Source organism: Aotus nancymaae, unplaced genomic scaffold, assembly GCF_030222135.1.
Source record: "Aotus nancymaae isolate 86718 unplaced genomic scaffold, 86718_ANA_hifiasm-v0.15.2.pri h1tg000072l, whole genome shotgun sequence".
Taxonomy (NCBI): domain Eukaryota; kingdom Metazoa; phylum Chordata; class Mammalia; order Primates; family Aotidae; genus Aotus; species Aotus nancymaae.
The window spans coordinates 2839280-2909647 of record NW_026988487.1 but is presented as its reverse complement, the minus strand read 5'-3'; the positions used below and the strand labels follow the sequence as shown (position 1 = coordinate 2909647).

The 70368-nt window shown below is 48.0% G+C and overlaps 2 protein-coding genes across 4 annotated transcripts; one reads left to right on the top strand and one right to left on the bottom strand.

Annotated features, from left to right (window-relative positions):
- Nucleotides 1–5984: 5984 nt before the first annotated feature.
- On the bottom strand, nt 5985–10446 carry NXPH3 (neurexophilin 3). Its single transcript, XM_012463483.2, has 2 exons — nt 10275–10446; nt 5985–7927 (listed from the first exon to the last, which is right to left on the bottom strand). The coding sequence occupies exons 1-2, from the start codon at nt 10326–10328 to the stop codon at nt 7223–7225; spliced, it is 759 nt and encodes a 252-aa protein (XP_012318906.1). The 5' UTR covers nt 10329–10446; the 3' UTR covers nt 5985–7222.
- A 10860-nt stretch (nt 10447–21306) lies between these two features.
- LOC105724692 (leucine-rich repeat-containing protein 37A-like) lies at nt 21307–57756 on the top strand. Of its 3 annotated transcripts, XM_064367509.1 has the most exons (14): nt 21307–21469; nt 23220–25297; nt 27409–27480; nt 33325–33396; nt 36343–36414; nt 37372–37452; nt 41507–41578; nt 42263–42337; nt 49426–50962; nt 51492–51590; nt 54505–54554; nt 56425–56479; nt 56561–56700; nt 56806–57755. In XM_064367509.1, exons 1-14 carry the CDS (start codon nt 21368–21370, stop codon nt 56891–56893), a joined length of 4593 nt encoding a protein of 1530 aa, XP_064223579.1. In that variant the 5' UTR covers nt 21307–21367; the 3' UTR covers nt 56894–57755. The 3 variants fall into 3 exon arrangements, with proteins under 3 accessions (XP_064223579.1, XP_064223577.1, XP_064223578.1); XM_064367507.1 differs by lacking the exon at nt 21307–21469 and having other exon boundaries at nt 22793–25297; nt 56806–57756; XM_064367508.1 differs by lacking the exons at nt 21307–21469; nt 33325–33396 and having other exon boundaries at nt 22793–25297; nt 56806–57756.
- Nucleotides 57757–70368: the final 12612 nt, after the last annotated feature.

The window sequence follows — 70368 nt, the reverse complement described above, 5'->3', positions numbered from 1 at the left end:
TCCCTGTAATCCCAGCACTTTGAAAGGCTGATGTGGGTGGATCACCTGAGGTCAGGAGTTCGAGACCAGCCTGGCCAACATGGTGAGACCCCTGTCTCTACTAAAAATACAAAAATTGGCCAGGCATGGTGGTTCATGCCTGTCATCCCAGCTACTCAGGAGACTGACATATGAGAATTGCTCGAACCCAGGAGACAGAGGTTGCATTGAGCCAAGATCATGCCACTGCACTCCAGCCTGGGGGACAGACAGAGTGAAACTCTGTCTCAAGAGCAAACAGAAAAAAACAACCGTGAGCGATCCTTACAATCCCCAAGAGACCACGTGGCCCCTCTGCAGCCTACTTAGGTTCCTCCCTTTCATCACCCCTTCCCAAGTGGCTGACACCTTGAAAGACCCTGATCACAGGGGCATGAATTTCCTTGGTGGTTGCAGAGGTACTCCTGTTTCTTAAGCCAGGCCATTCAGGAGAAATTAGAGCCATGTCTGCTCCTACCCGAAGTCTCCTGCAGGAGCAGGGTCTTGGGAGGGCTTCAGACCTGACCAGAACAGCTGTGCTGGTCTCAGTGACAGCATAAAACCAACACTGACAGCTTCAGGCCAAGGGCCTGGTACTCTGCTCCAAGGGCCTGGCCCACATACTCCCCGGCTTGGCTGTACGACCGTGTAAACCAAGCCAGAAGCCTGGACCATGCTGGCAGTTCCGTGCAGTTTGTGACCACTGCGGTGGGAGAAACACCTGGTGTTCCTGGGTTCCCTCAGTGCTTAAAGGGCAGCCACGACTCTGCCCTGTGGACGGTGCCCCTCCTGTCACAGGGCCCTTTTGCATTGGACTTCCAGAGCAGTGTTGTTGCAGGTAATTAAAGGGTTTTAATTAAATTAGGAACCCATCTGGCTGGGATCAGTCAGGCCCTTAATGAGGATTGTGTGTCACCAACAGCAAAATGTAGATGGGACTCAGAGGTGTGAGGGATCAACCTGGGGTCTGCGGCCTTTCAGACAGGGCTAGAGAATCCTCCTGAGCCCCTCCAGGGCTCCCGACAATGTGGCAGCAACTTGTTTGTTACTCCCTGCAAAATGGAGGCTGTGGGCTTGAGACGGAAGGACCAGAGACTTCTCACATTTATTCTTGCCTATGAGGGTTTTGTTTTTTTTTTTTGAGACCAAGTCTTGCTCTGTCACTTAGGCTGGAGTGCAATGGTGAGATCTCGGTTCACTGCAACCTCTGCCTCCTGGATTCAAGTGATTCTCCTACCTCAGCCTCTTGAGTAGCTGGGTTTGCAGGTGCACACCACCATGCCTGCCTAATTTTTTTTTTTTTTTTTTAGTAGAGATAGGGGTTTCACCATGTTGGTCAGGCTGGTCTCGAACTCCTGACCTCATGATCTACCTGCCTTGGCCTCCCAAAGTGCTGGGATTACAGGCATGAGCCACTGCACCCGGCTGCCTATGAGTCTTTAAAACCTCTCTGGTGTGTGGCAAAATATGTAAGCATTCTCAGTCCCACAGATGAGGAAACCGAGGCCATGTAGGTAAAGTGCTCAAATGCATCCACTGACTTAGGTGGAGCTAGAATTAACTGCAGGAAAGGGAAAGCTGAAGCACAGTGACTTAAATAAGATAGAACTTTAATTTTTCTCTCACATAAAAGTCTGAAGGCAGGCAGCCTAGGGCTGGTATGATATTTCTTTGACATGGAGTCTTGCTTTTTTGCCAAGGCTGGAGTATAGTGGCACAATCTCAGCTCACTGCAACCTCTGCCCCGCCTCCCCGAGTTCAAGCGATTCTCCTGCCTCAGCGTCCCAAGTAGCTGCGATTACAGGTGTGCACTACCACACCTGGCTAATTTTTGTATTTTTAGTAGAGATGGGGTTTTGCCATTTTGGCCAGGCTGGTCTCAAACTCCTGACCTCGGGTTATCCACCTGCCTCAGCCTCCCAAAGTGCTAGGATTATAGGCATGAGCCACCACACCTGGCCCTGGAATGATATTTCTATTCCACAACATTCCCAGGGACCAAGACTTCTTCCAACTCGCTGCTCTGCCACTTCTAGGGTGTGGCTCTTACCTCCTGGTCTAAGATGGCAGCAGTCTTGTACCTATTCCAGGCCACAGGATAGAGGGTGGAACAAAGGGACGAGAGTGCACATCAGCTGTCTGACAGTTTCTGGAAGGTGCCATCTAAACCTTTGGCTTAACTGTCACTGGCCAGATCTTAGTCACATGACCACATCTCGGGAGGCTGAGAAATAGCAGTTATTTCAGGCAGCCACAAACAGAGCTACAAACAGAGAGAGAACTCCATTCCTATGGAGAAAGGGAAAATGGGTATTATGGGACAATTAGCAATCTCTGCCACATGCATCATGGGGCAGAACCAGGATAGGAACCGAGGCCTCCTACCCCCAGCCTGGGACACTTTCCGCAGTCCACACCAGGAGCAAGGCCAAGGCTGACATCAGCCCATCTTAGGAAACAGACAGGAGGAAGTAACATTTATTGAGCAACTCATTTAATTTTCCTAACAATACACCGAGGTAGGCAGAGCCCTAGTTTTGCATCTAAGGAGGCTTTGGGAGATTATGTCATTTGTCCAAAGCCACACGTCTAATAAATTACAGACCCAGGATGAGAATCCAGCTATATCTTCCTGCAACATGTGTTACCAGTTTATTGGCAGCCTCTGAGGTTCAAGAGGACCTAGCTTGTCCCTTGGGACCAGCTAACCAGGTGGCCTGAGATGATGAACTGGGAGGCCGAGAACTTGGCAGCCGAGAACTTGGCATCCTTTACTTGAATTATCAGGTCAGCCTCTGAGCCTGGGAGACCAACAGGAGACAGGGACCCTATGGAATCACAAATCAGGTGAGTGACAGGTCTCCTCTGGCATTTGTGCCTTGGTGATGGTGCCAGCTGTCACTCCAGGACTTTGGCATAATTGGCAGGTGCCGCCCCCCACCCCGCCTTGCCTCTGCCTGGTGGGGCTGGTGGTGCCTCTCCTCACCTGTCACCCCAGCCCCCGGTTCTCCTGGCAGTGCCACAGGACTCAGAGTCTTCGGAAGTAACATTTCTCTCTCCCACTCTCAGATGTGACACTGGTTCACTTCCCAACACGGAGCAACTGGTTCATCGTGTCTCTCCATCCCCCCTGCACATACCAGTCCCTGGTCATCCCCACCTGCCCTTCAGCCGCCTCCATCCCCATAAACCCTCCCCCACCCACCGGCTGCATCTCTGAGCAATGGACCTCACCACCCGAGTCTGCCACAATGCAAGGTCACCAGCATTCCTGCCAAGGATGGGGAACGGGGTGACTCAGTTCCCGCTTGCTCATCCCAGGAAAGGGAAGCAGGGGGAGGAGGGAAGCAGGGGGAGGAGGGGGGAGGGACCTAGATACTCATTTGCTTTTGCCTTAAGCTTCATTGAGAGGGAGACTTGGGCATTGCTGCCAGTTGACCTAATGGGTAGTCCCCCTTATTAGCTTCACAGAGTACTAGGAGATTCACCCCACTCAAAAAGGGGACACTAAGAGTCAGACAGCGCCTTTGAGCAAAGCTGAAGGGCAGAGGCAGCCTCCAGGTCCTCTTGCCTAGGAAGAGGCAAGCTGCCCCTCCCATCTATAGCACAGTTCTGCCCTCAGGGAGACTCCGGTCTGAGGAAGGGGGCATAGCCTCTGCCCTCAGGGACCCCCAGTCTATAGAGCCATCCGGCCCTTGACATCAGGGAGTCCTCAGTCTGATGAGAGAGGCACGGCCCCTGGCCCTAGGTGTTCCCCAGCCTGATAAAAGAGATCCAAGCTGTGTCCTTAAAGAGCCCCTAGCCTGGTAAACTTGTCCCAGAGGCTCCACTGATGGAGACAAGGCCCCTAGCCCCCAACTGGGCTGAGGGGTTGGGGTACAGGACCACAGGACTGCTAAATGGTCTGAGGGCATTTCAGACTGCCTCGTAGGGCAGTGGATGGGGGAGGCCAAAGGGTTAGGGTGTGAGTAGGACCTGGCCCTCTGCAGTCAGGGCAGAGTTGGGGACAGGTTTCTTCAGAGGGATCTCCTGTGAGTGTGAGCATGGCAAAAGTGGGAGGCCAGAGCACTTTGTCGTGACTGGGGTTGGGGGGGAAGGTCACAATGGGGACATGGTTCACCAATGGGGCAGAGGCGACGTCTTCTTAGCCAGAGCAAGTTGGATGGACCCCTTGCCCTTGTGAGGACCAAGGGGGCACAGAAGAATCTGGCAAGAACAGTAGGGACCAGAGGGCTATTCCAAAGAATTCAGATTTGGGAGGAAATCTGTTAGCAAAGTCCTAGCTGAGGAGAGCAGCCAGGTTACGGGGGAAGGGGGGAAGGTGGGAAGCAGGGATGAGGCAGCAGTGTGCATGAGGGCGAAATGAAGTTATTAAAATGAACCCACCCCTGGTGCAGGCAGAACTGTGTGCCAGGCAGGCCAGGCCCTCCAGCTGTCAGCAGCATCTGGCTCTCCACAGGCAGAGAGGAGCAGGAAGGGGGTCAAAGTGCCCCCAGGTGCCTGCTGAGAGTTCGGCCAGGGCAGGCGGGAGGGCGCCCAGGGCCTCTGGCCCCATTGCTCCCTCCTCCCTTCCTGCAGTCTCCACAGTGCTGTGGGAGGCTGAGCGGCATCCGATGGGCATCCACCGGTGGGAGAACACTCCAGCGCCAGCAGCCTCAAGCGTCCAGAGTGGGGAGCGGAGGGTGGTCTGGAGGGGAGATGGTCCCTGGAAGCATGGTGTGGGAGAAAGAAGCTGGGTCACTTCTTACAAGGTGGGCTGTAACCAAACGGCTTCTCAGCCCCGCCCGGCTCTGCGCTGCAGTGTGAGGGGACCAGTCCTTGCTGAGCACTGCTGGGCAGGGGTAAAAGTTGGGGGGTGGCAAGACCACCTTACCCCAGTGCCAGGACTCTCCTCTCCTCAAGAGGGCGTCAAGGGCCCTGAGTGCTGCCCTTCCAAGAGAGCTGACTTAGAATGACCTCCAGAGGGCACTGTGACCTTGGTCATGTCTTCCCTTCTCAGAGCCCCAGAGGGCACAACTAACTCCCAGAGGAGGTGCCACTGGCAGCCGGCCATTCCGAGGCCTCCTTTTTTTTTTTTGAGACAGAGTCTTGCTCTGTCACCAGGCTGGAGTGCAATGGCACAATCTCGGCTCACTGCAACCTACGCCTCCTGGGTTCAAGCGATTCTTCTGCCTCAGTCTCCCCAGTAGCTGGGACTACAGGTGCGCATCACCACGCCCGGCTAATTTTTGTTATTTTTTTAGTAGAGACGGGGTTTCACCATTGGTTGGCGGCCAGGATGGTCTCGATCTCCTGACCTCGTGATCCACCCACCTCGGCCTCCCAAAGTGCTGGGATTACAGGCGTGAGCCACGGAGCCTAGCCTCTGAGGCCTCTTATTAGCTGCGGGAGGGGAATGGCTGATGCAGGCCCTGTATCCACGCACTCCAGCCTATTCCTTCACTGGCATGTGGTCAGATTGAAAACCCAGTACAATACCCTGGATTCTCTGAATGGCCCCTGGGAAAGTGCCTCCAAGGTGTTTCCCTGTCCTGTGGAGCCAGAGATGAATTTCCAGGTCCTTTGAGTGGGTCTCCTAGCATGGGCCTAGACCAACAGCGTCAGCATAGACCTGGGCACGCATTGGAAATTCTGATTCTTAGGCCCTACCCAGGCCTACTGAATTAGAAACGTGGGTAGGACCCAGAAATCTGCCATCACCCTCTGGGTGATCTGCCTGAGAACCCCTGGTCTGGGCAAGCCCCTCATGTTAGAGAGGAGAATGAACAAGGCCAAGGCCACACAGCAAAATGACGGGGCTAGGACCCCACTGGGTCTCCAGATGGTAGTTCAGGGAGGACACCAAGGACACCCTTGTTGGCCCATTCTGCCAGCTAGCTCTCCCTCCCCGAGCTGTTTTTGCAGATGCCACGCCCCTCCCCTTCCCCACCATGCCCAGGGGGCTTGTTCAGGTTTCCCCATGTGGGATCTGACAGCCTGGAGCAGGGGCTGGAGAGGGAAGCCCTGAGCCCTCAGCGACATCAGCTCCAAGGGTGGCTGGAGCCCTGCCACTCGGGTCTCCAGCACATGTCCCTCGGCCATCAGAGAAATTCTTGCTGGACCAAGGGATGCCTGATGCCCTTTCCTTGGACAACTCTGACTCCAGTACCCCAGGGCAAGCTTTATTTCCTGCTCCAAGAACATGATTCTGCACAAAAAAGTCAGCAATCCGTGGTTTCACAAGACTTCCCTCCCCTCCCCCCACCCACAGACAGACACACAGAACAGATCCAACACATGCTCTGTGGCCTGGCCCCGCCCCACCCGTGCCCACAGCTGAGAGGGCGGTGCCATCCAGATCCGGGAGAACCCTGGTCTGACAGGTGAGGCTGACTGTTGAGGGACCACTCTCCCAGACAGGGATGCTCACAGAGGAGCCAGCAGGGGGTGAGGTCCTGGAAGAGGGACACAGCACGCGGACGGGCTGTGAGCTTGGTGCGGGGAGGACCACAATCGTCCCGTCTCGGCTTAAGGATGGATGTGCCATAGCAACGGGTGGTAGAGGGGCAGTGCTGGCAGGAGAGGAAATTTTGGAAAGGGGTGGCCTGGCTGGAGACAGATGGTCAATCTGTCAAGACATCAAAGACCCCAGGGTCACCACTTCAGCCTCATACCTTGCTCAGCACAGGACAAGGGGCTCAGGGCTGCCCACTAGGCGGGGCTGGGGAGCTCCTCTGGCCCTACCCTACCCGGCTGACTGGCTCCCTAGGAAGCCCTGTCTCAGCCATCCATCCTAAGTTGACAGGATGTCCACACTGATGAAATCCCCCCTCCCTGTCAGTGTCCTTCCTCAGGATGGCAAGAACCAAAGGCTTAGGTTCCTCCCATGACTTGATCTGGGGCCACACTGATTGGCCTGCCTGCGGGCCTCCGGGCCCAGCATCTCTCTGTGGCTCTGTGGCAAGGCCCTGTGAAGCTACAGAGAGCCCGCTCCTCTTCCAGTGCTCCTGTGATCTAGTTGCTCCACAGCCTCAGGTTGGGGCCAGCACTTGGGGCCCTTTCTCTGCCACTTGAGACTTGGCCCTGGCCCCACTTGGCATCTCCTCCTCTCCACCCCCCTCCCTGCCTGAGGCTCAACCCCTTCCCTGGCCTGTGTCCAGATGGTCTCCTGCATGGGCAGGCCTGTCCTTCCAGCCCTGGCCTGGCCTCTGTGGCCTGCCCCGGGTCACCCAGATGGGTAGTAGGGGGTATCACTATGGTAGTTGTAATCTGGGCACACCTTCTGGACCAGCCGATAGTCCGTGCTGTAGAAGGCGATGTAGACACAGACGACTTTGAAGGGCTGGGAGCAGCTCCAGGTGGCTGAGCTCTGAGCGTGGTCTCTGGAGCAGATCTTGGCTGGGTCGTGGGTGCAGAGCGAGGTCCGGCGGCCCCGTTCCACCTTCTCCCACTCCATCCGGCAGTTGAAAATTTTGGAGGCCTTGGCTTCGATGAAGATCTGCTGTTCCTGGTGGAACTCTACAGCTTTGCTGGGGGGCACGAGGCTGATGGAGATGTTACCCTGGCCTGTGGCATTGTGGCGGAAGTGGACGCTGAAGGTCCCGTTGCCATGGTCCACAATCTTCCCTGTGACGAGCAGGTTCAGAGCCACCGTCTTGATGTTGGAGTAGAAGTCGCCCCAGCCAAAGATTTTCTTCACTTTGGCTGGGGGTGGGGGGCTGTGGTTTGGGCGACTGGGGGGCTGCCCAAGAATGCCCCAAGCCTCCCCAGGTGGGGCCAGCAGCCCTAGGAGAGTGGAATTGGCCATGGGGCGGGACTTAGGTGAGATGTGGCCCCGCTTCCGAGGCACCCGGGGCCGGGGCTGGCCCTCGTGGTCATCATGCTCAGGGTCCTCTGAGCCGGGAGGACCATCATCCTGGCCACAGATGACCTACAGAGGGAGTCGTGAGTACAGTGAGAGCCCTGTCCCTGGAGGTCCACCCCCCCACCACCAGCAGCACCTCTCTCCCTGCCACTGCACTCTGACCTGGGTGAGGGGCTCCTGCGTGTTGCTCACTGAAACTGGGGAGCAAGTGTACACTCTAGGTTGTATACATGTCAGGTTCTGATGGTCGGGTCACCCCTCATGTCCTTTCCTCACTGTCCTGTCTGGGACACGATTCAAAATCTCAAGGATGGACAATAATTCTCTTCAGTGGACTGTGGCACCAGGGACAATGGCTCCTACCCCTAGGGAGTCCCCAGACTGATGGAAGAAGCCTAGCTTCTGATCCCAGGGAGCCCCCATCTAATGGCAGAAGCGTCATCCCTGTGCTGACAGAGCCCCCGATTGGATAGGAGGTGGAATCCCTGCCTTTGTGAAATCCCCAGGCTGATGGGGGAGGCATAATCTCCGTCCTCAAAGAGCCCCGAGTCAGATAGGAGAGCACCATCCCAATCCTGGGAGAGCCCCTGCTTTGACAGGAGAGGCTAGCCTCTGCCCTTCGGGACTTCCTAGTCTGTTGGGTAAGACACCATCCCTACCCTAGGATAATTTCTACCCTTAGATGCAAAGAGAACCACCAGACACTGGAATAAGAAAGCAGAACATAGTGAAATTCTCAAGGATGAATACAGTTTTTAGGGTGGGCAGGAGGACTAGGGGAGACCGGGAGTGAACGCCACACCCAGGATGGCCATGGGAATGGAAAGCCAAACAGCTCTCCAGGGGACACTGATGATGACGTGCCAAGATGTTACTTGCATTCTGAGGTAGAGCTCATTCCCATTTTACAGATAAGGACACCGGGCTCAGAGGTTACAACACTACAAGACTGAGTTCACATAGGGTCATCCCTTCCGTTACACTCCACACCCCCGGCCTCACAGATCAGATGTGTCTTTTTGAAAGGGTTTTATCCAGACGCCATCCGCCTCTGGAATCTGCAGGGGCTCATCCTCCCTCTGCTGGATCAGATATGGTGACAAGCCACACCTGGGGAGATTCCTAGAGGCGCCACAGGGAGCGTGAGACAGCAGTGGGGGGCATCAGGGGGTTGGCAGAGCTTCCTGAGGGCACAGCCTAGCTGTGTGTCTGCTCAGCTCTTGAAAGCGACCACTCGCCCTAGGTGTCTTTACCACCAGCACCGGGGGTATCGGCTCAGCTGGGCAGCATCTGGATTTGGTGGTGACACTGGAGTGGGGACAATACAGTTCCAAGGGGCTGTGGGGTCTTCATGCCCGTGTTCTGGCCTGGGTGGTGCCAGCCGCTGTGTACTGTGGCCGAATCTGTCTCTGCCCCACAGTTCAGGCTGGCCCTGTCTGCCAGGCCCCGGGGGTGGGGTAGAAGGACGGCTAGGAGGGGAGGTTCGGGGACTGGGTCAGGGCTGCGGACCTGTAGGTGCTGGCTCCTGGGGGTCACGGCTGCGTGGCTGGAGGGTAAAGGGCCACAGGTGGGGCCGTGAGAACGGAAAGGCTCTTCCCACAGTAGCATCGGGGCGGTGGCAAAGGGCTTGTTTATTAAAGGGGCAGGTCCAGACGCGGGGCTGAGGCTTCTCCATGACAGGATTGCGGGGAGGGTTGGCGGACGCTCGGTCGGAGGGGAGTTTAGCCCCGGGCTGGGTTCGTGGAGGGGTTCCCCGGCGCCCTGGGCCGCCGAGAAGCCGCGGAGCCGGTGCACGGGGAGTGGGCTCTGGGCGCTCCGCTCAGCTGCCGCGAGCGCCCGGGGCGGGAGCCGCCTGCCCAGGTCCTGTGGGGCTCGGGCTGCGCGCAGCCAGGAGAGGAGAGGAAAACAACAGGCGGGGAGGGAGGGAGGGAGGGAGCGGGAGGGCGGGAGGGAGGGAGGGACGCGGGGGCCGCCCCCCGCCTGGACCGGCTCGGCGCTCTGGGGTACCCAGAGCCCGGGGCTCTCTGGATCCCGGAGGTCAGGGGAAAAGCCTGCAGGTCACCAGCTCCACGGCCCGGCCCCCATTAGGCCCCCTTCCGAGGTCCTGGGGCTCCTAGAAGGGGTCGGGTAACCCTGGCGACCCGGCTCCGGGCCTTTTTCCGAGCGCCGGTCGCACCTCCAGCCACCCGCCGCGGAGTGGGTGGGCCAGATAAGCACCCTCTCCCCGCCCCTATTAACCCTATCTGTCCAGTCTCCGGCCTCGGACCCGCCCTCTCCCCCAGCCTCCAGTCTTCCCCGCCATCCCCGGGATGTCGGGGGAAGGGAGAAAGTTTCAGGGCTCGCAAGCTTCCCGCGCTCTCCCCTGATCCTCCGGGCCCCCGCACCTCCGCGCAGCTCCCCGCGGACCACTCACCAGATAGAGGCTGCCCTGCACCAGGAACACGAAACAGCAGCGAGTCAGTTGCATCCTCCTCCTCCACTCTCGTCCTCTCGCTCTCCTCTTTTCCTTTCGGGGTCCCAGGCCTCTTCGTCCCCTTCCTGCTCCTTCAGGCGCTCCGTCCCATGCTCCAGTCCCCGGCGGCTCGCGGCCCTCCCCTCAGCCGGTTGCCCAGGGCCGACCCCGCCCCCTTCAGTCCAGCTGTGCTGCCGCCGCTCCCCTCCCCTGGTCCAGCTGCGCTCGGCGCGGCCCCCACTCGAGGTCCCAGATGTGCGCCCCGAGCGCCTCGAAGGGCCCCAGCTGCGCCGTGGCTCCGCGGCTCCAGATCGGCGCTCGGCGCCCCCCTCGGCTCCAGCGGCGCCGCTCTCGCCCAGATGTGCTGGGGACCTACGCGCGCGCCCGTCCTTGGTGTTAATTCCCCAGACCAGGCTGTTCTCCCGCCCCGTCGCGGCGCGCCCCCTGGCGGACGCCCCCGGCCGCGCGGAGCCCCGGCCGCCCGCTCTCCGCGCTGTGCCCCGCCAGACTGGAGCGCTCCTGGCGCCCAGGCGGCTCCCGCTTCCTCGTCCCTCCCACCGGCGGCGGCGGCGGCGGCAGGTACAGTGAGCCCAGCCGGTACCTCCGGAGTTAACTCCTCCCCTGCCGGCCCGCAGCCCGGGGACCTAGGACGCCGGCTCTCCAGCCCGCAGGGGACCGCACGCGGGGGCGGAGTAACTCTTGGAGAAGAAGGGAGAGGGTGGTGGCCAGGGGATACGGACCCTACAGTTTCCACGCCTCTGGCAGAGCGCCTGTTCCCCGGGGGGGGGGGGGGGGGGGGCAGCGAGAATCTGCTTCCCTGCCCCCAACCCAGGAGTCCTGGAATTCAGACAGATCTTTTTTTTTTTTTCAAAATCCATTCTAAGAGCCAAAACCTGTGGTGAGGGAAGTTCTTCTGGGTGTCTAGCCTGCACTCCTTTTATTATGATGTCTGTTCCTTCCCTCTTCTACTTTACTTGGAGGGGCTGAGATAATCCCTGGACCGTCTCAGTCCAGTCACTGTGACAGAAGCATTCATTTGGCAGGGCCCTGGTATGAAAGGCTGATAGGGGCCGGCTGGATTCTGGGTCCCGGGGCAGGTCCTGAGAAGCTGGAGAGTGAGGTGGGCAAGGCTGCCCTGGAGGCTGTCCCTTCATTCTTCACTACTTACCCTCGACCACAGGGGCCACCAGGCTGAGAGGGGCTCCTGTCCCAGTGGGGTCTCTGCAAACCTCCAGGGCAAGAAGAACACAACCCTGATCTGACATTCCCAAAGATGGGGGCCCATCCTCCATCACCCCTACTCTGTATCTTCAGGTCTCCTTCCTGGAATTTCAGGGTCCCTTTAGTCTTTAGAAAAATGAAAGGTCAAGTCCTGGCACCCCTTGAAGGCTGTGAAGGTGACGAGGCACCCCATCATTCAGAGTGGTCCTAGCTTGGCCTGGGCCCAAGGAGCACGGTGGGTGGGCACTCTGCTCTGTGGCCCTCCGAGGCCCAGCTTGGTCCCGTGGCTGCAACCCCGGCACGCACCCAGCCTCCTCCCCCACCATCTGCCAGGCGGGTGCGCGGGGAATGCAGATGAATCTTAATATCAGCCTGGGCCAAGTGCTATGAGGGAGACAGATTCTGTAAAACCCAGACAGCGTCACAGAGCCCCCTGCATTTCCAGGCACCCTGGGCTATACCAGGATGCAACAGCTCTTTCCTGGTGGTGGTGGGGGAAAGGGGGTTGTACATGTCTAGTCAAAGACCCCCCAAAGCCAGGGGAGGAAGGAACAGGCAAATCTTTGTTTGGCCTCTGAGCCTCTGGTCCGGCTGGGAGGGAGAAGCTGTTGGCCTGAGTGTGGGCAGCTGGTTCCGGCGCTCAGCTAGGCAGGGGGCGTAGCTGGGCCCACTCCTTGTCTGGTTTCCAGAAGGTCCTGTCCCCAGGAGAGCTGTGTGGCCCAGCAGAAAGAGCACAGGTTTTCAGGCCAGACAGTCCCAGATTCTGTTCCAGACCTGGCTGTGTGACCTTGGGCAGGTTACTTTGGTTCTCTGATGTCCGTTTCCTGATCTGTTCTTGCAAGAACCAAATGAGACAAAATGTGCAAACAAAGCGCAGGCACGGTGGCTGGCGGGCAGTCGTAGGAGTGCAATAAACGGAAGTTCTCGGTTCTCCACTTCCCACACATTTGCTCTGCCTGCTCCTCCTGCTAGGCTTGCCCTCACTCCCCTCTTGGTCATTTCTGCCTCTCACTTTGTTTGAATTTCCCCCTGCATTTATCCATCACCCCCTGGCTGAGCCTGTCCTCCGTGCCAGGCGCCAGGCCAGGGGTTGAGATAGAGATGAATGGGACACCGTCCCTGCCCTCAAGGATCTCATCGGCAAGTGTGGAACAGAGACATGAAAATCAATAATTATAACTCAGGGTGGTGAGTGGAATAACAGATCCCTGAACAAGGAAGGCATTACAGATGCGCTGAGGAAGCGGGGGGGACAGGGGCGGGAGGGTCAGTGATGGCTTCCTGGAGGAGGTGAGACTGCGGGTGTGAGGAAGAGCCTGCCTGGCAAGGGCTAGTCCTGGCAGAGGGCACTGAATGACTAAAGGTCTAGAGGCTGGAACTGGAAGCAGTTTGCTGCTCCCGGAGCACAGAGCGGGAGGAGGGGAGCCTGGGACCAGCTGATGGAGGGTCAAGGGTTTGGGACCTTTGTTTATGAGGAATCTTTGAAGGGTTTTAAGGGGGCTGTGATTATAGTTAGATTTGCATTTTAAAAGCTTTTGGAGAATTCCCTGGACTAGAAGGAGGGAGAGGAGAGGAAATCATCAGGAGACGAATGCAGTGGTTTGGGGGGGCAGGGAGAATGAAGGCATCTTTAGGAGGCAAAATGATCAGGATTTGGTTGTTGCTGAGGTGAGGCAGGAAGGGAGAGAGGGAGTCAGGTGTGATACCCAGTTCCCCGGCTTGAGCAACAGGCTGGATAGTTGACAAGGTGGGAACCATAGGTGGGAGGAGGAGGATGGGGTCTGGGGTGAGGGCGGCAAGGTCAGCTTTGGCCATGTCAAGTCTGGGTACTGTCGGTGACCCAAGGGCAGGAGAAAGTCTAGCCTGGGGTGCTGGAGGTTTGGAGGGTACCAGAGGAGCACTGGGCACCCTGGCATTTAAGGTAAGGTGGTCAGAGGAAAAGAACACCCAAAGGATCCCAGGGAGGAACAGGCAGCCAGGGGCTAGGAGAACAGGTGAGGCTGATCCTGAAGCCGCAGAAGTGGGGTTCTCACGCTCAGGGTCCGAGCAGAGTGGACGCAGTGCAGAGTGTGCACCGCGCAGATTCTGGGGTCCCATCCCAGGGAGCCTGAGTTGGCAGACAGGAGCCCAGGACTACATCTTTCATAAGCCCCTGCCCCTACCCAGGGGATGCTGATGAAGGTGGCCTCTGGACCTGGGTGTGGGGAGTGTCAGGAAGGAGGGAATGAGCCACAGCAGAGAGATCTGGCAAGGGAGAGACAGAAACGTGACCACTGGCTTTGCAGAGGTTTGACAACTGTCCCCAACCTTGGGTCCTCCAGCCACTCCCAGAGTGGGAAGACGGATCCCAGACACAGTAAACTCTGTGTACCAAGCACACTAACAGCTGTGCTAGAGGTGACGTGTCTGCTGTTCGGGCGCACTCTCCGTGTTCCCCACCGCTCTCCTCAGCCATGCCCTGCTCACAGCAGGTGCTCAGAGAAGTGGGCAGAACCAAGTGCTCTGGGTCCACCCCTCTGCCTCCAGCCTCCTCTGTGCCCATTTGCACCCTGGCTGGGCATTTGCTGAGCACCTCTGATGCTTTCACCTGCTTCCCTCTGACCCTTGGAGAATCCTGTCTGCACTGCTTCCCTCCTCCCTCCCTCCCCAGTGCTGTCGGAAGGAAAACAACACAACACAGTGGGCACCTGAGCAGTGCCGCGTGAATGAATGGGAAATGGGGCTCCTAATGGTTTGAAAGGCAGAGAGAGTGATGCCCTTGAGCCAGCTGCAGCGGAGAGGTCTGGGGGAGAGGCGAGAGTAGATTATTGTTGTTGGTATTGCTCATGTTTAGCTGGCAATTTGCAATTTTAGAGTGTTAGGACAGAGTGCTATGCATAGGGTACCAAGGGGGCCCAGAGGGAAACCCTAATTCAAATGAGGGGGCCATGGACAGATTGCAGAGAGATTAATCTTAAATGACGTCTGGATCTGCCCAGGTGGGAGGGAATGGAAAGAACCTTCCAGGCAGAGGAAGCAACTCTTGCAAAGGCCAGGGATGAAAGAAAGCCCGGGAACGGGGTTCTGATGAGGACGAGATGAAAGATTCATTTGTTCCACAAATACTTACCAAGTGTCTGCTTTTATGTCCGGTCCTGGGCTGGTGTGGAGGTACAGTGTGAACAGGGCAGACTGCAGTCCTATTTGCATGGAGAATTTGGGCTATGGGAGAGGCAGACATTAAATAACTAAGCACATGAAAACATAAGCTCTGACATGTGTTGGCAAGAGGTATGGGGGAAGAACAGCAGATTCTGAGCAGGAGAGAAACCAAGGAGGGATCCTCATTTACCTGGGAGGGGTCAGGGAATGCCTCTGCAAGAATGTGACCTTTCAGCTGGGATCTAAAGGCTGAAGAGCTGGTTACAGGAGCTGCACCTGCTGAGACCTAGGAAGAGCTAGGAAGAGCTTTGGAGGAGCTGAAAGGAGCTGAGCTTAGTGAAGTGTGTGTGTGTGTGTGTGTGTGTGTGTGTGTGTGTGTGTGTGGTGGGGGCCGGGGGGGGAGACACACCACCAGAGACGTGGTGGGGGCCAGAACATGCAGGGCCTTATGGGTCTAGCTAAGGGTTTGGGGTTTCATCCTGTGGTTAAGATGTCTTTGTATCTGTTTTGATTATGAGGTTTAAACAGAGACCGGATTTGCATTTGAGGAATATCTCTGGAAAGACCATTATGGCAGCGGTGAGGAGGGGGGTCCGAGAGGGCGGGTGAAACTGGAAGCTGGGAGGTGATGGTGGCCCGAATCAGAGCAGGAGCATCAGGATGGGAAGGAGGGATGACCTTGAAAGATGTCTAAGGGGTGGAATGGAGAGGAGATAGACTCTAGGACATGAGGGGGAAAAATCAGAGGACCCCCGCCCCCCACGTCTGGCTTAAGGAGCACAGGTGTGCAGGCCTGCACATTAAGTGCTGGCCTGCAAGGGGTTTGAGGGTGCTCAGGGGAATAGCGGGGTGCACAGTGGAGTTCAGACTGGAAGGACAAGTCTGGGAGGTGCGTGAGCCTGGAGAGCCATCTGAGGTGAGTGTCAGGAGCTCGCAGAGAGCAGAGACCGGGGAAGCCAGAAGCCGCAGAGGAAGGGATGAGGAAAGACGGGGAGGGCCGGAGCAGGGGGCGAGGAAGCCAGGGGAGCAGAGGAACCTCCAGCTCCATAGGCCCGGAGGGGCGTTGCCACTGACATCCCAAACCGCGCAGTCCTCTGGCCCAAGAAGTTAAGATGTCTGTCCCCCTGCCTCTCACAGGACCTCACCCGCAAGAAGGGACCTTCTCCTGGCTCTGAGCGCTCCTGTCTGTGCTCCGGTAGAGTGGAGAGGGCGTGGCAGCTGGCATCCAGAGGCCTGGACGGGGGCCTTGCTCTCTGCAGAGGCCTGGACGGGGGCCTTGCTCTCTGCGGCCAGGGTGATCTGGGGCAGCCTCTCCTCTTCTTGGGCCTCAGCTTTCTCATCTGGAAAGGGGGGTCATCCTGCCCGCTTCTTGGGGTGAGGACGTGGCGAGTGTGAGACGTAGCGGGTGGGCACGTAGCCGGTGGAAAGTGCTCTGTACAGTGAAGCTGTGGCGGGAAGGGGTCGTGCGGGGCTCTTTCTTGCTCCATTTCAGTGTCTTCAGAGGTGAGAAGCAAGGGAAAAAAGCAGGGCCTGAGCAGGGCCGCTAGACGGCAGGGCACCTGGCAGGGAGCCAGGGACACCTGGCACCAGGTCAGTGGCTGCCCCCTCGGCCACCTGTCGGCTGGACCCAAGTCGCTGCGGTCCACGCCAGCTCCGCAGGGGGCGATGGAGAGACCGAGCGGGTGTGGCGCTTGGGAGGCGAGTGGGGTCAGCGCGCCCCCTGGTGGGCATTCGAGGCGCCTCCCGGGGGCGCTTGGCCGGGGTGAAGGTGAGGCCCCGCCGCCCCTGCCGCGCGCTCCGCTCACTCGCCTGCTGGGGCGCAGACCATTTCCGCTCCCGGTGCCCGGCGCACAGCGGCGCTCTGGCTCAAGCCTGTAATCCCAGCACTTTGGGAGGCCGAGGAGGGTGGATCACGAGGTCAAGAGATCGAGACCATCCTGGTCGACATGGTGAAACCCCGTCTCTACTAATACAAAAAATTAGCTGGGCACGGTGGCGCGTGCCTGTAATCCCAGCTACTCAGGAGGCTGAGGCAGCAGAATTGCCTGAACCCAGGAGGCGGAGGTTGCGGTGAGCCGAGATCGCGCCATTGCACTCCAGCCTGGGTATCAAGAGCGAAACTCCGTCTCAAAAAAAAAAAAAAAAAAAAAAAAGACAATTTAAAAAACGAATGGCGGGCCGAGCGCGGTGGCTCGCGCCTGTAATCCCAGCAATCTACTTTGGGAGGCCAAGGCGGGTGGATTGCTTGAGCTCAGGAGTTCGAGACCAGCTTGGGAGACACAATGTGACCACCCCTCCCCCGCTACCCCCGCCACCGCCGCCGTCTCTACAAAAAAACAAAAAACAAAAATTAGCCAGACGTGGTGGCGCACACCTGTAGTCTCAGCTGCTTGGGAGGCTGAGGCGGGAGGATCGCTTGAGCCCAGGAGGTCGAGGCTGCAGTGAACCATGATAGCACTACTGCAATCCTGCCTGGGTGACCGAGAGACCCCATCTCTAAAAAAAATAAAAAATAAAGCATTTGCTACAGAGGGGCATTGTTATGAGCTTGATCTTGATCTCTGGAAGCAGATCGCCTGGGTCCCTATCCTGTATTTACCACTGTGTTGTCTGGCAAGTCATGTCACCTCTCTGTGCCTCAGTTTCTTGGTGGGGATAATAAGAGTATCCACATTGAAGACTGCTGAAAACAGCGTCTGGCACGCAGTAGGTGCTCAATAAGTGATGGCTGTTGTTATATTCGCATTCATTTACTCGTTCAGCCACAGACTTTCAAGTATCGCTGTCGTGCTAGGAGATCACATCGCTGGAAGTAGTCTCGACTGGAGGGGTCATGGGGTTGGCGCCGCTTGGGGTACGAAGCTGAGACTCGGGTCCTTTATTTGTGAATAAAGATAATGCGTAAGGAGTGAAGTTTCCGCTTCCTTTGCACTCAGGGGCCCAGGGTGGGCGTCCAGGGTCTGCACCCTCTCTGCACTCACAGTCACAGCGGCCTGAATTCAGGAGTGCGTGCCTCTCTGGACCCCCGATGGACACTGGGGCCGGAGCGCCAAGTGGCAGCCGTCTTTGGACGTCCCCGGCCACCCCACCAGTCCTGCCCAGACGTTTCAGCCAGTCCCAAGGCTGACGGTCCCTCGGGCTTCCAGACGAGCCTGGCTGTGCCTTTCATTTCATTTTCCAGGCCGGTGGTGACGCCTGGCGGTGCAGGGAGGGATAACTGCGACCTCCATTCGACCGCACACCTCCTTTCCAGAACTCCCACTGAGGAAGCTCCTCTCTGGGAGGCATCGCTGGGCACCAGTGAGTGGTGGTGGAGGGGAGCAGCGGACACTGTCAGGGGGACTCGCGAGGTAGAAGGGCCTCTTAGAGCCGCGCTGACCTGGCCTTCTACCGGAGGGATGGACTCTAGGACCTCTGATTCTACGTCAGACCAGAGGTGGAGGTTGGGGGAGTGGAGGGGCACGCAGCAGGGTTCCAGCCCGGGTGGACGCCAGAGGTGATATTAGAGTTCCGAAGGAAGACTTGCCGAGTTCCTTCCTTCACCGCATTTGGGTTATCACTGTTCTCCTTTAGTGCCCAGCCCCTTAAGATTGCAATGGGGCAATGGAGGGCAGTACATGGCAGGGAAATGGGCCTGAGGGTGACTGACGCCTGACTGGGGTCCCAGGCCAGATGCTCTCTGGAGAATTCAGCGGCAGCCACCAGGCCTAAAGGATGAGCAGAGGACTGGGCAAAGCAGCAGGAAGGCTGCCACCTGGAAAACAATTCTGACCCCTGCTCAGCCCTGGACAACCAGGCAGGCATGGCTGCCACAGCCACTGCATGCGAACTCAGCACCTGCCAGCTCCAGGGATGCGGGGGCGGCGAGGGCCCTGACCTCAGCCCATGGGCACTGCCCACTCACCCCTGAACACCAGCCTGAGGTCAGCTGCCTCCGGACACTGACTCCTCCAACTCAAGGTATATAAATTGGGTTCTAGACACGTCCTGTCCCAGAAATCTGTGAACCCCTGTGGTCCCTATTCCAGGAAGGGCCGGATACTTCCCCTCATAGAATCTCAGTGCCAGCTTTGCCTCTGGTCCCTGTCTCCAGAACCCAACTACATCTTCCTCTCCACCCTTTCGCAGGCTTCAGGTCTCCATCATTGCTTCTCGGAACCACAGCAGCCTCTGAGTGGTCTCTCCCAGCCCCTCTTTACCCCACAGCAGAGGGAGATCTAGGTCTAAGATACACACTCGACACTGCCCCTCTTCTGGTTCAAATGCATGGAGGGCTTTTCAGGGCCCCAAACTAGCCAAGGCATATTCACTAAACACTCCGCACATTCTCTCACTGAGTTGCACAACCCAACGACGTAAGTCCGTGATTGCCGCATTTGACAGATGAGAGAACTGAGGCTTTGGAAAAGGAGATGGCTTCCCCAAGGACCCCCAGCTCCTTAGAGCTGGGATTTGAACCCAGGCAGCCTGGCCGTGGGTGCCCATGGCTTTCCCTTGCCAGTGTTCCTGAAATGAGGTAGGCATGCATTGGCTGGGAGAGTCCTCTCTCTGTTTTAAAATAGTACAAATGAACATTTTACATTTTAATAGAAATATGTTTCTTTTTAAAGGCTTTTTTTTCTATTTTGTTTCTGGCAAGGGATACTAGTTTCTCATTTATGGGAATGATACAAAGTGTTCCTTTAAAATACATTTTTTTTGAGGAAAAAAAGTAGTTGATTGAAAGAAAAGCACTAAGTGCGTGAGAGCACAGGTGGAATGTGGATGTGGAAGAAGGAGTGTTGGCATCCTCATCGCAACATACTGCTTCTCAGGAGGAGTCCAAACCCGCCAGCACGCCCACGCCAGGGCGCTCGGGCCGCTCACCCGCCAGCCCCGCTCCACCTTCCCTTCCTCCTCCCTCTCCACTGTGGCCTCTGAACCGTTTGCAGCTCCCTGAACGCAGCAGGGTTTCTGTGCCTTTGTACACACTGTTCCCTCCACCTGACTCCCCCCCACCCTTTCCTTCTTGGCTGTCTGGCAAACACCTACTCACCATTTGAGGCTTAACGGAGCTCAGATATCACTTCCTCCTGGAAGCTTTTCTGAAATGGAATTGACACCCCTCCCACCACTGTAACCCCAGTCACCTGTCCTCGAGCATCATTATACTCGGTTCTCCGCCTTCCTCCCGTCCCTGGCTTGAACTCCTAGAAGACAGGGACAGTCTTCTCTGGTCCGGCACCCGACACCCAGGGGGAGCTCAATAAATGTATGTGAAATGAATGAATTCCATGGGAGTGCAGGTGGGGAAAATGTTGATTTCAGATGGGAGGACCGGGGTAGATAGGAGAAGCCTTTAAGAAGAAGGTGGGTGTGGGCTTTTGAGCTGGATGTTGATGACCTCATGGAGAACTGGGGAAGATGATCTCCTGGAAGCAGATTCAGAGATCTACATGGGAATTTCTTATCTGTTCAAGGGGAAATGCCAATTTAAGGCGAAAGTCAGTTTATTTAATAAATGATGCTGCCATATCAGAGATCCATCTGGGAGAAAATAAAGCCAAATCCTCCCTCCCGTCTGATAACACCTACAAAACAGATCCCAGATGGACTAAAGATTTAAAGTAAAAATCCAAATATATTAGAAGCAACTAAAAATATTAGAAGAAAATTTAAAAGACTAATTATTTTCCCTTGTGGGTGAGGAAGTTCTTTTTAAGTAAGACAGGAAACTAAGAAGCCACCAAAAAGAGAAACAGTGAGTGAGAGAGATTTGATTATGAAAAAATTTTGCTGAGTGACATAAGGTTCTGTAAACAAACTCAAGAGGTAAAAAATATAGACTGAAGTAATATTTGCAATGTGTGTAACAAAGGATTAATATCCTTTCTTTTTTTGAGACCGAGTCACTCTGTTGCCCAGGTTGGAGTGCGGTGGTGCGATCTTGGCTGACTGCAACCTCCACCTCCTGGGTTCAAATGATTCTCCTGCCTCAGGCTCCTGAGTAGCTGGAGCTACAGGCGCCTGCCACCACGCCCGGCTAATTTTTGTATTTTTAGTAGAGATGGGGGTTCGCCATGTTGGCCAGGCTGGTCAGTATCACCTCCTGACCTCAGGTGATCCGCCTACCTCTGCCTGCCAAGGTGCTGGGATTACAGGTGTGAGCCACTGTGCCCAGCTATGATTGGTACCCTTTCTATGAAAAAAAAACTATAAACCATTTTTAAGAGACAAAAAAATTAAAAGTAGAGGTATGAACAAGCAGTTACAGAAGAATATACAGGCATACCTTGGAGATACTGTAGGTTCAGTTCCAGACCACAGCAATAAAGTGAATATCATAATAAAGTGAGTCACATGGATATTTTGGTTTCCCAGTGCATATAAAAGTTATGTTTACACCACACTGTAGTCTATTAAGTGTGCAATGGCATATGTCTAAAAATGTACATACCTTAATTAAAGAGCACTACGTTGTTAAAATATGCTAACCATCATCTGAGCCTTCAGTGAGTCATAATCTTTTTGCTGGTGGAGAGTCTCCCTTCGATGTTGATGGCTGTAACTGATCAGGGTGGTGGCTGCTGAAGACTGGGGTGACTGTAGCAATCTGTGGCAATTTCTTTCTTTCTTTCTTTCTTCCTTTCTTTCTTCTTTTTTTTTTTTTGAAACAGAGTCTCACTTTGTCGCCCAGGCTGGAGTGCAGTAGCATGATCATGGCTGACTGCAGCCTCAACCTCCCAGGCTCAAACGATCCTCCCGCCTCAGCCTCCCTAGTAGCTGGGACTACAGGTGCATGCCCCCACACCCAGGTAATTTTTTTGTATATATGTATATTTTTTAGAGACAGAGTTTCACCGTGTTGTACAGGCTGGTCAGGTAGATTCAGAAGTTTGGGAGGCCGAGATGGGTGGATCACGAGGTCAAGAGATCGAGACCATCCTGGTCAACAAGGTGAAACCCCGTCTCTACTAAAATACAAAAATTAGCTGGCATGGTGGCGGTGCCTGTAATCCCAGCTACTCGGGAGGCTGAGGCAGGAGAATTGCTTGAACCCGGGAGGCGGAGGTTGCGGTGAGCCGAGATCGCGCCACTGCACTCCAGCCTGGGTAACAAGAGCGAAACTCTGTCTCAAAACAACAACAACAACAACAACAACAACAACAACAGCAAACCGCGGGCGTGCCTTGCGCAGGCGCAGAGCAGCACAGTGCTAATTTTGTATATTTAGTAGAGATGGAGTTTCACCATGTTGGTCAGGCTGGTCTCGAACTTCTGACCTCAGTGATCTGCCCACCTTGGCCTCCCAAAGTTCTGGGATTACAGATGTGAGCCATGGTGCCTGGCCCCACTTCAATTTTTAAAACCATCACTATGCACCATATGCCTATGCTAGGCACTGGAATAAGATGAAGCACCTTCCTGGAGTTTACACACCGGTAATTATACCAATCAGTCAGTAATAAGATAGGTAAGAATGGCTGTGCGGGAAGTCAGCTGGGTTCTAGTTTATAGTCACATTTCAGGAAATTTTTAACCTGCTGACTTAACAACCTAAGCCTCTTCTCCATGTTTGCATACAGGGTAGACCTCTGAAGGGTGGCACTGTAACTTCTAGGGTAATGTGTTAAGTCAAGGCAGGATGACAGTTCAGCCTCCTCCCAGGCTAGTGCAAAGGACTCTTCACTCGGATTGAAGCCTTCTCTCCCAGACTGAATTCCCCACCCCCAACATCCCTCCTACAGAAAATGTGGAGTCCTTGCTTATTCCCTGGCGGCCCCTACCCAATAGGGTCGTGAATCAATTATCAAACATGCAACAAAAGATATAGAAAGTTTAGCGAAAATGGCAACATTTTAGAATAAATGACTGTAATGTGCGTTCTGCCTGCCACCCTAACTGGCACACGTTTTGCAGGTCACTTGCTGTCCCTGGAAGGAGTATTCTCAGATTTCACCTTGGAGGAGGAAGAGTTCAGGCTGCCAGAACTGGGCTAGTGCCCCCACCCCACCCCACCCTACCCCACCAGGCTGCTGGAGTCCTGGGACACACCTGGGTCTGCGGCCCAAATCCTTCCTAGCTAAGGGGGAGGGGAGGGGTGTTCTGTCAGGGCGGGGTGAGAAGGGGGGCTTGGGCGGGATTGTTACATAAGATCGCCCATGGAGCAGATCTGGACCCAATGCTAATAAGGGTAGTGTAAATAAAGATGTCATAAAGGACTGGGCGGGGCGCCTGCTTATCAGGGACGCCAGCCTCAAGGGGCTGCCAGAACGGTTCCTGCTCAACGAGCAACTGCCAGTGCTTTTCATGTCCTGGCTACGTTTCTGGGCCCTATGGCCCGTCCTCACGTGGCAACTATTGTGGCCACTAGTCCAAGAGGCTCAGCCTCTGGAGTGGGTTAAGGACCCACTCCAGCTGACCTCTAACCCCTCGGGGCTGACTGAGCCCCGGTCTTCCCGCTCCTCCGATCTCCAATGGGGATCTCTTCAAGCGCGTGCTCCCTCGGCAGACTCGGCAGACGCGGGGGGCCCTGATTACCTGGAGTCCTTTGTTTCCTCCCAGAGGTCAGCCCCGCCCCAGGAATCGACTGAGAATTTGGTTCCATTTCTGGATGGACATTCAGCTGGAGAGCCGCCCCCGGGGCCCCGGCACTTCTCATCTGCACACCCGGATGTGAACGACAAGGGGACTTGGCAAGAAAGGCTCCCACAGGTGGGTCCAATGCTCGGCTGGGATCAGTACCAGACCCTAGTTCAGCCTCGTCACCTCAAAAGTAAGGTTCAAACTGCAGATCGAGATCAGGCTGCAGATCATCAGGCAGATGAAATACTTGTTCCACCTTTAAACAGTCAGGATCCAAAAGCAACAGAGTTCATACTTTCTCCCAAGAACCTGAAGGAAGATTTAGCTCAGCATTGGAGCCTTCCTAAGGTTCTGGGAATTCCACATAGATTTGTATCAAAACCTGAGCATCAGAAACAAACTTCGCGGGATGAGTATTTAGCTTCAAGTATGGATATACTGTATCCTCACCGCCTGCCTCTGGAGCACCAGGTGAACTCAGATGAGCCTCCAGGGCCCCGTGAGCAAGTTGGACTATCTCAATTACAACTAGAGCGTGAAACTCAAAATCCAGAGACCCTTGAAGAGATCCAGTCCTCTTCACACCAGCAAGAAGCCCTAGAGTGGCTTCCACAGCTCCCTGAGGAGGTAGAACCTTCTTCAACCCAACAGGAGGCCCCAGCTGAGCCTCCAGGTCCTCCTATGGAGCCTGAACTTTCCCTCAGTGAGCAGGAGCAGCCAGCTCAGCCTTCTGAACCTTCTTGGGAGTTTGAACCTTATGAGACCCAGGAGGAGACCCTAGCTCAGCCTCCAGGAGAGATGGAACCTTCTGCAATCCAAGAGGAGAACCCAACTGAGCCTCCAGGTCTTCCAATGGAGCCTGAACTTTCCCTGAGTGAGCAGGAGCAGCCAGCTCAGCCTTCTGAGTCTTCTCCAGCCCAGCAGGAAGCCACAGTTCAGGCTCTAGAGCCCCCTAAGGAGGTAGAAGCTTCAAGCCAGCAGATGGTCCCAGCTCAGGTTCCAGAGCCATTTAAGGAGGTTGCAGCTCATCCTCCAGCTCATTACGAGGTGACATTTCCAACACCAGGTCAGGATCAAGGTCGGCATTCAACATCGCCTAGTGTCACAGTTCAACCTTTGGACCTGGGGCTTACCATCACTCCAGAATCCACAACAGAGGTTGAACATTCTACACCCCTGAAGAAGACTATAGTTCCTTCAAAGCACCCTAAGGTGACACTTCCACATCCAGACCGTGCTCAGACTCAGCATTCAAACCTGACTCAAACCACAGTTCGACCTTTGGATCTGGGGCTTACCATCACTCCTGAATCCACAACAGAGGTTGAACATTCTACACCCCTGAAGAAGACTATAGTTCCTTCAAAGCACCCTAAGGTGACACTTCCACATCCAGACCGTGCTCAGACTCAGCATTCAAACCTGACTCAAACCACAGTTCGACCTTTGGATCTGGGGCTTACCATCACTCCTGAATCCACAACAGAGGTTGAACATTCTACACCCCTGAAGAAGACTATAGTTCCTTCAAAGCACCCTAAGGTGACACTTCCACATCCAGACCGTGCTCAGACTCAGCATTCAAACCTGACTCAAACCACAGTTCGACCTTTGGATCTGGGGCTTACCATCACTCCTGAATCCATTACAGAGGTTAAACTGTCTCCAACCACAGAGGAGACCTCAACTCAGCCTCCAGATCTGGGGCTTGCCATAACTCCAGAACCCACTACAGAGACTGGACATTCTACAGCCCTGGAGAAGACTACAGCTTCTGGTCCAGATGAGGTTCAGACTCAGCATCAAAACCTGACTGAAGTCACAGGTCCACCTACTGAACTAGAACCTACTCAGGATTCATTGGTGCAGCCTGAAACTTACGCCCAAAACAAGGCTTTAACTGTTCCAGGGGAACAGGCCCCCGCAAGCATCAACATATGTGAGCTCTGTACCTGCAGAGATGAGACGCTGTCATGTATTGATCTCAGCCCAAAGCAGAGGCTCCGCCACGTGCCTGTGCCAGAGCCGAACACCTACAATGGCACCTTCACCATCTTGTAAGTATCACCTTTCCTCCATTGTCCTCTGTGTCCTGCCTGACATGGCAGGCTTTTCCTGGAGGCCTTCCTGGGCCTTCTTTATCTCCCCCAGACCCACTGACAACTGACTTTCTGCTTTCACCTTTGCTTGTCGACTCTTCCTTCTCCTCATTCTCCTTTACTGTTGGGCCCCTTCTCCAGTCTTTTACTTGTGATTGCTCTTCCTTCTTTTCTTATCCATTTTCATTTATCACATCACATCATTGCTTAACCGCTGCTCTCCTCCCATTTTCACTTCACCCTCTTTACAGCAGCCTGTCCCTCTCCCCATGTCAGTGATGATGCTCTAAGTGATTAAGAGTTGATTCTGGAGCCAGGCTGCCTGGGTTTAAACCCTGAGGTAACGCTACCCTGCATTTGGTATATATTCGAGACTTTTTCCCATTGCCTACATACATATTTACATAAAGCAAAATAGATTTGTTGTGTGGTTTTAAAATCTTTTTTCTTTACATAAGTGGTAACATCTTGTAACTTGATTCTTTCACTTCATGATATGCCTTAGATTTCTTTCCTTCCCAGTACTTAGAGGGTTACCCCATTCATTTAAACCCAGGTCTGTCATCTATTAGCTTGGTGACCCAGAGCAAGTTATTCTGCTCTGTGATTCAGTTTCCTCATTTTTATTTATTTTATTTTATTTTAAAGACGGGGTTTCACCATGTTGGTCAGGCTGGTCTTGAACTCCCGACCTCAGGTGATCCACCCGTCTTGGCCTCCAAAGTGCTTCGATTACAGGCGTGAGCCACCACGCCTGGCCCTTCCTCATCTTTAAACTGGAGATTATTGTAGTTACCATTTCACAGGATTGTTGCAAAATTCAGGTGAGTGAATACATGAAATACTTGCATTGGTGCCTAGCATATGTAGGAGTGTTGGCTGTTAACATGATTACTCAGTCCTTTAGTTTTGTCTGGAACTCATCTTTGTCCCTGGTTTCTATATGTAGCACTCATTTTCTGTCCAACCCGGGGCCAAGTATGCTACCGTCTCCAGAACATGAAAATGATAGGAAGGAAGAGAGAGAATAGGCATAAAAAGGGAGGTATACATAATTAAGTACTAAAAGGTAATGCAGAACATCAGTGCTAGAATTTACCAGAATCTGTGATCCTTGAGGTGTGGAGGTCAGGGAAAGCTACACAGATAAGTTAAAACTTTACTTGGGTTTTAAAGAATAGCTATAATTTGTTAAATAGAAAAAAAAATGGGAGTATAGTCTAGGCAAAGGCATGGCTACAGGTATGGTTGGAATTTAGTAGACCAATCTCTCTGCACAGAATCACATGAAGGAACAATGAAGATATGATTATGTAAAACCTTGATTATCAGCTATAGGAGTTTGAAAGTTACACAGTGAGATATGGAAAGCCATTAAAAGTTTCCAAGCAAGAGAGATTAAATGATTAAAACAGGAAGATTATTTTGTCTTATTTTGTTTTTTGCTGTATGTTCCAGTGTAGACATGCAAAGGATTATTTTAGAATCCATATGTAGAGTGCCCTAGAGGAGAAACCTTAATTCAGGGAGACAAAATAGAAAGGTCTAGCAAAACCTAGGAGTAAAGTGTGAAGGGGCTAAATCAGATCGGTTGTAATAGAAGTGGAAAGAAAAATCCTAGGATGTTTCAGCAGAGGGCTCTGGGCCAAAGCTTTGGTGTTACCTGGCATAGGGTTTCTTTCTTCTTATTTGTTGATAATGATAGGCTTTTGCCCATTTTCTGTTGAATTATTTACCATTTTTGTATTGATTTGTAGAAGGAGTTGTTTAGAAACATAAGTGCTTTTGGATAAAATACTTACATTCAAAGTAATTAACTGGCATCATCTGTCCAAGAGATTGGATGGATAGGAAGTTAAGCTTCGGGAGACGCCTCATCATTTGTGCCAGTGGCCCCGCATTATTTTTTGATTAATTGTACAAACTGGGAAGCTGATAGCTCTGGAAATTAGAAGGCAGGTGTTATTTTCTGTAACTGAATATGCCTGACAAGGTTGCCATGATTCTTTTACTTATCCTGTTCATTCTTTTCCTACCTATTCAAGGATATAAACTGTGTTTCTTTACAGAAATTTCCAAAGAAACCATATTTCTGACATTGATGGAAAGGTATGGAAGGCATACCGTTGGACCGAGAAACTGTGAGTATATTCTCTCCAAATATGACAAAAAAACTAACTGCATTATAAGATCCTTCTTGGTCCAGAATTTTGAGGTCTGTACTTCTGAGAAAAGGTATTTCCCCTCCATACCCCAAATCAACCTCTGTTGATTGCAATCCTATGTTTATTTTAGAATTAAATCTGGTGAGCTCTCTTTAAAGTAAGAGGCAATTTAAATTTATTTTTTATCATACAAATAATACATGATTATATTCCCTTTTTTTCTCTCTCTCTTTTTTTTTTTCCCAGAGACAGGGTCTTACTTTGTTCCCCAGGCTGGAATGCAGTGGCACAATCACAGCTCACTGCAGCCTCCACCTCCCAGGCTCAAGAGATCCCCCACCTCAGCCTCCAAAGTATCTGGGACTATGGGTGCATCCCAGCACGCCCACCTAATTTTGTAGTTTTTGTAGAGACAGGGTCTCCCTATGCTGCTTAGGCTGGTCTCGAACTCCTGGGCTCAAGTGATCTCCCACCTTGGCCTCCCAAAGTGCTGGTATTACAGGCATGAGCCACCACCCCCAGCCCATGATTTTATTTTTAATGTATAAAAATGAAATAACAGATATAACAAAAACCCTCCTTGTGCCCTACTCACTCATCCCTGAGGTAACGCTACCCTGCATTTAGTATATATTCCTCGAGACTTTTTCCCATTGCCTACATACATATTTACATAAAGCAAAATAGATTTGTTGTGTGGTTTTTAAAATCCTTTTTCTTTACATAAGTGGTAACATCTTGTAACTTGATTCTTTCACTTCATGATGTGCCTTAGATTTCTTTCCTTCCTGGTACTTAGAGGGTTACCCCGTTCATTTAAACTCCTGCATAATCCATAGTATGGATGCATCATAGTTCATTTAATAATTCCCCCATTGATGAATGTTTAGATTACGTTTAGTTTTCTTGTTATGTGCATTGCTGCAATGAAATCCCTGCACGTGCTTCTTTGTGAACATGGGAAATTATTCCTGTAGAATAAATATCTAGAAATGGAATTGTCGGGGTATGGGGTATTTATGGCTATGTAGACGTAAAATTGTAATTGCCCTCAAAAATGTTGTGCCAACTTACTCTGTTGTCAGTAGAATATGACAGAATTCATTTCCCCACACTTTTTCACCACTGGGTATTGGTATTCTGCAACTTTTTGTTGATGTTATGGGTGAATAAAAGGGGTTCCATCTAAATTTGAATTTTTCTGATTACTCATGAATTTAATTAAATACCTTTATATGTTTATTGAACATTCATGTTTCTTCTCTGCACTTTCTGTCCTTTGTTCATTTTCCTGTTGAATTGTTTTATCATTTTCTTACTGATTTATAGAAGGAATTAGTTTAGACACATAAATGATTTTGGAAAAAATGCTTACATTAGAAATAACTGGCATTTTTCACAAGAGTTTGTGTCACATCATTAGTTCAACTTACATTGAACTAATGTAATTATATTATATAGACAAGTCATATGTGAATTCTAAATTAAAAATAAAACACATGCTGGGCGCAGTGGCTCACGACTGTAATCCCAGCACCTTGGGTGGCTAAGGTGGGTGGATCACCTGAGGTCAGGAGTTTGTGACCAGCCTGGCCAATATGGCAAAACCTCATCTCTGCTAAAGATACAACAATTAGCCAGCCATGGTGGTGGGTGCCTGTAATCCCAGATACTTGGGAAGCTGAGGCAGGAGAATCGCTTGAATCTGGGAGGTGGAGGTTGCAGTGAGCCAAGATCGCACCACTGCACTCCAGCCTGGGCAACAGAGTAAGACTCTGTCTCAAAAACAAAACAAAACAAAACAAACAAACAAAAAACAATCCTAGCAATCTAACAAGAGAAATTATGGTCACTTTAAAATAGTTTTCCCCAACCTTGTCTGATATCTTATTGATAGGAAAAAAAAAAAAAATACTAGAACCAGACAATTCTGTTTTGCATCTCTCTAGAGGAGAGATGCAATTCTCTGGGGGTTGTGTTCCAGATGGAGTCTTCTGAGAATAAGGAAGGTGTGGGAATGGCTAGTAAGGGAGTATACACCCTTCCTCCAGGGTTCCAGGATGCTGCCCACTTTCAGACAATTCTTCCTGCCTGGAGGAAGACACTCTTTGCTGCCTGACCCAAGGAAGAAGGATGTGGGGTTGATGTGCCTCTGGCTTCTCCTACTGCCCTATCCCAACCAATAACTGAGTATTTCTGATAAAGGAGCATTTGTAGGACTGCTTCCACATTTTGAGCTAAGGTTGTGGATTTTAAAATTATTTCTGTTCTATAATTTTTAGGGATTTGGTAGCGGTTGGATGGGTAGAGACCTGGCCTTTTCTCAATCTGCCACTTGAAATAGCACAACTTTTTAGGAAAGCAATTTCGTACCCTTATTATTACATTCTAGAGAAACTCAGGCAAAAATGTTACCAGGATACAAGTATAACAATGTTCAAAGCAGCATTGTTTGTAATAAGTAAAAATTAGAAAAATCTCAGCATCCATCCACAGTAGATGAATCGGTGTACATTGCAGTATAATCATTCAATGGAATACTCTACAGCAGCATTATTCATTAGAAACCTAATGCAAGCCACATACATAATTTTAACTTTTCTGGTAGTCACTTAAAAAATAAAACTAAAAAGGAAACAGGTGAAACATGTTAATATATTTTATTTCACCCATGTATCCAAAATATTATCCTTTCATCATGTTATCATTATGTTATTAATGAGATAGTCTATTTTCATACTAAGTCTTCAAAATATCCAAAGTGGTATCATTTCTACATGTAATTAGTATAAAAATTAATTGTAGAGTTTACATTCTTTTTTCCATACTAACTTTTTTTTAACCAAAGTCCAAATTTGGTTGCTAAATTTTTATCAAAAAAACTTAATCTGTTCTGCTCAGAAATCTAGGGAGAAAGTTAGTAATAATAATAATAATACTTAATCTGGCTGGATGTTAGGTAGCTCATGCCTGTAATCCCAGCACTTTGGGAGGCTGAGGCAGGTGGATCACCTGAGGTCAGGAGTTTGAGGCCAGCCTGACCAATATGGCAAAACCTCATCTCCTCTAAAAATACAAAAATTAACTGAGAGTGATGGCGGGCACCGGTAATCCCAGCTACTCGGGAGGTTGAGGTATAAGAATTGCTTGAAGGCAGGGCACGGTGGCTCAAGCCTGTAATCCCAGCACTTTGGGAGGCCGAGGCGGGTGGATCACGAGGTCAAGAGATCGAGACCATCCTGGTCAACATGGTGAAACCCCATCTCTACTAACACAAAAAATTAGCTGGGCATGGTGGCACGTGCCTGTAATCCCAGCTACTCAGGAGGCTGAGGCAGGAGAATTGTCTGAATCCAGGAGGCGGAGGTTGCGGTAAGCCGAGATTGCGCCATTGCACTCCAGCCTGGGTAACGAGCGAAACTCCGTCTCAAAAAAAATTGCTTGAACCCAGGAGGTGGAGGTTGCAGTGAGCCAAGATCGCACCATTGGACTCCAGCCTGGCTGATGAATGAAACTCCATCTCAAAAACAAAAACACTCATGCCTGTAATCTCAGCACTTTGGGAGGCTGAGGTGGGTGGATCACCTGAGGTCAGGAGTTCAAGACCAGCCTGACCAATATGGTGAAACCCCATCTTTAAAAAAACAAAAACAAAAACAAAAAAACACCTTAATCTATATTTAGATTTCATAAAATTTGCAGTTGAAAAAGTAGCATCATATACCCAAAGTGTTGCAAACATATATTTTCTTTCTTTCTTTTTTTTTTTTTGAGACGGAGTATCGCTCTTGCTACCCAGGCTGGAGTGCAATGGCGCGATCTCGGCTCACCGCAACCTCTGCCTCCTGGGTTCAGGCAATTCTCCTGCCTCAGCCTCCTGAATAGCTGGGATTACAGGCACGTGCCACCGTGCCCAGCTAATTTTTTGTATTTTTAGTAGAGACGGGGTTTCACTATATTGACCAGGATGGTCTCGATCTCTTGACCTTGTGATCCACCCGCCTCGGCCTCCCAAAGAGCTGGGATTATAGGTGTGAGCCATCGCACCCAGCCCCGCAAACATACATTTTCTAACTGCATTGAGTGTCAGCTTTGAAATTTAAAAACAATTAAAATGATTAAAATTAAAGATTCAGTTCCTCAGTCGCATTAGCCACTATCACTAGCCAAACGTAGCTAGTGACTACCTTATTGGAAGCACAACACAGGTCTTGAACCAGCCTCAGCAACATACATCTTAAAAGTACAAACAGATTATTTAGTGAAAGAAGTGATACAGAAAATAATATGTATAATATGATTTCATTTATATAATGTTCAAGAGGCAAAACTAAACTATGTTGTTTATGACTGACACATAGTAGGTAAAACTACATTTCATTTCATTTTATTTTATTTATTTTTGAGACAGGGTCTGCAGTGGTGCAAACATGGCTCACTGCAGCCTGGACCTCCCATGCTCAAGTGGTCCTCCCATCTGAACCTCTCTAGTAGCTGGGACTACAGGTGATGCCAACATGCCCAACTAATTTTTAAATTTTGCTAGAGAGGAGGTCCTGCTGTATTACTCAGACTTGTCTCGAACTCCTGAGCTCAAGCAATCCTCCCTTCTTGGCCTCCCAAAGTGCTGGAATTATAAGTGTGAGCCACCATGCCCAGCCAAAACTACATTTTATCTCTTATTTATTTATTTTTTGAGACGGAATTTCATTCTTGTCACCCAGGCTGGAGTGCTATGGTGCGATCTCAGCTCACTCCAACCTCCACCTCCGAGGTTTAAGCAAGTCTCCTGCCTCAGCCTCCTGGGTGGCTGGAACTACAGGTGTCCGCCACCACACCCAGCTAATTTTTGTATTTTTAGTAGAGACAGGGTTTTACCATGTTGGCCAGGCTGGTCTCGAACTCCTGATCTCAGGTGATTCACCCACCTTGACTTCCCAAAGTGCTGGAATGATAGGCGTGAGCCACCATGCTAGGCCAGAACTACATTTTAAAAGCAAGAAAATTATTACAAAAGTCAGGATAGTGGTTACCTATAAGGATTAGAGAGAGGTTTATGATTGGAAAGGGACACATTGGGGGCTTCTGGATGCTAGCGGTGATCTTTTCTAACGATGTTACATGGGTATCTGCTTTATAATTATTAAACTGAATATTTGGCCAGGTGAGGTGGCTCACATCTGCAATTGCAACGCTTTGGGAGGCTGAGACAGGAGGATCACTTGAGCCAGGAGTTTGAGACTAGTCTGGGCAACAGAGTGAGACCCTGTCTCAGAAATTAAATTAAATATAAACAACATTTATATTATGTGCACTTTATGCATATTGTAGTTTTCAGATTTTTTTAATGGGGAAAAATGCTGAATGGCTTCACTTGCAGCCCTGACATAGTTCCATGTGGAGCTTTCATAATAAGGTTTGGGAAAAGAGAGGAGGAAATGGAGGTTCTGCTGATCTTGGTGCCACCCAGAGCTGGATTCTAACAGGGACTTTGTGATTTAGAGAGGAGGCATTGAATATACAATTTGGTGGGAAGAGTGGGTAGGGTGTGCTTGTGTGTGTGCGTGCATGTGTGTGTGTGGTGGTGGTGGAGAGAGATGGACACAAAAATGAAAATGTAAGTAAAAAAAACAAAAAAAGAAAAGAAAAAACAAAACAAAACAAAAAATGAAAATGTAAGAAAAGGTTTTAATGAAAGTAGAGCAGATACCGTCTTGAAATTACCATTACCCAGCTTTCCTCCACATATAGGAGATAGTCCTGTGTAGCAAATAGTTGTAGTTTGCATTTTAATCTAGAAATAACTTTTTCATTTTCCAGAATTCTCAGTGAAAATGATTTGACTGAATTACATAAGGATTCATTTGAAGGCCTGCTATCACTCCAGGATTTGTAAGTTAGTTAGTTAATCCTATTTATGAGTTTTTAGTCATACTTTCTGTAAAATGAATAAGGAGTTCAAATTAGATAATCTTTAAGATTTCTTCCAGGAATAAAATTCTTTAATTCTGTAAGTTTATATACGGTCTTAACCCATCTCTAGCATTAGTTACTTCCTATGCATTTTCAATTTTTAAATTATATAGACAAAATACAGACAGACAAAAATTCACATGGTGAATCTGAGCAGTGATTGACACTCATATGAACCTTGTTTTATAACTGTTCACATACCATCTTCTTATATTCAGTCTACAACCAAGAGATCAAATCTAATCTAGGGTCTATTTTTAAATAGCCCATTAAGTTAATGGTTTTTGCATTTTTTTTTTTTTTTTTTTGAAACGGAGTCCTGCACTGTTGCCCAGGCTGTAGTGCAGTGGCTCGATCTCAGCTCACTGCAATCTCTGCCTCCTGGGTTCAAGCAATTCTCCTGCCTCAGTCTCCCGAGTAGCTGGGACTACAGGTATGCACTGCCATGCCCTGCTAGTTTTTTTGCATTTTTAGTAGAGTCTGGGTTTCACCATGTTGGCTCAGATGGTCTTGATCTCCTGACCTCATGATGATCTCCCGCCTCAGCCTCCCAAAGTGCTGGGATTACAGGCATAAGCCACTGAACCCGGCCAGTTTTTGCATTTTTAAAGGACTGTGAAAGAAACAGAAAAGAAACAAAGAGAAATATGCAACAGAGATCATATGTGGCCCACAAAGCCTAAAATATTTGCTACCTGACCTTTCCAAAAAAAGATTTGAGAAAGTTGGTTTAGTAGAATGAAAGGAATTAAAGTTAACTTCACATTGTTGCCTGAAAGAGAAGAAAATATAGACCACCTACATTCATTTGAACATCATCAATCCAGAATTTTTTGGTAATTTAATCTGAATTAAATTAACATTTAAATACTAAAAAATCAGCTGAATTATATAAATAATATTATCCAGAATATTAAGCTACCAAGAGAATAGACTGGTATTAAGGGTTTCATTTTAGGAATTGTTATATTAAAATAGATGTTTAAAATGATGGTTAAGTGGTATAGCTACAAATGTTTACACTAAGTAAGTGTGTCAGAAATGCCCCTAAGTCTTCAATAATTACAAAATAACTATCTCCTCAACCCTGTTACCAAGGAAGGGATACCTGCATAGTATTTCTGTCTGTTTAGAGATAAGAAGATACTATGTTCATTGCTATGAAAGCTTGATTCTTATCCTCTGTCCATGGCCCAGAGGTGTGTATGTCATTAATCCTTATTAAGCCCATTAGTGATGCTCTTTTGCAAACAGATTCTTTCAAATGCAGAAGGCTTAAGGAAAGTGGGTATAAAGACCCTCAAGTGGATGCCAAAGTGCTACAGAGGCCATGAAGTAATAAAACAACATTTCCTTTAAAATAGTCATTTTCCTTCTATGCACTACTCACTCCCCCAGCTATCCATTTATTTTGCAAATATTTGAGTTTGCTTTATTTCTGTGTGTCAGTTTTAAACATAGTGGGCGATGCAGATGAGCAAGACCTAGTCCATGCTTTCAGGGAGTTTATGCTCAGAAGAAACGGGATGAAAAATAACTACATTACAAAAGAAGAAATAAATGTGGGCACTAGGAGTGATAAATTGTTTCTGGAGCATAGAAGAGGGGGAAAATGACTTCAATTTGGCCCCAAGAAGGTGTCACTAGAACAGTGCCATTTGAATAGGACTTTGAAGGGCCATTGTGTGACATTGAACAGACACCTTGGGGAAAATATTCTAAACTTGCAAAAGGAAAATGGGAGAAGGCCGAAACACAGGAAAGTATTTGAGGAATGCCATGAGTACCTGTAGAGTACAAGGAGGGAGAGTGGGAAATTGGAGCCAGATCTTCTAGGGCTTTGAGTGCCAAGCTCAGGAGCCATGATGGGGAACCGTGTTATCACAGCAGTGCTGTAAGATAGATCTGTCTCACAATCACTGGGAGGGCACATTAGAACTCAGTTCTGGACTCCAACCTCATAGTTACTGATTCAGTTCATCTAGAGTGGGACCAAGAATTTGCGTCTTCAGTAATTTCCCAGGAGATGCTGGTCTTTGCAAGCCACTGCTGGAGAGTTTACATGATGACTATGTATAGGGTAGTTTAGGAAGGGAGAGACCAGAGATGGAGACATCAGTCAGACAACATTACACCATCCAGGTAAAGAGGGAGGGACAAGCTGACAAGTAGAATCAATAAAAATAAGAGAGCCAACTGTAGTCAAGAATGGGTGTTGACTATACCTGTTTTTATTCAAAAAATAAAAATCCAGTTCCATGTTGTTTTTGTTGCCCCATCACTATATAACTGAAGAAATTGCTTTCGTGAAATATTAAAGCAATATAAAGCCAAAATGAATTTCTATTAATATGATAGAAATTCTGTTAATATGATTTGAATTAGTTCAAAGTTATGTGTTAAAGGGTTAAATTCCTTCCAAATGATGTGAAAGGGTGTCTTATTTCTTCTGATATTGAACGAGCTTAAGAAAACAGACCTAAGCTAGGAAGGTATATAAATGTGAGACTATTCCTTTTAATATTGGAAACTATATGTAGAGATAAAAACTTTGAGCTCATAATCTAGGATTTGATGAGACTACAAAAGGGCATCTAATCAAGTCTACTGCTCTCAGGAATAGTTAATACCAAAGTCTATCAAGATCTATAGTTGTATATTTTATTTATTAAAACCATGAAGGTAAGACTCTAGGAGAGGTACAGGCAGGATTAGGAGCTCTGGACAGTTTAAATACACGTCCAAATGTTTAGAGCTTAGATGAAAACTGTGTATTCAATACTATTCTAAACTCTTGCTATTTATTCATACTAGTTTAACATCTAATAACTAATCAAGGCAATATTTTTCTTTTCCTTTTCCTAGAGATTTATCCTGCAATAAAATACAGTCTATTGAAGGATATACATTTGAATCACTACCATTTTTACAGTCTATGTAAGTTACAAATAAAACTTGATTACATTTGGAATTTTTATAAAACTTAATTATAAACCTCTTTGCTATTCATTTTGAAATATGATTAGAATTTTACCAGTAGAAAGTTAACTAAAATTATATGCAAATCCTTTTTGTCTCTAGCAAAGATTAGTGTGAACATTATTACACAGATCATAGTGAATCATCAGAGAGCAGTGGTTCTCAACTGGTGTGATTTTGTAGTCAGGTGACATTTGGCAATGTCCAGAGACAGTTTTGGTTGATGAAACTGTGGGTGTGCTCCTGGCATCTGGTGGGCAGAGGCCAGAGATGTTGCTAAACATCCTCCAGGGTACAAGACAAACCCCCACAGCAAAGAGTTTTGTTTTGTTTTTTTGAGACAGAGTTTCGCTTTGTTGCCCAGGCTGGAGTGCAGTGGCGCGCTCTCAGCTCACCACAGCCTCTACCTCCCAGGTTCAAGCAATTCTCCTGCCTCAGCCTACCAAGTAGGTGGGATTACAGGTACCCACCACCATGCCCAGCTAATTTTTTGTATGTTTAGTAGAGATGGGGTTCCACCATGTTGGTCAAGCTGGTCTCAAACTCCTGACCTCATGATCTGCCCGCCTTGGCCTCCCAAAGTGCTGGGATTAAGGCTTGAGCCACCGAGCCTGGTGGCAAAGAGTTGTATAGACCAAAATGTTGACGGCACTGAAGTTGTGAAATCCTGTTCTAGAGAAATAAAGATCACTAAACACAAATATTTACTGAGCATTCACTGTTTTGTATCTAATGTACCACATGTGCAACATTAAAGTATAAATCATAAGCTAGTATCATCCACAGTGAGATTTCTTTAGTGCACAGAGAAAGGATTGAGGTTATGTTCCATCCTATATAAATTAGAATCACGGCAAATGATAAATGTTCTGAAATAATTTTTTTTTCCTTTGGCTTGTGTCTTTTTTTTTGTAGAAATCTTAGTTGCAATTTACTCACAGAACTGCACTCTGGAACATTTCAGGCCTGGCATGGAATGCAGTTTTTACACAATTTGTAAGTAAAATAGAAAATGAATATGTGTGAACAACTATTTACATGTGAAAACCTCATACAATTATTGGTTAGCTGGGGATAAGCCCATTACAAACTCTGAAAAGTATGTCTTAACATCCATTCATTTTTCTCAAGTGGGGAAACTAAGGCACAAAGGCCAAGAGACTTACACAGCTTATATATGACCTGCTCCACTTTTCCTAGTTCTGACCTTTGGCACGGGCAAGAAAAGGCATTAAACAAATGACCCTCAAATTAGCCTTGTTGACAGGCGTGGTGGCTCAGGCCTGTAATCCCTGCATTTTGGGAGGCAGAGGCAGGAAGATCACCTGAGGTCAGGAGTTCAAGACCAGCCTGGCCAACATAGTGAAACCCCATCCCTACTAAAAATACAAAAAAATCAGCTGGGCGTGGTGGTGCAGTTTTTTGCTCCCTGGAGGACTTTGTGTTAAGCTTCCTTCCTTGTAGCTAAATGTTGCAGACATTTAAGCAGTTAGAAACTGTGCATATGAGCAGGAATCAAAGTTAAATCCAAAGTGTAGGGCCAGGTATGGTGGCTGACACCTGGAATCCCAGCACTTTGGGAAGCCGAGGTGGCTGGATCACCTGAGGTTACAGGAGTTCGAGACCAGCCTGACCAACATGGCAAAACCTGTCTCTACTAAAAAGACAAAAATTAGCAGGACGTAGTGGCATGTGCCTGTGATCCCAGCTACTTGAGAGGCTGAGGCCCGAGAATGGCTTGAACCCAGGAGTCAGAAGTTGCAGTGAGCCAAGATTGTGCCACTGTCCTCCAACCTCCACCAGGCTGGTCTTGAACTCCTGTGACCTCAAGTGATCTGCCCACCTCAGCCTCCCAAAGTGTTGGGATTACAGGTGTGAGCCACCACACCCTGCCAAGATGGTGTTTATGTTGAGTTATGGTGCAAAAAACAATTTGTAAAGAAAATACCTCACCATAGCTTAATTCCATATGCTTTCCTGACTACTCGACCATAAATACAAATTTTATTCCCTTGCAGCTCAAAAATTCTGTGATTTTTCTGTATAACATAACCGGCAAATCAGAGTGGGTATGTTCAATGGCCTGAAGGGGGCTTTAGACTCAAGGTGAAGATTCTCCTTTACATCTGACTTTAGAAAGGACTTTCCACCTCTCTTGTATTTCAGAAATCTAGTTTCACACAGTTCATTTTGAGGTACAGGGAGGCATTCAGGAAGTGTCTGGACTAGAGCAACAGTTTCTGCAGATGCTCCTGTCTGTCCTCATTATTTGCTGATGCCTAACTTAGGAAAAAGATACTGAGGGCCTGTTTTTCTTTTGCCCTCACATCAGAGAACAGGCTCATTAGGTCCCTCCACAAGAGGTGTAGGTAGCATTAATAAAATGTCTTAAACTCCCCACCGTTACTAAGCACTTTATAACACTGGGAGTCCCTCATAAGAATCTGGTGGCCGGGAATAGTGGCTCACGCCTGTAATCCCAGCACTTTGGTAGGCTGAGGTGGGTGGATCACCTGAGGTCAGGAGTTCAAGACCAGCCTGACCAAGATGGTGAAACCCCATCTCTACTAAAAGCACAAAAATTAGCTGAGTGTGGTGGCAGGTGCCCATAATCCCAGCTACTCAGGAGGCTGAGGCAGGAGAATCACTTGAACCCAGGAGGCAGAGGTTGCATTGAGCCGAGATCATGCCAGACAGAGGAAGGAGGATTACCTGAGCTTGGGAGGTAGAGGTTGTAGTGAGCCAAGATCACACCACTCCAGCCTGGGCAACAGAGCAAGACTCTGCTGGAAAGATGAGAGGGAGAGGGAGAGGGGAATGGGAGAGGGAGATCGAGGGGAGGGAGGGAGGAAGGGAAGGTGGGGAGGAGAGGGAAGGGAAGGGAGGGGGAAGGGGAGAGAAAAGAGAGAGAGAAAGGAAAGAGAGAATGGAAAGAAAGAAAGAGAAAGAGAAGAAAGGGGGAGGGAAGGAAAGAGGAGGAAAGGAGGGAAAGGAAAGGAAAGAGAAAGAGGGAGGGAGGGAGAGAAGGAAGGAAAGAGAAAGAAAGAAAAAAGGAAGAAAGAAAGGAAAGAAAAGAAAAGGAGGAAGGGGAGGAAGGAAGGAAAGGAAAGGAGGGAGGGAGGGAGAGGGGAAGGGAGAGAAGGAGGGAAGGAAGAATGGAAAGAAAGAAGGAGGGAGGGAAATGAAAGAAGGAAGGAAGGAAAGAAAGAAAAGAAAGGGAAGGAAGGAGGGAAGGAAGAAAGGGAAAGAAGGAGGGAGGGAAATGAGGAAAAGAAAGAGGAAGAAAAAAAGAAAAGAAGAGGGGAGAGAGGGAAGAAAGAAGAGGGAGGAAAGGAGGGAAGGAAGAAAGGGAAAGGAAGGAAAGAAGGAACAAAGAAAGAAGGAAAGAAAGAATGAAGAAATAAAAGAAAAGGAGGGGTGGGAAGGAGGGAAGGAAGAAAGGGAAAGAAGGAGGGAAGGGAAATGAAGGGAAGAAAGAAAGAATGAAAGAGAGAAAGAAAAAGAAAGAGAGGGAGGGAAGGAAGGAAGAAAGGGAAAGAAGGAGGGCAGGTGGGAAATGAAGAAAGAAGAAAGAAAGAATTAAAAAACCTGTAAGGTTAAAGTAAACCCTTTTTCTTCATACAGATTAAACACATGAGTTCAAATTACAGCTTTGCTTCTTAATAGCTTGGTGACCTAGGACAAATTATGTAACCTCTCTGTTCCTCAGTTTCCTCATTTATAAAATAGGGCAATAATAATATCTACCACATAAGGTTATTGTGAGGATTAAATGTGAAGTGCCGATCACAAATACCTGGCAGCCCAATAGATACTCACTGTAATAATTACTATTTTTATAATTTCTGCAAAAGTATGGTGATAATTCTTGGGTTAACCTAAAGGCAGATTTTCTTTTATTTCTTCCTGTTTCTTTTCTTTTTTTCATTCACTTTAAAGAATTAAAAAGAAAATAGATTCCAGCATTTTGGAATAAAAATTTGCATAAATTCATAAAAATGAATTTATTCTTTTTATTGACATATAAACAAAATGTCATTTGTTTATTCAATAAACATTTATTAAATGCCTAGTAAATTTCAGACATCATGCCCAGCACAGGGATCACAATGACAATAAGATGTGGTGTCTTCCCTTAAGGAGCTGATAGTCCAGGAGACTGACAGGTAGACAGGTGATTTCATGCAATGTAGCAGAGGCTGTGATGTGATACAAGAATACAAGTGGGAGTATGTGATAGGAGTATGGTTTTGACCAGTTCCTCCTCTTAGATTTATCCCTTTTTCTTTGGCTATAAAGCAAAAGAATTGGTCTAATTTTATTTTCTTAACTGTGCAAATTAAACCATAAATTTTAACTTTATATAAGACAAGCAGCCAGGCACAGTGGCACACACCTGTAATCCTAACACTTTGAAAGGCCGAGGTGTGTGGATTACCTGAGGTCAGGAGTTCGAGACCAGCCTGGGCCACATGGTGAAACCCTGTCTCTACTAAAATTACAAAAATTAGCTGGGCATGGTGGCGGGCGCCTGTAATCCCAGCTACTCAGGAGGCTGAGGCAGGAGGCAGGAGGATCACTTGAATGTGGGAGGCGGAGGTTGCAGTGGGCTGAGATCCAGCCATTGCTCTCCAGCTGGGGTGACAGAGCAAGACTCCATCTCAAAAAAAAAAAAACAAAAAACAAAAAGACAAGCAACTTGAATTATGGAGGACACTAGAAACAGTGTTTCCTACAGAATCAGGGCTTCCTACTAGCATAGTCACTTCTGGGGTTTTTGACCTGAAAAGTTCTGTGGCATATTTTTTCCTTGTTTTCTACTTTTTGTTTTTTCTATGTTTTCCCCTCTTTCTCTCCTCTGCTTTATCTTCTAGAGACCTAGGTAGTTCCCAGAGGAATAGTGCTTTATGAGTCTAATGGTGATTTATTGGGTAAAAACAGAAAATGATTTTTTTTACCTACACGTTCCATACCAAAAAATGAATATAAGATTTTCATGCAGTTTCACACATTGAAAATGCAGGTAATTTTAATTCCTTGTTCTTTTCAGAATTCTCAATCGCAATCCTCTGACAACTGTTGAAGATTCGTATTTGTTTAAATTGCCAGCATTAAAATATCTGTAAGTATTACAGTACTCTCATGAGTCATGAAATGATTTATGCTCTTTTTAAGTTTTTTATCAATGATTAAGTATTTTGCATTTAGGCTAAAAAGTCATAATTTAAATTTAACTGGGTTATTGAAAAAGAGTTATTGGCAAAGAAAAGGATTAAGAAAGGATGTATAATGGTCAAGACAGCCAGCAGGGGAAGAGGACAGTGTTGAAGAACCCATATAGATTTGGAACATGCAGACACATGGAGGAATATTACTTAACTAAGAAGGGAAGGAGGAATAGGTGTTCATTATTCTAAAAAGGAAGAAAAGAGTAAATAATCAAGATGAGTGAATCCAATATGAAAATGAGAAGTAAGATAATGGTAAAAACAACAACAACAACAACAAAAAATACACAGCTAACTACAATCACCATGTCAAGTAAGAAGAAAAATAAATAAATAAATAAATAAATAACAAAAAAGTACAAGTTCTACTCTTGAATGTCATTAATTTGATGATGCAAATCAACTTAAATTTCTTTAATAAGAGCTCTCTGGAATTCTGCAGCAAATAAACTCTTGAGTTGGCTTGTTTTATAGAAAAGCCAAAATTGAAGTAATCACATGTCCTTGAAATAACTTTTTTAAGTACAGAATTTTTGTATTGGCATTTATATCACTAATGTTTTGGTTTTCTTCTTCAGAGACATGGGAAGAACACAAGTCCCACTTGCAACAGTTAAGAACATCCTCATGATGACTCTAGAATTGGAAAAACTGTAAGTTATTTTTTTCTTAGATTTATTTTCACTTAATTGGTTCTTTAGGTTTGTTTTAGTATTTTCTTAAGTCAGGTTTACTGAGATACAATTTTCATACAACAAAATTCACCCTTTTTAAGTGTACAGTTTGATGAGTTTTGACAAATGTATATTAACATAACCACCACCACATTCCCAATATAAAGCATTTCTGTCACCTCACAAAGGCCCCTCGTGTCCCTTTGTAGTCAGTCCCCTCCTCCCACCATCAGCCCTGTTAGCTACTAATCTGATTTCTGTTCCTATAGTTTTGCCTTTTCCAGAATGTCTTATAAATGAAATCATATAGCATGTAGCCTCTTGTATCTGGCTTCTTTTACTTAGCATAATTTTTTTTTTTGTGACAGAGTTTCACTCTGTCACCCAGGCTGCAGTGCAGCCACATGACGTCAGCTCACTGCAACCTCCACCTCCCAGGTTCAAGCAATTCTCCTGCCTCAGCTTCCCGAGTAGCTGGCTGAGATTACAGGCACCTGCCACCATGCCTGGCTAATTTTTCATAGTTTTAGTAGAGACGAGGTTTCACCATGTTGGCCAGGCTGGTTTCGAACTACTGACCTCAAGTGATCCACCCACCTTGGCCTTCCAAACTGCTGGGATTACAGGCATGAGGCACCGCGCCTGGCCTCACTTAGCATAATGTTTTTCGAGATTATGCTACATCCATGTTGCTGCACCTATCAATACAGCTGGCCCTCCATATCTGCAGGTTCCTCATCCATGGATTCAACTAACCATGGATGGAGAGTATTTGGAAAAAGTAAAATATATGAAATACTAAAAACAGTAGAAAATTTAAAATACGGTATAATTATTTACATACCATTTATACTGTATTAGGTATTTAAAGTATACCCAAGGCTATATACAAATACTATGTCATTTCATGTAAAAGACTTCAGCCTCTGTGGACTTTGGTATCTGCAGGGGGTCCCGGAGCCAATCCCCTGCAGACACCAAGGGACAACTGTTCACTCCTTTTCATTGCTCAGTAGTATTCCAGTTGTTTGGATGTGTCCATTTGTTTATCCATTCATCAATGTATGGACATTTGGGTTGTTTTCAATTTTTTGGCAATTATGAATAAAACTGCTAAAAACACTCATATATAGGTCTTTGTGTGTGAACCTATGTTTTCATTTTTTTTGGGTAAATACCTAGGAGTTGGATTGTTCACATGCTAAGTGCAATTTAACTTTTTTAAGAAATTGCTAAACTGTTTCTTAAAGTGTCTGTGCCATTTTACATGTCCACCAGAGTTGCGTGAGTGTTGCAGTTGTTCCATAACTTTAGCAGATTTTTTTTTTTCTTCGACACAGTCTTGCTCTATCCCCAGGCTAGAGTGCAGTGGCACTATCTCGGCTCACTGCAACCTCCACCTCCTGAGTTCAAACAATTCTCCTGCCTCAGCCCCCCAAGTGGCTGTATGTACCACCCACCCAGCTAATTTCTGTATTTTTAGTAGAGATGAGTTTTCACCATATTGGCCAGGCTGGTCTTGAACTTCTGACTTCAAGTGATACACCCACCTTGGCCTCCCAAAGTGCTGGGAGGTGTGAGCCACCGTGCCCAGCCCAGATGATTCTTTTTTTTTTTTTAATTTTTTAATTGCCAAAGCAGGAGTGCAGCTGCACGATCTCAGCTCACTGCAACATCTGCCTCCCAGGTTTAAAGGATTCTCCTCCCTCAGCCTCCTGAGTAGCTGGGATTACAGGCACCCACCAACACGCCCAGCTAATATTTGTATTTTTAGTGGAGACAGGGTTTCAGCTTGTTGGCCAGGCTGGTCTTAAACTCCTGGCCTCACATGATCCACCCACCTTGTCCTCCCAAAGTGCTGGGATTACATGCGTGAGCCACCACGCCTGGCCCAGCCCAGCAGATTCTTATATTTCAGTTTTTAAAGAAATGTTTGTCTTTCTATTGCTAGATGTGTAGTGGAATCTCATTGTGGTTTTAATTTGCATTTCTTTAATAGCTAGTGATGTTGAATGTCTGTTCATGTGCAAATATCTTCTTTACTAAATTGTTCAAATCTATTCCCATATTTTAATTGAATACTAATCTTTTTATTAATGAGGTTTTTCCCCTGTAATCCCATGAGAGATTATTTATTATTGAGTTTTAAGAGTGCTTTATAGACTCTAGATACAAGTCCTTTCAGGGACCAGGTGCAGTGGCTCACGCCTATAATCCCAGCACATTGGAAGGCTGAGGCAGGAGGACTGCTTGAGGCCAGGTGTTTGAGACCACCTGGGCAATATGGTGAAACCTCATCTCTACCAAAAATATAAAAACAATCCAGGTATGGTGGTGCATACCTGTGGTCCCAGCACTTTGGGATTGCTTGAGCCTGGGAGGTCGAGGCTGCAGTGAGCCATGATCACCACTGCACACCAGCCTGGATCACAGAGTGAGATGCTATATCAACAATTAAATAAGTAAATAAATTTAAAAAAAAGGCCTTTTAGATATGTGTTTAGTAAATATCTTCTCTCAGATTGTGGTTTGTCTTTTCATTCTGTTAAAAGTGTTTTCTGGCTGGGCACAGTGACTCAAGCCTGTAATCCCAGCACTTTGGGAGGCCAAGGTGGGTGGACCACCTGAGGTCAGGAGTTCGAGACCAGCCTGGCCAACATGGCAAAATCCCATCTCTACTAAAAATACACAAATTAGTGGTGGCGGGCACCTGTAATCCCAGCTACTCAGGAGACTGAGGCATGAGAAATGCTTGAACCTGGGAGGTGGAGGTTTCAGTGAGCCAAGATTGCACCACTGCACTCCAGCCTGGGCAACAGAGTGAGACTCTGTCTCAAAATAAAAAATAAACAATAAAAATAAAAGTGTTTACTGAAGAGCAGAAGTTTTTAATTTTTATAAGCTTTAAGTTAGCAATTTTTTCTTATATGGCTTGTGCTTTTTTGTTTCTTATTTAAGAAATCTTTAAGAACCTGTTGTCTAATCCAACCTCAAAAAGATTTTCTTTTATGTCTTCTCCCAGAAATTGTATAGTTACATTTAGGTCTATGATCCATTTTGAGTTAATTTGCATATATGGTGTGAGGTATCTATTTTTTTTTCAATTTTATTTTTTATTTTTAGTAGAAACGAGGTCTCACTATGTTGCCCAAGCTGGTCTCAAGCTCCTGGCCTCAAGTGATCCTCCTGCCTCACCCTCCTAGAATGCTTGGATTACAGGCATGAGGCACTGTGCCTGGCCTTCTTTGCAGTTAAAATTATATATACATATATACATATACATATACATATACATACACACACACACACACACACATATCAGCTAGGTGTGGTGGCATACACCTGTAAGTCCCAGCTACCAGGAAGGCTGAGGCAGAAGGATCATTTGAACCCAGAAGGTGGGGTTGCAGTAAGCCAAGATGGCACTACTGCACTCCTATCTGGGTGACAGAGCATGACCCTATATATATCTGCAGGGCCCTATTGTGAGTTTGTTACACAACTTACTGCAACTTAAATTGTGCCACCCACCCCCCAATGCACAATATGGCAAGCTAAATAGAAACTCAGATATGCTAAGGCTAGTTGAGGGCATTATACAAGATTAGCATGGAATGGGCCCTTCATTTAGCACTCTGCTGCATTCATTTTTGTCAGATCACTTTCTTATCTTCACCACGTTGTCAAATCTGTTTTATTGCTCTAGCCTCATTTTCCTCAGCCTCCTGCAGCATCTTCCATGTCAGCTAGATCCCTTCCTCTCTGGATGAAGTCCTCTTCATCAACCAGCTTTCTCACTTAGTTCTCTAACATAGTGAAGTTCTGTCTGCTTTTTTCTTTACCATTAGTGGATAGGAAAAATGCTCCTATTCTCTGTAACCATTTGTCATCAAGACTCAAAAGACATTGAACTAACTGCCCTATTGTAGTTCATTATGGAAGTCTTCAGGAGTTTACACATTTATATACAAAGAAAGTAGGGCAGCTCATTTGAGTCTTGGCTTATGTGTAATGATCTTTAATGCATATTGGAAAATTATTATTCTCAAGTAAGAATAGTCTATACCTCAGGTCATTTACAGTCTCAAAGATTTGTCAGTATACTTTAAAACAGTTCTGGGAACAGTTAAGGAGACTAAAGAGTCATAAAAACTAAATGCAATGTCTGATGTTTGATTGGATTCTGAATTTTTTTAAGCCATATGATTGGGACAATTGTGAAAATTTGTATATGGACTACATAGTAGGCAATGATAATATTAAGTTTCATTGGGTGATAATAGTATTCTGGTTATGGAGGAGAATGCCTAGGTTCTTAGGGGCTGCACACTGAATTATTTAGTGGTGAAGGCTCATTATATCTGCAACTAACTCTCAAGTGGTTTGTCCAGAAAAATGTGCAGACATACATACATGGAAAGCAAATGTGGCAAAGTATTAGTAACTGTTGGGGTTAGGTGGGAAATTAAAAAAAAAAAAAAAAAAAGCAACTGTTGATTCCAGATGGAAGTTATACAGGTGTTCATTATACCATTTGAAAATATATCCCAGCCATCCTAAGGCTTAAAGGAAAAAAGGAAATTGTTTAAAATAAGAAGTTGAAGGCACAAAAATAGTAACAAAAACTTTGGGTTCATGCCTGTAATCCCAGCACTTTGGGAGGCCAAGGAGAGAGGGTTGCTTGAGCTTAGGAGTTCAAGACCAGCCTGGGCAACATGGTGAAACCCCATCTCTACAAGAAATACAAAAATTAGCCGGGCATGGTGGCACACACCTGTAGTTCTAGCTACTCAGGAGGCTCAGGTGGGATGATCACTTGAGCCCAGGAGCCAGAGGCTGCAGTGAACTGAGATTGCACCACTGCATTCAGCCTGTGTAACAGAGCAAAACCCTGCCTCAAAACAAACAAAAGAAACACCTTTGTGTCAGAGTTAAGGTTGCTATATAAGTAAAATGCCAGGTTATGGTTCTGGGTCCATTCTTTCTATATGAAGATCAAAAGCTTCCACCGGACCCAAAGGAACACTACTAGTTGCTAGTGGTTATTTCTCTATAGGTTTGAAAGCTGTGTCAGGCCAACTTACTGGATGCAATTTTAATATAAAATGCTACATGTTTGTTTATACCCATTACTGGAGATAGGAAAAAAAAAAAAAAACTCTATATGTTGTACTCCCAACTCATAGACTTCATATATTAATGAGACACTCTTCTGTTTTCACAGTTTAATGAGGTCCTGATAAAGTCATCCTTTTGAAGGACTCAGAAAATGCCCCCACAGCCTCTGCAATGTAATAATTATAGTAGTTAACATTTATTGAGCACTCACTGTGTGCCAGGCATTTTTCAGGTATTGATTCATTTAGTCCTCAAAACTCATTAGAGGTAGGTACTATTATAAAGACAAGGCCAAGGAACAGAGATTAAGCAGTTTGCCCAAATTCACATTATTAGTGGAGCTGGGATTTAAGCCCGGTCTGGCTGTGGAATCTGTATTCTTAATGACCATGCTATACTGCTTAAGATTAACCTTGAGATTTACTCCAGATAACAGAGGTTGTTTTTATCTCTCTAAAACTGCCCCCAATAAGCCACAACAATAATCAATTATCTTGGTATCTCTTTTGCCCAAATTTATATTTTGAAAAAAACTCAAACATACCATAAAGATGAAAGAATAGTACAGAATCCAATCAAAGGTCAGGCACTGCATGTCATGTCTTCATCTCCTTTAATCTAAAACATTCCTCTACTTTTTTTAAAATCTTTGACTCTTAAAAAATAGCTGTCTTGTAAATTGTCCCACAATCTGGATTTGTCTGTTTCCTCATGATGAGATTCAAGTTAAGCATTTTTGGGAAGAATACTGCATAGGTGATACATTCTTCCTGCCTTGTGACCACAGGTGACCCATAATGCTAAGTTTGATCACTTGATTAAGGGGATCTTCCAGATCTCTCCATTGTTGTTATTTTTGCTGGGTGCAGTGGCTAACGCTTGTAATCCCAGCACTTTGGAAGGCTGAGGTGGGCAGATCACTTGAGTCCAGGAGTTCTAGACCAGCCTGAGCAACAAGGTAAAACCCTGTCTCTACTAAAAATGCAAAAAAACAAAAGAAAATTAGCTGGGCGTGGTGGTGCAAGCCTACAGGGGGCTGAATTTGGAGGATCACTTGAGCCCAGTCAAGGCTGCAATGAGCTATGATTTTGCCACTGTGTTTCAGCCTCAGTGACAGAGTGAAACCTTGTCTCATAAAAAAAATAAAAAATAATTTTCCCCTTGGTAATTAATAAATAATCTGTGGGGTGGTACTTTGAAATCAGTAAAGATCCTGTTCTTAAGTGTCTTCTTACCCAACTATGTATCAATAATAATCCTTGTCTGAATCAATTTTTATTACATTGGTGGTGCAAAGTGACACTTTTTTAAATTTTGTCATTCCTTCTGCATTTACTAGCTGGCATTATTTCATTAAAGAAGAACACCCCCTCTTTCTTTTTGAATATCATTCGTCACGGATTCTTCTTTATATTAATTATGTTGTAGCTTATTATTGTTGTTATTCTTTTGAATGCTCAAATCCAGATTTGGCCAATGCAATCTCTGTTATTTTTTACCCCACAATACATGTTAAACTAAGCTGTTTTTAATGCCCAGAGAATGTCTAATATTTCCCACTCCCAACAGGAATTGAGAAAGAGACTACAGAAGTTGGGGACTTATTCAGACTCTTCTTAGAAGTCTACCTTCTTCCTGTGTACTTTCAGCCCAAAGTGAAACTTTTGAGTTGGGAAGAGATACTTCTGAATTAAACTGCTGATCAATGTCACCCAGTTCTAATCCCAACCATGTTTATTCTAGGCATACCATACTCACTGCCATGCTTACCCTTCTGTTGTGCACCTCTGTCCTCCTTCCTGTGGCCTTCTGGTTCCTACCCAACTGTCCAGTCCATAGGCCTCAATAACACCTTTTTGCCCAGCCCTGTGGTAGCATTGGTCTGCCTCCTTTACCTGCTCAAGAAACCCCTTCACCATTAATTTATTGTTCTGTGATTTTATCTATAGGATCTTACCCAGCCATATGGCCTGCTGCCTCTGCCAATTTAAAAATAGCATTGAGGTTGTCTGCAAGACAGTCAAGCTGCATTGCAACAGTGCATGTCTGGCAAACACCACACATTGTCCTGAAGAAGCATCTATAGGGAATCCCGAAGGAGAGTTCATGAAGGTGTTACAAGCTCGGAAGAAGCACACGAGCGCTGAGCTGACTATTGAGCCAGAGACACCCTCAGACAGCAACGGCATCAACTTGTCAGGCTTTGGGAGTGAGCAGCGAGACATCAATGATGAAAGTGATGCTATCAGTGCACTAAATTATATCTTGCCTTATTTCTCAATGGGAAATCTAGAAGATATGGAGGCAACATTGTTACCATTCATTAAACTGCTTTTTTCAGATTCACAAGATGGTGATAGGCCCCTGGGTATTTTGAAAAACAATGCAAAAAGCCCCTCTCTTCAACCTGCATCTGACTCAATTTATGAAAATAAATTGAGAAAGCTGTATTTTCTGGAAAATGTGTTAGATGCACAAATTCAAGAAAAAATTGATGAGATTAAAAGGGAAGAAAAAACTGCCATGCTTGTACAGTCCAGCGATTTAGGTCCCAAATTTAAACAGCAAGTTTTTCATACAAAATTAGAAACTGCCCAACCACAGGAAAACAGCCTGGCAAAGATTCCAAGTGTAGGAAAAAGCCTGCAGAGAGCAAACAGAGTCCTCATGGACCCAAGGAGGATCCAGAAAGGGCACTTCAAAGAGCTGGGAAAGCAGAGCATCAGGAGGGAACAGAGTGCCCAGGCATTTGTGGAAAACACTGCCGAAGGAAAAAGGCCTGGGAGTGCAGCCCCAAGGGAGCTGGAACAGCCTCACGTGGTGCAGAGGCGCGAGAAGTTGGTGGGAAACACTATCTACACCAAGCCTTTGTTCACCCAAGAGCATAAGACTGTGGTCTCCTCTTTGCTGAAAGCCTTCTCCATGGGCGGGCCTTCCGCCTCCACCTCTGCAAAATCCCAACCTGAGGTAAGAAACAGACAGAAAGACTTAACTGCTATGCCAGAAGTCACCATCTCTGAAAACACAACCTACAATAATCCTCCCGAAGCAGATTCCGCTGGGAGTGCGTTCAACTTAGAGCCAGCTGTTGGGACACAACAAACCAATGGAAGTGAATACAGTGACCTGGGCACTGACCTGTTCCCCAAGCCCAAAAACTTCAATTACCCATCGCTCTCATCCCCAGGTGATCGGTTTGAAATTAAGCTAAACCAGAAGCTGCGGTCCCTCATCCCTAACAACAATGTGAGAAGGCTCATAACTCATATTATCTGGACCTTAAAGATGGACTGCTCTGAGACCCAAGTGCAATTAGCCTGTGCTAAGCTCATCTCCGAGACAGGCCTCCTGATGAAACTTCTCAGTGAACAGCAAAAAGTAAATGTGTCCAGGGCAGAATGGGATACGGACCAGTGGGAAACTGAGAACTATATCAAGGAGAGCACAGAAGCCCAGAGTGAACAGAAAGAGTGGAAGTCAAGTGAGGTGAGGACCACAGAGAAAGATGAGACCCGGACTTTCCCATCATTTAGCATATGTCAGGAAAGTGCCAACACAAGAGAACCTGGGACTCACAGGCCATAGCTTGTCTTGGCCGTGTAACTTTGGCCAGGTGGCTCATGCTTGTAATCCCAGCACTTTGGGAGGCTAAGGTGGGTGGATCGCTTGAGGTCAGGAGTGTGAGACCAGCTTGGCAACATAGTGAAACCCTGTCTCCACAAAAAACACAAAAATTAGCTAGGTGTGGTGACACATGCCTGTACTCCCAGCTACTCAGGAGGCTAGCTAAGGTGGGAGGATCACCTGAGCCCAGGGAGGTCAAGTCCACAGGGAACCATGATCATACCACTGTACTCCAGCCTGAGCAACAGAGTGGGATCCTGTCTCAAAAAAAAAAAAAAAGAATCTGTAAGCTACTCATTTGGAATACTGGGGTTTTTAATAGTTAGCTTTCATCCTATCTCTTTGTTTTTTTAAACAAATTGTTCTTTCCATTTTTTTTTTTTTTTTTTAGCTCACTAAAGTTGTTCCAGAATACGGCTACAAAAAATTCATCGTGGCAATACATGTGACTGTAATAGCAATTTTAATTCTAATTTTCTGTGCCATCAAGGTAAGGACAATAATTAATGCAGCTTTTCAGAATGCAATTCTGTCTTTGTGTAGATTCAGAACCCACAAACTGAAAATCAAAGCCACTTTCCCACCTACTACTACTTGGCATTCTCCTTCAGTTGTTTAAGGCTGAGGTATGCTTAGTTCTTTTACTATAATGTATATTCCAGGATTTTTAAAGGATCATCACTTCCAGGAGATTTCTGTCAATTGAAATTAAGTTAATCCCACTAGACCATTTTAAGAAATTAAGTTGATATAATAGCAAAATTTCTCCCATCCAAAACTATGTCAACAATTGAATGTACTCTGCCACTAATTTATTTCCTTGTTGTTGAAATGAAGAGAAATGTATAATCTCCACCCTCACAGAGCTGTCATCACCCTGGAGAGGAAGGACAAGGCAAAAGAGAGAAGTGTCGTCTTGTAGACTTACTAGACTCACACAGTGTCTTCCTTCTCCAGTGTGTACGGCATTGTCTAAATAGGTCCAGTTAAAGCACTACAGGGTAGCCATCTTTTAAAAAAAGTAGTTGGCCACTTGTCTAAGTTCACAGGGGAGGGGAAATGTCCCATACTCCAGCCCTCCTAAGCCCAGGCCCTCTGTGAGATGTGTCACCATTTCTCAGACACCATATGAGACATTCCTTCTCGGATTAGGGATGCTCAATCTGCATTACGTATCTAAAGCCTACATCTGGCTACTCTGGGGTGAGTCCTGTTTATGGCCCCCATTCCCAGAGCTTGCCTCTGTTTGCCTTTTGTTCAATTACATGATGTATTACTTTTCCCAACAGGCCAGTGCTAGCATATTGGAAGAGTGAGTTAATAAGCTGGCAACCTTGATGCTATGCTGCCAATCCAACTTTATTTCCCTCACTCACCATTTCCATTATTGTGGCAGCCCTCCATTCCAGCCAGAGCAGCCCCTCACCATACCCTGGTCACACCATGCCCATTTCTGCTTTTGTCTGTGCCTTTGTCCATCTAAAATGCCCTTATTTCACTCTGCCTGAGGGAATCCTATGAATCTCTCAAAAGCCATCTCAAGTTCGTCTTTCTTCTTGACACCTTCCCTGAATACTCCAGCCCTTCTGAGCCTACTCCCTTTGTGAGGTTTGTCACCATTTCTTAGACACCGTATGAGAGACTTCAGAGGCTGAAGTGGGAGGATTGCTTGAGCCTGGGAGGTTGAGGTCGCAGTGAGCTGTGGTCATACTACTGCATTCTTGCCTGGGCAACAGAGCAAGACCCTGTCTCAAAAATAGCCACCACCAAAAATTGTCTTGGGATTTGAATAGGATCACGTTAAATTTGCAGATTAATTTGAGAGTTAACATCTGTACAACATTCTAGGAACGTGATATCTCTTGTCATGTATTCATTTTTTTGAATGTCTTTCAGAAGAGTTTGTTTCCATCATATAGATCTTACACATCATTTGGTAGATAAAAGATGTTTGTATTTTTGTTCCTAAATACTTCATACGTTTTTATTGCCGTTGTAAATGGGATCTTTCTTCCATTTTCTAATTAGTTATTGGTGGTACATGGGAAAAGTATTTGAGGTAGCCACCTTTTTAAAAAAATTTTTTTGTATGCTGATCTCTTGATTTTGTATATAGCCACCGTACTGAATTCTTATATTACTTCCAGTAAAATGTAAGTTGATTCTCTTAGGCTTCTTTGGCTGTCTAATATTTATCATTTCATATGCAAATAATGACAGTTTTGTCTCTTCCTTTCCAATAGTTATACTCTACTTTCTTCCCTCCCTCCCTCCCCTTCCTTCCCTTCCTTCCTCCCTTCCTCCCCCCTCCCCTTCCCCTTCCTTCCTTCCTTCCTTCCTTTTCAGGGCCTGTTTTTACCCAGGCTGGAGAGCAGTCACTGTAACCTCAAAGTCTGGGGCTTAAGGGATCCTCCTGCCTCAGCTTCCTGAGTGGCTGGGACTACAGGCCAGCAGCTAATTTTTAAAATTTTTTTGTAGAGACAAAGTCTTGCTATGTTGCCCAGGCTGGTTTTCCTGCCATTTTAGAGGAGGGACTTGGGTTTCCTTTTTTTTCTACTTTTAAGAGTTTTTGTTAGGAATTATCTGTTGAATTTTATCTAAAACAGTAAATAAAATATATTAAGTGCCAGCTGCATGCAAGACCCTAAGTTAGATACAGTCAGTCTTCTGCATCAGCAGGTCCACATCTTCAGATTCAACTAGATGAGGCTGAATATTTGAAAAAAAAAAAAAAACACCATAAAAATACAAATAGAAAGTACAGCATAACAACTGTCACCATTGTACGGGATCTATACATTTTATTAGTGATGACTTAAAGTACATGGGGCCAGGCATGATGGTTCACACTTGTAATCCCAACACTTTGGGAAGCCAAGATGGGAGGATAGCTTGACCAGCCTGGGCAGCATAGTGAGATGTGGTCTTTACTAAAAATAAAAAATTGCCAGGTATGGTGCTGTGCACCTGTAGTCCCAGCTACTGAAGAGACTGAGTTAGGCAGATTGCTGGAGCCCAGGAGGCTGAGGCTGCAGTGAGCTGTGGTCGTGCCACTGCACTCCAGCCTGAGCAACAGAGGGTGATCCTGTCTCTAAATAAATAAAGTATATGGGGGATGTGTGTTGGTCATATGCAAATACTGCATCATTATATGTAAGGGATCGAGCATCCACAGATTCTGGTATGGTGTGGGGGCAGTATCCTAGAACCAATCCCCTGCAAGATATCAAGGAACAGTGTACTGTGTAAGAATCAAAGCACTGTTAAACAGCATACAATTCCTGTCTCCAAAAAGTTCTGTCCTCGGGTGGATGAGACTTATAATGAATAAAAGGAATAAATTCAGATTTGGAGATAGTGGTTGTTGTGATGGGTGATCTTAATTGTGTTTTCTTCCAAAACAGATTTATTGTCAAAGAAGGGCACCAAAGGAAGACGAAGAAGCATTCTCAAGGTAAATATTAGTCTGGGGATTTTTTTTTTTTTTTTAATTCAGAGTCTCACCCTGTCGCCCAGGCTGGAGTGCAAAGGCACAATCTCAGCTCACTGCAACCTCCACCTTCCAGGTTCAAGCGATTCTCCTACCTCAGTCTCCTGAGTAGCTGGGATTACAGGCACGTACCACCATGCCCAGCTAATTTTTTGTATCTTTAGTAGAGAAGGGGTTTCACCATGTTGGCCAGGCTGGTCTCGAACTCCTGACCTCGTGATCCACCTGCCTCGGCCTCTCAAAGTGCTCAGATTACAGGTGTGAGCCACTGCACCCAGCCAGTCCAGCAATTTTTAAATTATAATTTAAGAAATAGAGGAAAGCTTAGAACTCTTCCTCATTTTTCAGGGAGGAAACTACCCAAGACAGGAAGAATACTTACTTACCCCAAGCTTAGCCTGACTCCCCTGAAATTAGCTCCCCAGCCAAAGCTGAGCTGGATGGTACTAACAAGGACACATCTGATGTCCCCAGCCCTCTGGGGAGGTGGGAAGGGACAGGAATGGGAAAGGTTTTGATGTCTGTTCCAGCTGGTGGTGGCAGGCTAGGGGCCTCTTGGAGGCCCCTCTGGGGAAGGGGTAGGGAAGGCCACCTGGTGTTGGAGTGAGGGCACTAGTCTCCTTCAAGGCTGATGGAAGGAAGAATATGTGAGTCCTTCCTCTAAAGTGGCAGGAAACACTACTTTCTCTCTTTTTTTTCTTTCTTTTTTCCCTGGATCCAAGAACTGAGGAAACACTACTTTTTCATCTTACTGGTTTTTGGGCTCCCACTCTATTCCTTTTATACAGACCTCACAGAATTTTAACTAGCAAGGCCAAGCTAGGTGGCTCACACCTGTAATCCCAGCACTTTGGGAGGCTGAGGCAGCTGGATCAATTAAGGTCAGGAGTTGGAGACTAACCTCACCAACACGATGAAACCCCATATCTAATAAAATTACAAAATTAGCCAGGCATGGTGTCACACACCTATAATCCCAGCTACCTGGGAGGCTGAGGCAGGAGAATCGCTTGAACCCAGAAGGTGGAGGTTGCAGTGAGCCAAGGTCACGCCATTTGCACTCCAGCCTAGGCAAAAAGAGCGAAACTGGTCTCAAAAAAAAAAAAAAGAAAAGAAAAGAAAAGAAAGAAATAGGAGAGACTTCAGACAGTAGTTTGTCCTTTATGATAGGAAACCTGAGAAAGAGAAAGGGAGAGTGTCTTGCCCCATGGTCACACAATGCACTCTGGCTTTTTCTATTTTATTCACATTCAAAAGAATATGTTGTCCTTTAAGCTGATGTCACAGCTCACTCACTCACCAGCGACGGCCTGCTGTATGAAGATCTATGAGATAGATAGCTTGGCTAGTTGCACTCAGGCATTTGCTTCAGGTGATTCAACTTATAGAATAAAGCAAATAAAGCATCTAGAAAAAAAAAAATACACCTCATCCTCCATCCCCCCATCAAATGATGCCCGTGAGACTAAGTCCGAAGGGGACTGATGTAAAATGCTTCTGCCTAGCATGGTTGTGCCGTTTGTTCACTGTACGAGGGCGCTTGGCCAAGGGGGTGAGTGGGACTGAACATCCTCCCTGTGCCCCATGCTGAGCCACACACGAAGTCCCTCCAGCTATATTGTGGGGTCCTTCTGGACAGACAGGGAGAGCTTCTGAAAGTCCCACCTGCATGGAATTATTTTCAAGACCCCAGGTATGTGGTTTGCAGTGGTTCGGCTCACTGTGATTTTGGACTGAGGTACTCATTTAGTACTAATTAAGACCAGAGAAGTACAATGTGAGAGACATGGGAAACGGCAGCATCACTCACTGTCTTGTGCCTATGTCTCCTCAGGGGCACTTCCGGAAGTCTGCCACACAGGACATCCTCATCGCAAAGTGTGACTCAGGTACATTGGAGCAGGATTCATTGCTGTGGCCAGAGAAAGCAGAAGACATGAAAAATTAATATTTCCCTTTCTATCTTCTAGGGTGACATTTTCTCAAACTGGCCGCTCTGGCTTAGGGATATGCACAGACCTCTCAGTGCCATACGAGTGAAAAACATGGCACAGAAGCTGCACGAAAAGCAGCCTTCCAGTGAGGATGAGAGCCTCACCAGGGACACTGGGTAAATGATGGGCCCTCACAGTTCCCATCTAAAATGAGGAGGGGATGAGAAGCTTAATTGCTCCTTTCAAGAATTAAAACCTTGCCATTGTTATTCTTATCCCAGGGACAGCGAAACCCCAACAGAAACTCCATTGAAGACTCCAACCGGAGAGTCCACTGATGAGGGGGAGGAGAATGAGGCCCCACTGTAGAAAGACACACAGTGACCCCAGCCCACCTCAGGCCTTCTGAAAAATACTTTGTTTTTGAAAAATAATTTGTTTTTGTTTTGTTTTGTTTTCTCTCTTTTTTTCTTCCCTCCCCCCCTCCCCCAATACTAATATTTCTTATAATATGTAGTTGATTCTTGCAATGTAGTAAGACATTTGAATGTGTAGTTAAATATTTATGCAGAAATAACAAGGGCCACCAAAAAGAAAAACAGTACTGAAGCCAGTGGCCCACACATCCACCAGAGGCAGCGGGCAGGGGAAGCACAGGGCCATCTTGCCCTCTGTTGTTTCCCAGTATAATTAGTCACCCAGACCTGAAAACGTACCCTCAGGGGGTGGAGATTTTACAATTAAATACCATTGTTCTTGGTGCCCTCTCCCCTGGTTCATCAAGCACTAGTCATACAATACAACATACTTGACCTCCTGCCCACAGGGGACCTCCCCCACCTCCCGGCCCCTCTCATAGGATCACTGGGCCTACCTGCACTGTGGGGGCAAGCCCTGTCTTATTCCCAAGCCCTCAAACCCATGCATGAATGTTCATCCAGACGTGGGAGGGGGCTTTTCCTCCTTATAAGATGGTGGAAAACTCACATTGTTTTTTGGTTTTGTTGTTGTTGTTTTTCTTTTAAAAAATCCCAACCCTTGGATAGCAGAGAGATGCTGGAGGGGTAGGGTCAAGAAGAGTGTGTGAGAGCAGTAATTTCCCAAAACTGCCCTCTGCAAGACTATATTTCAGAAAACATACTGGTGGGGCTACCTCTCCATTCACATGTACTCCCCTAGCCTCTCCCCATCCCTCACTGATGCACACCCATAGCCGCACAGTTCCATAATAGCAGTAGAATACTGCAGAAGGTGCAAGGATCCACTCCATCTTCAAAGAAAAGTCACTAATAAGTCACATTTGGTAAGTTAGTGATCATTAAACACATTAGTGAGCAAAAGAAAACCTGAATGAACAAGAATTGGTAATCTACCTAACAGAACACAAGTGAACACTGGCAGTTCAGTAATAGGAGGTAAAGAATGGTGCCAACTGCAGAACAGCAGCCCCCGTCCCAGGAGCAGTGTGATTGGGAAGCAGCCCCGTGTGTGTGCTGGTGGGGGTTCTAAGCAAAGCGAGTTGCCCATCAGTTCCAATGAGTTTGCTGAAGCCGGACAAAAGACACCTGTTCTCGGGCAGGTGCAGTGGCTCATGCCTGTAATCCCAGCACTTTGGGAGGCTGAAGTGGGTGGATCATGAGGTCAGGAGGTTGAGACCATCCTGGCTAACACAGTGAAACCCCATCTCTAATAAAAATACAAAAAATTAATTGGATGTGGTGGCATGCACCTGTAGTCCCAGCTACTTGGAGGCTGAGGCAGGAGAATCACTTGAACCCAGGAGGTGGAGGTTGCAGTGAGCTGAGATTGCACCATGGCACTCCAGCCTGGGCGATAGAGTGAGACTCTGTTTCAACAAAAAGAAAAGACACCTGTTCTCTTGCTGTCTGCCCCAGTTACCTCCCCAGGTTCCTTACTGAGACTGAAAAGTGTCTTTCTGTGTAATGACTTCAGTGAGCAAACAAATATTTGAGTTTAAAGCACAAGACTAAATAGTCATAAGTATAGGCAGAGCAGCAGCTACCATTTACAATGTGCCTACTTGATGCCAAACCCTGGGTTAGGCATTTTACAGTCTTATATCATTTAGCCCAGCAATCCATGGAAGCATAGTTTTTAAAATCATCATCTGACAGATAAGGAAACAGGACTCGAAGAACATAGGTGACCTGCCCAAGTGTCCAAGGCCACACATCCAAAAGGACAAGTTGGCGTTTTACACCAGGACTGTTAGACTTCAAAGCCTCTTAACCATTCCACTGCCCTGCTGTAGGGCATAGGAGATAGAGGGGGATGAGCTATGGTTGCCTTCAAAGAGTCAGTAACAATAACATACCGATGGTGAGGATGATGACAGCTGCTGTTTATTGGGCACCAGCTGTGGCCCAGGTACAGTGCTAAGCACTTAGTTACACTGTTAAGTCACCAGGACAGAAACTCCCACACCAGCTCTGTAATGGGGTGAGTGTTAGACATCAGCAGGGAGCTGACAAGAAGCCAAGACTAGGCTGGGCATGGTGGCTCACACCTGTAATCCCAGCACTTTGGGAGGCTGAGGTGGGTGGACCACCTGAGGTCCGGAATTCAAGACCAGCCTGGCCAACATGGCGAAAGCCCATCTCTACTAAAAAATACAAAAATTAGCTGGGGTGGTGATGTGTGCCTGTAATCCCAGCTACTCAGGAGGCTCAGGCAGGGAGAATTGCTTGAACCCGGGAGGCAGAGGTTGCAGTGAGCCGAGATCACACCACTGCACACCAGCATGGGGGACAGAGTAAGGCTCCATCTCAAAAAAGAAGCCAAGACTAGAGATCCTTGCACCACTAGGCTCCCAAAGTCTGGATTCCAGCATCTCCAGGTTCCTATTTTGGCATTTTTATATGATTTTTATGCTTAATTTTAAAATATATTTTATGTATCTCAAATGTGTACTTTTTTTTGGAGACAGGGTCTTGATTTGTCACCCAGGCTGGAGTGCGGTGGTGCATTCATAACTCACTGTAGCCTCAAGCTCTTGGGCTCAAAAGATCCTCCTGCTTCAGCCTCCAGAGTAGCTGGGGGGCTACAGGCATGCACCACCATGCCCAGCTACAAATCTTATTATTCCCAAATGCTATCCCACCATATTTCTAAAAACTCCCAAGAGTTTTTAGTTTGTCCTCAACTGAGCAGTTTTGGCTGAGCCCAGAGTTTCTGCTGGGCCAGCCTGTGGATGAGCTGTCTCTCCCAGGCTGGTACCCATCCCTGCCTGTCGCCTGGGAGGGGGAGGGGCGCCCAGGGTCAGGTGGAACAAAACATGACTGCCTAGGTCTGCTCCTGTCTCCATTTCACTGACGCAAACCACGGCTCAGAGGGCCAGCTCTTAAATGAGACCTGAGTGCCAGAGAGAGGTGGACACAAGGCCAACAGCTACCAAATGAATGAAAATTCTGATTCCAATGAAACCTGCCAGAGAAATAAACCATTTGTAAAAAGATAATGAAATAAGGTGATGTCTGATTGGGGTAAACACGATGCAGACAAGAAATGCAGCGGTTCAGAGGAGGGAAGGTCAGGCCGCCTGGGAAGAGTCCTTGAAAAAGATAGAATGTGCCAGATGCTGTACCTGGTGCTGGGAAAGAGTTGACTAGGACAGCATCCCTCTCCTCAAAGGGCTCCCAGACTGGGGGGAGGAACAGATATCTGAATACATCCTGAGGAGACAGCATGGGACGGCATAGTGGCAGTGGAGTCAGGCGTGGCTCTGCTCTTGGTCAGCTGGAAAGGAGTAGATGTAAGGGTTAGCGTAGAAGAAGGGAGGTGGAAGACAAGTTTTCTGAGCTGACAAGAGGAAGGAGAGGCCTTCTAGACAGGACACTACAAAGGCAGAGAACCCCTAAGCAGAGTGAGCATCAACCTCCACAGGTTAAGGGCTCAGTCACACAGGACCACCCCATCAGATCCCAGTTGAAAGGCCAGGCATCACCTATGCATCTGACCAACTGGCTATAATAAATTGGAGGTCCCCACAACTCCCTCCTCAGCTTTGACCATTTGCTAGAGCAGCTCATAGAATCCAGGAAAACAGTTTATCTACTATTACTGATTTATTACCAAGGATACGTTAAAGGATACAAATGAACAGCCAGATGAAGAATAACACAGGGTGAGGTCTGGAAGGGTCCTTGTGGAGTTGGTGTGCACCCCCCCTCCTGGCACTTTACCCACTTTTTGGTAGGCGTTTGGGTGTCTGAGGCTTTGCAAAAGAAGAAGGTGGGAATCCACGGCGGAGTCACATGGTGAAGACCTAGTTAAGTCAGAGGTCTGGGGAGGTGTCATTCTAGCTGTGCAGCAGTTGACACACAACCATCCTCTGAGTTGACTGGAGAAGCACTTGGGATTGACCCAAAGTTTGTTCTGGAATGTTCTCACTGGAAAGAAAGCTGAGTGGTCTGCAGGCCATATAGTATTGAAAAAAACATAGCCATCATTGAAAAAGGCTGCCAGAGTAAAGGTGTCTACAGGGAAATTTAGGGGTTTGTTTCTTTTTTTTTCTTCCTTGAGATGGAGTTTCACTCTTATTGCCCAGTCTGGAGTGTAATGGCATGATCTTGGCTCACTGCATCCTCTGCCTCCTGGGTTCAAGCAATTCTCCTGCCTCAGCCTCCCTAGTCTGGGATTATAGGCATGTGCCACCACCCCAGCTAATTTTTGTATTTTTAGTAGAGATGGGGTTTCACCATGTTGCTCAGGATGGTCTGGAACTCCTGACCTCAGGTGATCCACCCGCCCTAGCCTGTTTTTGTTTTTGTTTTTTTTTGTGTGTGTGTGTGTGTGTGTGTTTGGAGACAGTCTCACTCTGTCGCCCAGGCTGGAGTGCAGTAGCGTGATCTTGGCTCACCGCAACCTCTGCCTCCCAGGTTCAAGTGATTCTCCTGCCTCTCGACTAGCTGGGATTACAGGCGCCCACCACCACACCCGAATAATTTTTATATATTTTTTTGTAAAAACAGAGTTTCACTATGTTGGCCAGGCTGGTCTTGAACTCCTGACCTCAAGTGATCCACCCACCTTGGCCTCCCAAAGTGCTGGGATTACAGGCGTGAGTCACGGCGCCTGGCCACCCTTTCCTTTTTCACTTCCCTTTTTTTCTTTCTTTGTCTTTTTTTTTTTTTTTTGAGACAGGATCTCACTCTGTTACCCAGGCTGGAGTGTAGTGGCATGATCTTGGCTCACTGCAACCTCTGCCTCCCTGGTTCAAGCAATTCTCATACCTCAGCCTCCCAAGTAGCTGGGACTGCAGGCACATGCCCCCATGCCTGGCTAATTTTTGTATTTTTAGTAGAGATGACGTTTCACCATGTTGATCAGGCTGGTGTCAAACTTCTGACATCAAGTGATCTGCCCGTCTCAGCCTCCCAAAGTGCTGGGATTAGAGGCATAAGCCACCACACCCAGCCTCCTTTTTCACTTCCTACCTTCCTCCCCATCTCTGGGTGCACCCTCCTCTGAACTTAACCTGCATTCTTATCTGCTGGCCACTTACCAGCCAGTCCCTTCACCTGTAATGCGCTTTACTCACCTAGAAAGCTCACATCAAAAGTCACCTCTTTCGCGATATCTCTCAAGTTCTCCTTTCTGGTCCCTTGGTCCTTTGCAGGTATGCTTTTTCTTGTGTAAGTCACATGATAATGTGAGGGTTTTTTTTCCCTATCTGGAGTCTGCCTGGTGGACTCACGGTCCATTTGTGGAACCATGCATTTCCCTCTCCTCCACTCCCCCTCCTTCATGATCCATGCTTTATGCAGCCTCTCCAAGGCATGCAGAACAAGCTAAGAAGAGGTAGACAAGCCTGCAGACCTTTCTTTTTTTTTTTTTTTTGAGACTGAATCTTGCTCTGTTGCTCAGGCTAGAGTGCAGTGGTATGATCTCAGCTCACTGCAACCTCTGCCTCCCGGGTTGAAGCAATTCTCAGCCTCAGCCTCCCGAGAAGCTGGGATTACAGGCACGTGCCACCATGTCTGGCTAATTTTTCGTATTTTTAGTAGAGATGGGGGTTTCACCATCTTGGCCAGGCTGATCTTGAACTCCTAACCTCGTGATCCGCCCGCCTCGGCCTCCCAAAGTGCTGGGATTACAGGTGTGAGCCACCGTGCCTGGCCGCCTGCAGACCTTTCAGAGAAGTGAGGTGGCTTGGGAAGTAAGAGAAGACCAGGAGATAGGGGCTCCTAAAAAGCAGGCAAGAGATTACCGAGGGGTCCCCACAGCTCTAGCACACAGCAGCTGCACAACAATGCGCTGGAATTACTGAGGGACATTATGCGCTTGATGGGGGACAGGGAATGCTTGTGCCAAGCCGCCAAGGATCCTGCTGTGCCAGTTGTGACCAGATATACTATCCTTTTGCCAAGGTAAAAGGACTTCCCTACTAAATCCCTTACTTACCACTTTGTTTAAAACGAGTTTAACACCAAGAAAATAGTTTGTCTCTATGTCCTTATTTCTAGCCTTCCTGCTCAACCATGAGCTGTAATAAACACACTCAGAACCATCTAGCCTAAAATTGAGAAAGGGAGGTTCTCACTCCTGGAGAGAGAATTACTGAAAGGGTGGTCCTCATACAGTCTGGGGTCATATCCCCAAGGGCTGGTTTTATATTTGAAAGCAGGCAGTGGGACTCTGACCTTTGCAGAGATAGGAGGGACACCCTTCTATCCAGAGAGGCCAAAAGAGCACAGGACGGCCAGGCCGAGGGCAGTGAAGCTTACGTCCAAGAACTGGCCCGTTCCCCAGCCACCCCTGTGCCTATTTAGGACTCGCATGTAGCCGTACTTCTCCTCACCCACACTCAGGCCCCAGGCTCCCAACTGACCAAAGCCTGCAAGTCTAAGTGTCCAGAGCATGGGTCCCTGACAACACCCCCTGCCCTGCTCTTCACTAGCTGTGGTCACTACTTAGGACATTTTGTTCCGAGTTCATCTGAAAGAAATGTCACTTCTAGGATAGAAAGAAGACAGACAGGCCAGGCGTGGTGGTTCATGCCAAAATCCCAGCACTTTGGGAGGCCAAGGCAGGAGCATTGCCTGAGGCCAGGAGTTGGAGACCAGGCTAGGCAACACCGTGAGAGACACTGTGAGACCCCTATCTCCCACACACACAGATTAGCTGGGCGTGGTGGTGCATGCTTGTAGTCCTAACTACTTGAGGCTGAGGTGGGAGAACCCTTTAGCCTGTGAGGTCGAGGGTGTGGTGAGCCGTGATGGTGCCACTGCACTCCAGTTTGGGCGACAGAGACCCTGTCTCAAAAACAAAAACAGAAAGGAAGAGAGAAATTCTCTACATGGCTAGAAGAGAATAACAGGGCCACTAAGCTTCGCGCCACGCGTGGCTAAAGGGCGAGTTGCACACAGGAGAGTGCCCAGGGGGACCTCAAGGCGTTCCCTTGGGATAAGGTGTGCTTAAAACAGCTATGCTTTTCCTGAAAGCGCAAGGCGGAGTCTCCACCCCAAGGGCTGCACTGCTGCCCTCGGGCAGACAAAGCTAGGGCTGGCGTTATTAGTCCCACTCACAAGTGGGAACTCAATGCGAAGTGACAGCCCCAATATTGCACAGACGGTGCTGAGGCCAAGCGAGGTCAGGAACCCAGAAGCCAGGATCTAGTCTGACGCAGACCTGCTGGAGGCGAGCGGCACGGAGGCGTTCCGCCTGACACCGGTGCCTTCGCCTCTCTGCGTCCGGCCGGTGCCCCTGGGTCCAGAGCCTCCCAGACCAAGAATCTGCTCCAGGGTTCGCCTCCCAGGGACTTCCGGGAGCAGCTGGCCCCGCCCCAGGGCTCCTTCGGGCCCCGTGATTGGCACCGCGGGCCGGGGGCGGGGCTTGGGCGGGTTCGGAGCGCCGAGCGAGCGTGATGGCGTCAGGAGCTGCGGGCGCCGCTTCCTGTTGTCAGTGGCCGAGAGGCCGCGTCCTCTGCTCGGAGGCTGAGGGGCTGCGGCAACCGGGAGCGCCCCCTCCTCGCTCCCTTTTCCGTTTGGTGAGTTAGGGGGTCAAGAGGCGAGAAGGGCGGCGGAGGGGCGGCGGGGCCGAGGCGCGAACGGGCGGGTGGGCCTCCCGCTCCCCTCGCGCTCCGCAGTCCTGGTTGCCCTGAGACTGCCCGGCCTCAGAGCCCTCAGCCCCGCCCAGCCCGCGCCCTCCCGGTTCCCACCCAGCCTTCCCCGCGCACCGCCGCTGCGCTCCCGTCCGCCCCGTCTCTTCCACCCCGCGCCCGCGCCCGCGCCCGCATCCCCTCACCAGCGGTCTTGCGTAAATGCAGCTTCACTCGTGACCCTACTTTACCCCAGTTCCAACCCCGATCTCAGCCATGTCCTTTCGCCTCGCCCTGACACACCTCGTCCTCTCTCCCGACCCCTCTGGTAACCCCGATGCTCCGCGCTCACCTCCCCGAGACCCAGTATTCGGGTTTCCCCTTTTCTGGCTCAGCTTTCTTATCCCAGTCACCCCCATTACCTGTCCAGCTCCCCAAGGTCTGCTGATCCCAAACACTCTACCTCTGCCCCCTCTCATCTAAGGCCCTCCCCCAAAGTAGGTGCCCTGTTGAGCTCACCGCTTTCTTCTGGATAACTCCGATCTCAGCCTTATTCCAAGTCTTAACTGTGTCTTCTCGTCTTAGTCTCCTAGCCCACTGTATATACTTCCTTTCCGACTCCTGCGGTCCTGAAGACACCCATCCCTAAGTCTTTGCTAAACTGTCCTGAACTCTCGCTGCCTCCTCTCCTACCACCCTCACCCAATCTTGTTAAAAATGACATCTCCATGTCCTTTCACCCTCCCTGACCCCACCGCAGCTCTTCACCCCAACTCTGCGTCCATTCCTTTCCTCGACCCAACTCCCGTTCAATCTGAGAACTTGGTGCGGAGTCTCGCGGCAACTCCACCAACTGCCCCTCAACTGCCCCTCAACTGCCAAATGTAGGTGCTCACTCAGACCGGCAGTTAGACTGAGCAGCGTGATTGGTGGGCCTAGGGCCTCAGGTGGTAAATAAGGTTGGAGGAGCAGTGGGCTCTCCCCAGATTGTGAGTTGGGCCGGAGGGTTTTCCTGGCGTCTGGTCTCCTGTACCTGTCCGCAGCGACAGTGACCCCAGCACTTAAGAGTTACATACCCCAACTTCCCAGTGTGTGAAATGGAGATACTTGCCCTGTGCCTTGTTTTTATTTTATTAATCAGTTCATTCAACAGCTTATTTTTTGAGCACCAGTGTGTGCCAAGCACTGTTCTAGGTACAATGGTGACTGGGTCAGGCAACTTTCCCATTCTCATTCATTCAGAGTTTGGTCCTTGTTAGAATCCTCTGGGATATGGGACAAGAATATAGGGAAGATAGGTGTTATTGGATGGAAGGAAGGAGGGAGGAAAGAAAGATTCCCAGTGTTCACTGACTCCAGTTCTGCCCTCATCCACTAGCCCTGAGTCTGGGAATCAGAGAGTTCTGTCCCTTACCTGAGGCCCATTGCTACTGAACCTCAGTTTTGCCCATGACCGATGACATAGTCCTGGGAGGTCCCGAGAACAGGTGCCCAGGGTGACTGGGTTACAGCTTGCTTTTATCCAAGGTACTGGCAGAAGTTACAGGCAAAGACATAAATTAGTACATGTAAGGTATACATTGGTAGGGGCAGGGTAAGGTGAGTTAAAAGATTTCCTGATTGGCAGTTGGTTGAAAGAGTCTCCCTGCCCTGATCACCCCTCAGAGCCAGGACAGAACAGGGAGTCAGCAGGTGTCTGGCCTGAACATTCTGTCCTCTGCTTTGGCCCAGTTGGATTTCTGTAGAGAAATGCTCAATTATATCCTTTGCCCATCCTTGGCTTGAAACCAATCCTAGGCTTTTGCTATACCCTGGACGTGGAGTCCGTATCTTGATTGCATCCAGCTGAAGTCAGACAGCCTTATGGAAAGGAACGGGGTGGGGTGAATGAGGATGTGGAATGGGGGCCTGCCCACTCCAGCAAGTTGTGAGGAGGCTGATGTGATGGCTGACCTTTCCTTTGTTAAGCACCTATTACATGCCCAGTGCATTAAATATATTACCTTCCTGAGTTCTCACACTAGCCTTTGGGCTGGACTGTCCCCTTGACATGAGGAAACAGTGGCACTGATTGTTTAATTGACTTACTCAAGATCACACAGCTAGTTAAGCATCGAGAGCCAGGATCTTAGCCCAGATCTGCCCTGTTCCAAAGCCATGCTCTTCATTAATCCCATCCTCCTCTCTTCCATCATCCCTGGGGGAGTCAAAGGGGAGGGACAAAGACGTCTTTGACCTGGGAGCAGGAAGGGATAGAGAGAGAGACCTTGGGCTTGTGGACATAAAGACCACCCAAATGAGAGCAAGCAATGGTTATTTATTCACAGCTTGCTACAGTAAGGGAGTCAGCCAACATCACTTGCTTTTCATGGAGACTCAAAGGCAGGCAGAGGGGGAAGGCTTTATAGTGGAAAAAGGGGAAAGCTTCAGGTACACCCAGGTATGCGCTGTCGGTGCAGGAAGGCTACAGGTGGGCTAGGTAGAAGAGGGGCATCCTAAGTAATTGGTTAACAGAGCATATTTGGCTTTCTCCAGTTTGTCCTGCATTGGAAGTGGGGACACAATTAGGGAAGCTGTCAGTTACCATCCACTCCTGCCATTCGGGGCTGATTGCTGCAGGGTTGTTCCTTGACTTTCTGGGCTGTTGCTTCAGGTTTTGGGGCAGAATTGTACTTTAATATGTGGTCTGGCTATTGTCCATTTGCATATTTGGTCTCCCAGACCCATCCACATCAGGAGCAGGACCCCACCTGGCCTGGACCCAGCCAACCACTCCCCGCTCAGTGCCTCCTCCTTCTGAGGTTTCGGTCGGCCCTTCCTTTTATTTGTTTTTATTTATTTATTTATTTTTGAGACAGGGTCTTGCTCTGTCACCCAGGCCAGAGTGCAGTGGCACGACCTTGGCTCACTGCAGCCTCCAGCTTTCAGGTTCAAGTGATTCTCCTGCCTCAGCCTCTCCAGTAGCTGGGATTACAGGCATCCACCACCACGCCCAGCTAATTTTTGTATTTTTAGTAGAGACGGGGTGTCACCACGTTGGCCAGTCTGGTCTTGAACTCCTGACCTCAGGTGATCCGCCCGCCTTGGTCTCCCAAAGTGCTGGGATTACAGATGTAAGCCACTGTGCCTGGCCCTGTCTGCCCTTTCTTGAGCCTCTAGTCCCAGCAAGTTTGGTTGTAGTTTGATGTGTATTAACTCTTAATTCTTGTAATAACCCTGAAAGGTAAGGGTATTTGTTATTTATTGCTGCATCATAAATACCCCAAATTGAGCAAACATTTATGATCTCATACTGTTTCTGAGGGCCAGGAACCTAGAAGCAGCTTAGGTGGGTGGCTCTGGTTAAAGGTCTCTGATGAGGTTGCAGTCAAGGTGCTGGCCAGGACTGCAGCCATGTGAAAGCCTGACTAGGGAGGGGCTAGTGGCTTCCAAGGTGACCCCTCACATGGCTGTTGGCAGGAGGCCTCAGTTCCTCATTGGCTGTTGGCAGGGGGATCCTCTGTTCCTCGCCACTGGACCTCTCCATGGGGCTGCTTGGGTGTCCTCACGCCATGGCGGCTGGCTTGCCTCAGAGTCACTCTTGAAGAATGTGCTAGAAGGTGAGCCCCCGGATGGAAGGGAGAGGGACAGAAGAGTGAGGTTGCAGAGTGAAACATATCAGCTCTTATTGTAATTTACTCTTCACAGCAAGACTTGTAGAAAGAAATCATTAGCCCCAGTTGACAGAAGAGAAAATAGAAGCTGGGAAAGGAGAAAGATCTTGCCCCAGGTCACAGAGCTGGTAATAGCACAGCCAGGATTTAAATCCTTAGTTACCTTACAACCAAGTGCAGACTCTTTCCAGCACTTGCGTAGTGTGTGTTGGGGGTAGGGGTGGGGCTGCTTCATTGTTGGGGAAAGACTCCCCCCAGCCCAGGCTTAGCGGGGCTCAGGAGCCTAAGGGGAGTCTGTCAACTGGCTGCCTTCCCCTGCCCTAGAGAAAAGCAAACCAGTGCCTCTGGGCCCAGTCACCACCCACACAGGACTATTTTTACCCTCCACCTCAGGGACAAGTCTGCATTTCTCAGCTCTGGAAGGGCCATCTGGGCAGTCCAGCTACCCCAGGAAGAGCTGCCACCTGGAGCTTTATGCCCTGCTGTCTCTGCAGCTGTTTCTAGGTGAATCTTTAGCCTTCTGCCATGCCTAATAGGCATGAGCCACCACGCCCGGACATTTTTTCTTTTTTTGAGACAGGGTCTCATTCTGTTGCCCAGGCTGGAGTACAGTGGCACAACCATAGCTCACTGTGGCCTCAACCTCCTGTCTCAAGTGATCCTCTCATCCCAGCCTCCGAAGTAGCTGAGACTACAGGCACAAGCCACCGTGCCTGGCTAATTTTTTTTTTTTTTTGGTAGAAACAGAGTTTTGCTATGTTGCCTATGCTGGTCTCAAACTCCTGACTTCAAGCAATCCTGCTGCCTCGGCCTCTCAAAGTGTTGGGATTATAGGCATGAGCCACTATGCCTCACCCAGAATGTTTTCAATTTACTCTGGCCAGATCCATCAGAGGAATTACTACCTAAAGCAGCTACAGCCTTCTTTCTTTCTTTCTTTCTTTTTTTTGAGATGGAGTCTTACTCTTGTTGCCCAGGCTGGAGTGCAATGGTGTGATCTCAGCTCACTGCAACCTCTGCCTCCCGGGTTCAAGTGATTCTCCTCCCTCAGCCTCCCAAGTAGCTGCGATTACAGGCATGCACCACCATGCCCAGCTAATTTTGTATTTTTAGTACAGATGGGGTTTTTCCATGTGGGTCAGGCTGGTCTTGAACTCCCAACCTCAGGTGATCTGTCCACCTCAGCCTCCCAAAGTGCTGGGATTACAGGCGTGAGTCACCGCACCCGGCTTGGACTAATTTTAATAATGTGTCTAAAGGAATAGGAAGGCCCAGGAGACAGAGAGAGATGTGGGGATGGCTAGCTGGAGCAGTCAGAACACACGTAACTTTTATCGTTGAAGTTTATCATCTGTTATGGGCGTGGTTTGTGGCACCCCAAAACAATTACAATAATAACATCAAAGGTCACTGATCACAGGTCATCATAACAGATATAATAATAGCGAGGCTGGGTGCAGTGGCTCACGCCTGTAATCCCAGCGCTTTGGGAGGCTGAGGCGGGAAGATCATTTGAGGCCTGGAGTTCAAGACCAGCCTGGCCAACGTGGTGAAACCCCATTCTACTAAAAATACAAAAAATTAGCCAGGCATGGTGGCAGGTGCCTGTAATCCCAGCTACTTGGGAGGCTGGGGCAGGAGAATTGTTTGAACCCGGGAAGCAGAGGTTGCAGTGAGCCCAGATCGCACCACTGCACTCCAGGCTGGGCGACAGAGCAGACTCTGTCTCTAAATAAATAAATAAATAAAACAAAAATAGTGGAAAAGTTTTAAATATTGCAAGAGTTACCAACCTGTGATACAGAGACACAAAGTGAGCACATAATGTTTGGAAAAAGTGGTGCCAATAGACTTGCTCAACGTGGGGTTATCTCAAACCTTCGATTTGTAACAAACATAGTATTTGCGAAGCACGATAAAGTGAAATGCAATAAAATAAGGTGTGCCAGTCTATGTGAAAAGAGATTCAGCCTCAGCAGGAGTTGGGGAAATACCATTTAAAAAACGATGAGGCCAGGTGTGGTGGCTCATGCCTATAATCCCAGCACTTTGGGAGGCTGAGGCAGGTGGATCACTTGAGGTCAGGAGTTTGAGACCAGCCTGGACAACATGGCGAGACCCCGTTCTACTAA

What these genes read in the sequence shown, in the direction of transcription:
- NXPH3 (XM_012463483.2), bottom strand. Translation starts at nt 10,328, where the DNA reads ATGCAACTGACTCGCTGCTGTTTCGTGTTCCTGGTGCAGGGCAGCCTC. An exon ending in TGCAGGGCAGCCTCTATCTG is followed by an intron (nt 7,928 to 10,274) that starts GTGAGTGGTCCG and finishes CTCCCTCTGTAG; the next exon opens with GTCATCTGTGGCCAGGATGA.
- LOC105724692 (XM_064367507.1), top strand. Translation starts at nt 22,965, where the DNA reads ATGTCCTGGCTACGTTTCTGGGCCCTATGGCCCGTCCTCACGTGGCAA. An exon ending in CTACCATTTTTACAGTCTAT is followed by an intron (nt 36,415 to 37,371) that starts GTAAGTTACAAA and finishes TTTTTTTTGTAG; the next exon opens with AAATCTTAGTTGCAATTTAC. An exon ending in ATGCAGTTTTTACACAATTT is followed by an intron (nt 37,453 to 41,506) that starts GTAAGTAAAATA and finishes TGTTCTTTTCAG; the next exon opens with AATTCTCAATCGCAATCCTC.